Source organism: Aotus nancymaae, unplaced genomic scaffold (assembly GCF_030222135.1).
Source record: "Aotus nancymaae isolate 86718 unplaced genomic scaffold, 86718_ANA_hifiasm-v0.15.2.pri h1tg000041l, whole genome shotgun sequence".
Classification (NCBI taxonomy): domain Eukaryota; kingdom Metazoa; phylum Chordata; class Mammalia; order Primates; family Aotidae; genus Aotus; species Aotus nancymaae.
In genome coordinates, this window is record NW_026988455.1 from 19,172,742 (window position 1) to 19,244,388 (window position 71,647).

General features: G+C 43.8%; 2 protein-coding genes, 1 non-coding gene and 2 pseudogenes across 4 annotated transcripts; 3 read left to right on the forward strand and 2 right to left on the reverse strand.

Moving 5' to 3' along the window:
* Positions 1–7,960: 7,960 nt before the first annotated feature.
* Positions 7,961–8,063, forward strand: LOC135268704 (U6 spliceosomal RNA). The gene has a single exon (XR_010337072.1). It is a non-coding gene; the product is annotated as a U6 spliceosomal RNA (small nuclear RNA).
* Positions 8,064–22,774: 14,711 nt separating this feature from the next.
* On the reverse strand, positions 22,775–45,487 carry FAM240B (family with sequence similarity 240 member B). Of its 2 annotated transcripts, none has more exons than XM_064361275.1 (3): positions 45,372–45,487; positions 31,820–31,965; positions 22,775–23,384 (listed from the first exon to the last, which is right to left on the reverse strand). In XM_064361275.1, exons 2-3 carry the CDS (start codon positions 31,960–31,962, stop codon positions 23,291–23,293), a joined length of 237 nt encoding a protein of 78 aa, XP_064217345.1. In that variant the 5' UTR covers positions 31,963–31,965; positions 45,372–45,487; the 3' UTR covers positions 22,775–23,290. The 2 variants fall into 2 exon arrangements, with proteins under 2 accessions (XP_064217345.1, XP_064217344.1); XM_064361274.1 differs by lacking the exon at positions 45,372–45,487 and adding an exon at positions 42,842–42,996.
* On the forward strand, positions 34,702–34,971 carry LOC110569519 (guanine nucleotide-binding protein G(s) subunit alpha-like; annotated as a pseudogene).
* A 5,975-nt stretch (positions 45,488–51,462) lies between the features above and the next one.
* LOC105723742 (protein FAM216A-like) lies at positions 51,463–52,249 on the forward strand. Its single transcript, XM_064361276.1, has one exon. It carries the CDS (start codon positions 51,463–51,465, stop codon positions 52,219–52,221), a length of 759 nt encoding a protein of 252 aa, XP_064217346.1. The 3' UTR covers positions 52,222–52,249.
* Positions 52,250–69,457: 17,208 nt separating this feature from the next.
* LOC105723741 (calcium uniporter regulatory subunit MCUb, mitochondrial-like) lies at positions 69,458–70,384 on the reverse strand (annotated as a pseudogene).
* Positions 70,385–71,647: the final 1,263 nt, after the last annotated feature.

The following is a 71,647-nucleotide window of genomic DNA, read 5'->3' on the forward strand; positions in this document are numbered from 1 at the left end:
ACATAAATCACTAGAGGAACATTTGACATTTAGTGCCCCGTTATTAGTGACGAGAGAGCACTCCAGCACTGGGTATTAGTGGACTCTTAAAGCAATCTCAAATTATGTGGAATTCAAATTCCACGGAGTAATTAGAAATCTAAATAGGATGAAGCTTTTCTCATTTAAGACATTTCTGACTTAACTATTATTAAATTATCTATGAGCAAGAGTCAGAGAGGACTAGAAAAACATCCCTTTCATGAAGAGCCCAAATCAGTAAATAAGAGAAAGAGATGAGAAGTAGTCACTGGAATCAAAGCCCATGGCTTTTCTCCATATGGCTCCACCAAAACCCATGCCCTTTAAAAGTTTACTGAGAAGGCATTCTGCATCAGAGTTTCACCACCTTCTTTGTTAGCCAACCCTACACTGTTCTTTAATTGTACATTGTAATTAGTGCACAAAATGAAACACAACACCTCGTAAATTAAAAAATAATCCAGGTTTTAAGATACTTGTATCTGTCTTGCTTAAAGTTCTGAGTCAATTATTTGATAAAAGGGTGAGGTGCCTGCTTTTACGCTCAGCGGGAAGAGCTGTACATGTCACAAGAAGGTATTCCATACACCTGGCATAGGCGGGATCTCAGAAGAATGAGCAGTCATGGGCTTCTCCAAACCAGAACACTGGGACCTCACCTCCTCCACATGGAATTCTTCTCACAGAAATAGACACAGGCCTCACAGCAGAATGGTAACATTCTAAAAGCATTATCTCAAAGGACCAGAAGAGGACATGAAAAAAGGTGAACCAAGGCTTGAAAAAATATCACAAACGGTGAATAAGTGAGATCAGGGTAAAACAATGCAAATGCTGCTGGAAAACAAGAAAAGACATGTTTGGTGGAAGAAAGTCTAAAAAACTCATTTTCTATGATATCTCATATAGACTTTGTTTACTGGAGAAAATAATTAGCTCAGGAAGTCATCAGTCAGGGAATGATCACTGGAACACCTCACTGTTTTGGAGGCGACCTCTGGTAAGGACCAAGTCCTCTCTGGGGTTTGCTCGCTTGATCCTCCCCGTGGGGGCTAAGACTTTTCTTATGCTCCTACCGGTGGGGAAATGACTCACTCCTAAACACATGGTGGGCAGGTTTGAAAGCCACACAGGCAGTCAGAAAAGTCAAGGCAGGGGCACTTCAAAATAAATCTCTAAGGGAGCTGTAAAAAAAAAAAAAGAAAGACAGAAAAGGATTTTTTTAGACTAATCAAAGCCCTGAAAAAGCCTTCTAAATCCTATCCACTCTGCCGAGCACTGGGGTCTTCCCTGAGGGACCCTCAGAAAATTAAGGAGATAGAAGCCAAACTCAGATACCATTGCAGCTCCTCTGTTGGAAGAATCACTCTTTGCTATAAACTTCATGGTCATGGGACAATCCAACCAGTATTTTAATGATAATAGTAATCACGGGGCAAGCAGTTCCACTGGAACCTTCGGAAGCCAAGGAATAATGGCATTCTGGCTTTGATGCCTTCTGTCCTTGTTTACATAGTAAACGAGACTCTCTCAACAGCTCTTGGAACGATGCCCTTTCATATTTGACAATGAGTTCATCTGGTACAAATAGAGAACCTTGAGGAAATGTGAGTCTGCCTTCCCCAGAGGTCAGAGCTTGTTATGTGAGCGCCGAGCACCACTGCTGTCCTCGCTGGGCCTGTACCCCACAGCGACACTGGCCACACCCAGCAGAGCCAGCTGCTCTCTGTCCAGCCCTTCAGTGGGATCTGTGGTCACCTCTGAAACCGCAGGGTCCCTCTGTGGTGGCTCACCGGGCCCTGTTGCTCTCTGGTGCCATTCTCCTCCAGCTCATGGAAGTGCCCGGTGGCACAAGGGGTTTTCACTCTAGACAGAGCCTGGGAACCCTGCCCCCATCAATGTTGACATGTCCCCTATCCAAAGGCGCTCCTCTGCAAGCTTTGCAGACCACTGCCTGCCCGAAAATCAATCTGACATCCAAAATGTGTTTGTCCTACAGTGCCCTAGGAGTGGTCCCAACATCTCCCTTAGGGACTAACTAGTAAATTGAGACTTGCTTTCTGAAATATTCCACGTTATGTCCCTAAAAGTGCCCAAGGCAGGGCCTTGTACTTGGTGACGGGGAATGTAAATGAAACACGTATGCTTGGTGATTTCCACTGACTGTTAGGCTTATGGCAGATAGTCTTTGCCAAGTTATAGAATTAGTATTCCTTTTCCAGATTTCCCCCTCTCTCATACCTGGACAACTGGAGCAGAATTCATAAAATGTGAAAAAGGCGAATGTGCTGAGAGGAGGAGGAAGAAACAATCCCTGTATTTGTTCAGCCAAATGGCTAAACGCACCGTGACCAAAACCTGGGGACCGAGAATGAGGCGCTTCGATTACGTGAAGCAAACTAACATCTCAAGTTACATTCAGCACAGAGACATCTGCTGCAGTGATTTTTAAAAACCATATAAAAAGTCGTCAGGCTGTCGTTGCCAACACAATACAATGAAAAGAGCACATGCCCTAAGTCACGGCTCAGTCCGGGGCACCGAAGCCAAGCTGTGCCATCTCGGGCAAGACCGAGAGCATCTCTCAGCCTCAGTGTCCTCTGTGAGGCCTGGATGTGAACCTCACAGGGTTGCGCTGAAGAGTAAATGCGATAATGAATCTGAGGACACTTTGTCAGTGCCACTTAAACGTTCTTGTTTTAAAATTTATTGCTTTTAAAGCCATGTGTATTGGGTGTTGAGACATTTAAAAATTCTCACCACATGTGGCAAGGTTTATAGAGCCCTGACTTACAGAATGCCAATTCACAAATGTCAGCCACACCCGGCTTGGGTGGCTCCATGAGTCTTTGGCTGTGAGAACCGACCTCTCTACACGCTGCTGCTGCCGCTGCTGGTACCACTGGCACCTAGGCTTCCTCTGTCTTCTCCTCAAAACTCCTCTCCCACGCCCCACCACCATAGCACAGAACCATACTTTGGGCATAAGGTAATTAAATAGACTTTTGTAATTGACCTAAATACGGAAGCACCATGCAGAATTAAGGTCGCATGTGAAGAAGTCTGACAATTTCCAGTTCCAAGGAGCTGACAAACCAAAATACATGTGAAGATCAACATATATGGAGATCGCAGACCGCCTGGACAATAATTTTCCATGTGTAGGCCTAGTACAATTTTCTTTTTTGTAGATTACATAAAGAACGTTCACAGCTAAAGACAGTACTCTGGCAAATGCTCAAACCTATGATCAAGCTATGACTTGTGATTCTACTGAAAGCTCAATCACACCAAGAGTAGAAGAAGGCTTTCTCAATCTGATAAAAGTTATCTATTAAAAAATCTACAGATAAATACAGTGAAATTCTGAACACATTTCCCCCTAAGTTTAGGACAAGGCAGGGATGCCCACTCATACCAGATCTATTCAACCTTGATAGTACAGTAAGTCAATAACAATAAATGAAACTTACAAAGGCTAGAAAGGAAGGATTAAAGCTGCCTTTATTTGTAGGTGATAATTGTGTACATAAAACATTCAAATTCAGAGATTCCCATGATAGAACTTTCTGAGGTGTTGAAAACATTCCATATTTTGATCTAGGTGGTGGTTATACAGGCATTTACTCATGTGAAAAGTCACTAAGCTGTACATTTAAAATTTGTGAATTTTACTTGGTATAAATGCACTTCAAAAGAAGTTATACCGTTTAAAATCATCTGCATGAAAATATAACCACTGACGGTTTCAAAACATGTTTGCAAATTATTTGATGCTTCTCCTTTCAAAACGTGGAGTGTAACTCCCTCCCCTTGAATATGGGCTGAACCTAATGACTCACGGCCAGTGAATAAAGGCTGTGGAAGTGAGGCCATGTGACTTCTGAGACCAGACCATCAAAAGGATGCGGCTTCCATCTGCCTCTCTGTCAGGATGACCACTCTGTGGGAAGCAGGCCGCCATATCATGAAGACACTCAAGCAGCCTTGTGGAAATGCATGCTTGGTGAGGAACTGAGGCCTCACACCAGCAATTGGCTGCATTGTGCCGGCTGTGTGATCTTCCCAACGTGCGAGGAGATTCTCCAGCCACTCAAGCCGTGGTGCTCCTGCAGTCCTGACTTTCTGACTACAGCCTCATGAAAGAGCCTGAGCCAGAAACATTCAGTGAAGCTGCTTGTAAATCCTTGCCCCACAGAAAACTTCGAGAGGTAATAGGCGTTTACGGTTGTTTTAAGCCAGAGAGTTTTGGGGGTAGTTTGTTACACAGCCATGGATAATCCTCGTCTTCAGAGTTAGTGATTATGTTTGAACAGGATGCTTCATGGCTGGGAATGGTTGAGTTGTGAGAAGTTCTATATATCTTACAATCTAACCTACAAAACAAGCTTCGAGTGCTATCGATAAGGCATTATGTAAATTAAAGCATACCAAGCCCTGAAAATGTAAAAACGCAAGTAATGTGATGTTATTCGTTTTCTAGATGCCCCTTTCCACTTGTGGACCCTAAAGCCTCTACATCTGGAGAATGTGGGTGACTTTGGAACAAAATACTAAGAATGCAACAGCCATAAGAAAGTGGCATTGTAAGGAGTTTTCCCAGGGTAGAGAACCAAGCATGACAACTGAGGCCTCTTTTGCCAATGTGAGAGCGTGAGGAGGAAGAAGGAAAAGCCTCTGACTAGTTGTATTTTGGTCTCATTATACTACTTTGCTTTCTAAAGATGTCAAGTCCCTATAAATCCTCTTCTGGTTTATGCTCTTGAAGCACTAGGAAGTCAGGTTCGAACTCACCAAATGATGGAGGAACTGGTTAGAGCCTGTGTTGCTGTTGTTAGAAGACTCAGATTCTCCCCCAGCACCAGACGCTCTACATGGAAGGTCACAGCAGCGAAGAGAAGTTAATTTACAACACAATGGCCGACTTTGTAGCCAGGGGCTGCCCTTCCAGATGAGCTTAAAGAAAGCTGCCCAGTTGCTTCCAACTCCTTGTGCTGTTCTTCCTCAGTGCTGCTTCCCCACCATTCCACCGCTTCTGCATTTTCAACAGTAAGTTTGCTAAATGAGCCCTCTAAAATGCATGGTCATGAATAATTTTAAGAGTAAAATGGTTTAAACTCTAGGTGCTGGAAATAAGTAAGCACCTGATAATGGATTAGTTGCCCTTAAGAATTTCCCCTTAAAAAATCATTAGCATTTCTCTACAACCACTGGTGGCTGTTTTTGTTGTTATTGTTGAGACAGGGTCTCGCTCTGTCACCCGTGCAGTGGCACAATCATGGCTCACTGCGGTCTCCACCAGCCAGGGTCAAGGGGTCCTCCCACCTCAGCCTCCCAAAGTGCTGGGATTACAGGCACGAGCCACTGCGCCTGGTCCTCTGGTGGTTTTCTAAGAGCATCAGTTTTGCCTGAAAAGCAAGGAAGAGTTAATGATCAGGAACAAATACCTGAACAAACAGAGCCATGTTCTTGACGCTGTACACTCACAACGTGTCCTCATGTGAAGTCATCATGTAAAAAACACACCTCAAAGGACAAATGAGCAGGAACAGAACGTAAAATGCAGAAATCACTGGAAACTATTCCTAAGGTGACAAAGTTAAGATTCAACAATAAGACCACTAATTTAAAAGAATACAAAAGCAGAAGGTTTTTATGTCAGGAGTAGGGATCAGAGTGGAAATCCAGGGTAGATAATAATTACAATCATGGTGAAAATGACTTTTTAGCAATCATGGAAAGAACAGAAACCATTATAAAGCACTTTCCCCACACCCCAAACAATTTGAAGTCCTCTAGGAATCTGGTGAAAGGTGAGACTACGGAGGTAAGGTAAGGGAGTCCTGGGAAGAGTTCTTTTTCAAACAAAGGAGCTTTGGAAAATCTCAAAGGAGGCAGAAAACAAACATCTGGGGGGATGTGTGTGTGTGTTGCTGTGTGAATAAAGCTGAGTGCCCATGGGCAGCTCCAGTTGGAGTCTGACAGCTGACATGGAGGGGAATGAGCTGTGGCCAAGGGCAGAGGAGGCAAGGGTCATGGAGGGCACATGGAGGGGAACATGCTACAGAGGTGATGAAAGGCAGCTTTGTCGACAGAAAGCAAGGAAGCCTCATGGGGAGACGGGCGATGTGGGATTGTGGGATGTTTAGGGTCACTGGAACCATTGGCTCAGTGGGGCCAAGGGTGGACGGGGGTGCTGAGGGACAAGGTTTCAGCTGGTGACTTCATGGCAGGTGCCTCTTTTATCACCTCCTGGGCCAAGAGCTGGAGGGGTTATCTCAGCACGCCCTGATCCTGCAGTGGGAGCCTTATGCATTTCATTCCTCACTTGCTCCAAGAGATTAGTGTGTTCTTCACTGGGATCTCCATGAGGAGGGTGGGGACAGGCAGGATTTAGAGGAAGCCCGGGGGACCCAGCCTACCGGAGGCTATGCGGGGAGGCAGAGGGCATCCTAGCTTTTCCCCCCAAGATTAAGTGAACTGCAGAAAGCCAGAATAGACTCCAACTTCAAGATGGTGTTTACATAGGACACTCCTGACAGTGGAGGCAGAGCCTGGGGCATGGCTCATGGGACCAGGACTTTTAGGGGCTTAGTGTTACCGGGTAGTCCTGCTCATCATGTCTACCCGCTCTCAGGCTTTTGATCAGCCAGAGAGTCCACACACACTGAACAACCACAGAGTGTGTGGCCAAGTCTGAGTGTTCAGTCACATTCAAGGGCCTTACAGTCACAGGGCACACATCTTTCTATTTGTATGGCTTTGCCCACGGTGCAGAAGGCCAGATCTTTATGCCACTTCGAGGGTGACATTATGGTGGAAGTTGCTTCTAAAAATGCAGTGGTGAATGTCACATGGAGCAAAGTGGAGTGAAAAGCACAAAAGTTTTAGTACTGAAATCAGATAAACCCAGCCCAGCACTCCTCGAAAGCCTCTTGGGCCAGCTGCTTGACCTCTCAATGTTATCTCCTTATCTACAAACTTAGGATGCTGGTACAGATGAAGATGAGGCTTATCTCTTGCTCCTGATGTTATGAGTAACACTAAAGTGTGAAGGGTCACAAGAGTGAATATCACCTATTCTTGCTCTAACTCAGGGTTGAGTCTTTAGTTCCATGAAATCCTGGACTCACCCCATCTGGCCCCATGGCAGGGCTTCCTAGCATCCAGCATGGCTGAGTTTTCCATGAACTTGGGGGGTGCAGGCACACCTCAGGTTCCAGGGAGACCCATCTACAGGCCCCACACTCAACCCCAGATGGGTGAGAGGGTGCTTTTCTGTAGACATAGTGATGTATCGATAGGGCTGAGTGTCTTGCTGCAAAAGAAATTCCACTTCACATTAATTTTCAGAAATTACAAACTGCTTCAGAAGTCTGATTCTAGATTTGCTAGTTTTGAACTTTGATGAACAAAATCAAAGGAAAACCTACCATTTAGAAAATACCAGGTGGCTTTCTCTTTTGTAAGAGATGAATCCCAAATTAATGGTTGGAGGAAAATTGCTCTTCTGTCTGAGAAAAGGAAAAAAAGACACTTCACTATGGGTTTTGGTTTTTGAAAGGTGAAGCCAAGATCCTACTGTGAAATAGCATTTAAGACAACACAGAACCACACAGTTTTCTACAATAATGTCAAGGGTGGTCCTCACTGTGGGTAGAACTGCATTTCTTCACTCATTCAAGCATTGTTCATCGAGCTAGGATGTACGGATCCCAACAGAGTGCCTTGCACCCTCCAGGCCTGGGTGCTGCCAGCGTGGAGCCTGCAGTCTAGTAAGAGGAACAGACACCAATCCAACAATCGCATCACTGCCACTAAGTGTTGTGAAGCCAGGGTGATGTGCGATGGGGCACTGAGCCTCGTTTTGAAGGCTTCTCTGAATAAGTGACTTCTAAATCAAAATCCAAAGATGAGTTTATAGACAAAAGGAGTTAGGGTGCTCACTTCGGCAGCACGTATGCTAAAATTGGAGCAATTCAGGAAAGATTCACATGGCCCCTGTGCAAGGAGGACTCATAAATTCAGTGTTTCATGTTTCTGCACAACAATGCGAAGGCATTAAATGCCACTTACAGTGGTTAAACTGGTACATTTTATGTTATGTATATAATAATATGTATCACAATTTTAAAAAAGAGAGAATGTGTGGAGTTGCAAATGCCCCATTGCAGGCAGAGAGAGCATCAGGTACAAGAATTAGTGGCCCGAGAGGAAAGCCAGCAGCCAGGACTTGTGTGCTGAGATTTGTGGGGTGGCGTGTGGCCCGAGATGAGACTGGGTTTGCAGAATCTGGTTATTGGTCTTTGTCTCAAGGCCAGGGAAAGATTACTGAAAAGATGTTATCAGGGCAGTGACATAATTTGTGTCAAAAGAATCCCCCTGGACTAGGGCGAGAGTGGTTGGAGGGGCAGCGGATGCAGCTGGCCAGGTAGAAAGGTGTCAGAGTTCTTCAGGAGACGGTGGCTGTCACTTGGGATAAGGTGCTGGAGTTGAGATGCAGAAAAGTGGATAGATTCGAGAAAACTTGGAGGACAAATGGCTGAACTTGTTGATGAGTTGCTCTGGGGGTGAGAAGGACTCATTGGGACAGATCGCTGGGTGGACAGTGGTGCCGGTAACGGGTAGGAAGCACAGACAGAAGGGCTTGGAGGATGGATAGTGGTGGTTGTTTTGGGCATGGTGTTGAGTTTGTGCCTCAGTGAGGTTTGCAGCTGCCAGTGGGGGAAGATCCTGTGCACGGGTGGTTGACTCAGGGCTCGCTAAGGCCTGAACTAATTTCTGGTGGTGTCTCTGGGCATTCTGCTGGCTCATGCACTGCACTGTTTTCTGAGACACTTCTGTCACGGGTCTGGTGAGGACTCAGGACCACTCCCGAGGGAAAACAGATGGAACGCCCTTTCTGCCACATGCAGCAGCCAGGCCTGCTAACAGGACAGCTGACGAAAACGATCTCTTCTTCTTTTGCATGGCTGCTCCCAAAGAAACCACATGGGCTGCGTGACAGCATCCTGACTGGACCTTGTGGGGCACATTGGTATTTTAGACCTGCCAATTAACCATGTGTTCAACTCCAGGTCCTGTAGACCCCAGTGAGGGCAGTTCTCAGAGCACTTCTGAAGCACTGGCTTATAAGGTAGACACTGTGCTGAGTGATTGAAGCTAAATGTTGCATCCACTCACAGGGCATGAGTCTCTGGAACAGCTGCCTTTTCATTTAACAATCTTGGAAAATAAAAACATACTGGCCAGGTGTGGTGACTTACGCCTGTAATCCCAGCACTTTGGGAGGCCGAGGTGGACTGATCACCTGAGGTCAAGAGTTAGAGACCAGCCTGACCAACATAGTGAAACCCCGTCTCTACTAAATACAAAAAATTAGCTGGGCATGGTGGTGCGTGCCTGTAATGTCAGCTACTTGGGAGGCTGAGGCAAGAGAATCTCTTGAACCCAGGAGGCGGAGGTTGTAGTGAGCCGAGATTGTGCCATTGCACTCCAGCCTGGGCAACAAGAGTGAAACTCTGTCTCAAAACAAACAAACAAACAAAAAATAACATACCCGGTTGAGATCCACCAGAGGCAGAAGTGGCCTTGTATTTGTGAGCTTCTCTTGTCCCTGCCTCCAGTCCCTCTGTCCTTCCCGGGCCCATCCTAGTGCCGTAGTGAAGGAATATCATTCTTTATTGATGCCCTGCTGCTGAAACATGCATAAAGGTTCCAACTAAACAATCAAATGTCAGAAAACAACATTTAGGACATACCACCAGACCACTAGGCATGTAATAAATGCCTGCAATTAGTCACGCATGCCTCCAGGAGTAAACATGAGCTGGAATGAAGGACTGCTTTTTAATTATGCCAACAGATGAAGTCTTCTTACTATGTACAGAAGCATTCAGGCCAAATTCTGGGGTAAGTTCAGAAATGTAATTCCCTAAAAGTGGCTGGTCATAATTAGTTTGGAATTGGATGAGAATATGAGGTAAACCATTTTTAGCAATGACTCACTCTCACAGTTAAGGATGAACATGTACTGAAGGAAACTTGTTAATCTGTGAAGGTCAACCAAGAAGCTCTTGATGTGTCTGCAGGGACACAACATGGTATAAGTAAGGCTACATATAAACAAATATGATAAGTATATCTAAGGACAAATTCTCTTTTGAAAATGAAGGGAAGTAGTGCACCCAGAGTGCTGGGCCCCAAAGTGAGAAGGTGTGGTGTTTGGCAATGCTCCGATCCCATCCTCACCAAGCACCATTCTCTTATAAATTTGCTCTGCTTGCTGGCTTTGCTGCCGATGGAAGAAGGCATTAACAGGCTGGTACAAGGATTCTGAATTACCTAATCAAACTATTCCTTACTATGAGTTGCCACATTGTTATGTGCATTTATACAAACTCCTTAGGTTCATGCTGGTCTCGTAGGTATCCTCTAAACTGCTTGCTTCTTTCCCATGAGCCCACAGCCTGGGGGGTGGCAGGATGCTTCACACTTGTCAATGAACAGCATTTTAGTTTAAATAGAACATTCTGAGTTTGAGCATTTGTTCTATTTAGAGCTCCATTTCATGTCAGGGCTGGCTTAAATACTTTCTTACGTATGGCTCTTAGATGAAAGCTGCCTTTGAGATGGAAGGATCCTATTTTTCTCTTTCTGGACATGGGGTCATATCGCCCCACGTCAGATTTGTCTCTCAACTTCATAATATCATAAAGAATCTGACTAGCCATTGTCCTTAGTTCCTGGGAGAGAGATTTTAAGTCCTCGGAATTTTCCAAGTCATTTGACTGTCTTAGTTTATCCTAACAAGATGACTCAGAATGGGGCTGGTCACCATAAAGACCAGATATGTGATTACAGGGTTGGGGCTTCCAGCCAGCCTGGCTCCCAAGGAGGGAGGAGAGCAAGAGGCTGAGTTCATACACATGGCCAGTGTTTCAGTCAATTATACCTTTGCAGAGAAACTCCAATAAAAACTGGATGTTAAAGCTCAGTGGCACTTTGCAGTTTGTGAACACACTGACGCACTGGAGGTGATGCAGCTCCAACATAATAAAACTCTTGCACCTTCCTTTAAATTAAAACTGATCAAAACTCCATCTCAAAAATAAATAAATAAATAAATTAATTAATTAAATAAAATAAAACTGATATTCCTAAGCATAGTGCTTTCCTCAATTCTGTCAATCATTCTAGCAAATTACTAAAACTGAGGGGAGTTATGGGAACCTCCTGAACTTACAACATTTGGTCAGAAGTGTGGGTGGCATGGGGATCCCAAAACTTGTGTCTGGCATCTGAAATGAGAGCAATCTTATTGAGTATCCTGCCCTTTGGTCTATGGAGTCTGCTGTTAACTCTGGGTGGTTAAAATCAAAATTGGAGGGTATAGCAGTGCAGAAAGGTCGTGCTCCTGGCAGGAGAAGAGGCATCACCAGCGTGCTCAGGGTCCTGTGGTCCTGTATGTGTGTGCCGTATTGCACAATAAACAGGGGATGTGTGTCACATCGCCCCACGTCAGATTTGTCTCTCAACTTCATTTCATTCTATGTCTTTTGTCTCTAGAGGCACATGTGTTTTGAGAAAGACCAATAAATGTATAAACTGGCATTTTCATTTATTGTTACATCATTGAAATGCCTTGTAACTTTTCTGTTTTCAGTAGTTACAAAGTCAGAATTTCTCAGGAGGTCTGAAAATTAGATTTGAACCATTGGTGTCTGTGCATCCAGTATGTGGCCTGCTATCCAGGAGGATGCTGAACCAAGTGATGTGCCCTTCTTTGAAAAATTAATCCCAGGATCGATTCCTAAATGGGACAAAGGGATGTACTCATGAGCACAGAAGCGCTACTGTCTCAAGAACCAACTTCTCTCAACTTTTCATTCAGAGGAGGCAGAGTTGGGCATCAGCCACCCCCATTTCTACTCATGTCAGCCTGCTCCACAAAACTTTGGGTCTGCTAAAGGCCCTTCTGCTCCACCTCTGGGAAAGCTGTTCTCCTTGAGGGCCTCTGACAGCAGCTTCCGCCTCTCACCTCAGCACTATGCCCATGCTGTCTCCACACTCAGAAATTCTTGCCTCTCTAGCTAGGCAATTCTCCTGGGCTCTGCTGACCTTGCAAAGCACCGTGCCTTGCCTTTGCCTGCAACCTGCGGGTTTGATTAACAGCTCCAGGAAAGGTGACCCCACGGCTGTGTTTCCTGATGCATTCCTAGGCCAGGTACCTTATGTCTCACTCTTGACTTTTACAACTAGAAGGAGAGTTGACAGTTTGAAACGCTTCATTTAGTTTTGCAGTTCTAATTAAACGTCTCTAGATTAATATTCTTGAAACAATTAAGTATCTCGTTTAATGAGAACTTCCACGGTGCTAAAGGTTTGACGTGCATTTTCTTTTTTTAGCCCCTTTACTGTGAAATATGACACACATACGAAACAAAAATACACACCTGAGTGAATTATCAAAAGCAAATGTTGGTATACCATCACTTAAATTCAAAAAGAAATACAATATATCTAGCATCCCAGAAATCACGCCCATCCCCCTTCCTTGCCACTAACCCCTCTTTCCTCACAAAAGGTAGGTAATAACTTCCCTGACATTTAAGGTAATCACTTCCCTGTTGCTTTTGATTGCCAGCCACCAAATATGCATCTCCAAAGTTGAATTTTGTCTTGCATTTTATGAATTTCAAACATACAGAATGTATGTGTTGTGTCCAGCTTTTTCTGCTCAATGTCTGAAATTCATCCATCTTGCTGCATATAGCAGTGATCCATTCATCTTCATTGCTATTTAACATTCTACTGCATGAAAAAGGATCCACCTCTCCACTCTATTTTTTTTTGAGACGGAGTTTCGCTCTTGTTACCCAGGCTGGAGTGCAATGGTGCGATCTCGGCTCACCACAACCTCCGCCTCCCGGGTTCAGGCAATTCTCCTGCCTCAGCCTCCTGAGTAGCTGGGATTACAGGCACGCGCCACCATGCCCAGTTAATTTTTTGTATTTTTAGTAGACATGGGGTTTCACCATGTTGACCAGGATGGTCTCGATCTCTTGACCTCGTGATCCACACGCCTCAGCCTCCTAAAGTACTGGGATTACAGGCGTGAGCCACCGCGCCCGGCCCCACTCTATTGTTGAATAACATCTGAGCCAGTTCCAGATTACGGTCATTGTAACTCATCGTTAACAGTGCTGCTCTGAACTCTCTTGCGTGTGCTTCCTGATGCCCACAGGAATTGCTGGGCCGTAGGCCATGTGCAGCATCCTCCACGCAGCAGACAAAGCGGAGACATTTTCCAAAGTGGCTGCACCAGTTCACAGCCCCATGCTTCGTACTCTCTCCAACACATGGTGCTGCCAGTTATCCTCACATTAGCTGTCCTGTGTGTGCGTCTGGCAGCTGTTTTGACCGGCATTTTCCATTGTCAGTGAGGTTGAACACTCCTGTGTTCCACGGCCACTTGAGTATGCACCTCTGAAAAGTGTCCATTTGGTTCTTTTGTTCGTTCCTCCACTGGGTTATCTGCTCCTTCTGTGTGACTCTCAGGACATTCTGGATGTCAGTCTTCTCTGATGTATGTTACAAAACATCCCCTTCACTCCGAGGCCTGACGACTCATTCTCCCAATGACGTCTCCACAAGAACGAAGGCTCTGATTTTAAAGTAGGTCAGGTACATTGTCTTATGACATCCTCTCCAAATTCCTGTGAAGTAGAATTATTGCCCCATCCCCAAGGTGTAGAAACTGGTGTTTAATGCTTACAGAAGTTAGATACTGTGCTAATGAGTGGCAGCCCTGAGGTTAGCTCCCAGATCTGCCTGACACCAAAACCCATGCCCTTAATCCCCAGTCTCTACAAATAACAATTGGCTATCTGCATTTGAGTCTTGGCCACGGTCCCCTCTCGGCAAGCAGCCGGTGAAAGCCAGATTTGTAGATTTCTGTTCCTTTCTTAGCCCCTCTCCCACCCACTGCTCCACAATGGATAGAGGCACATCAACGGTTGACTGTTACTACATATGTGCTTAAAAATGTGAAGTTAGCCCTGCAAAAGTCTTGAAAGAGAAATGTTATCAGGCCATACTTGGTAAAAAGTTAGCCCCTTAACCTACTTTATTTATTTTTTAGCAAATTTTAGCACCCAAACTCAATCTCTTGGAATGGTTCTCCCATGCATGACTTGACAGGGGAAAGATCAAACATGGGAATTAAAGTGATCTCTCTGGGTCATCAGATACCCACTCAGCATCACAGGCAGAGGTGCATGAAGAACCTGCCAGGAACCCTGTTCTGCGCTGCACTTGGGAGCATTTCGCTGTGTGGCCGTGACTGAGGAGGCAATTAGTAGAGACGAAGTGTGATGTTCACCCATAGTGCTTCATTCTTGTGTACAACGCAGGACAGTGGAGAATAGATGGAAAAAGAATCCAGGCAAACGCCAACCAGAGGAAAGCCACAGGAGAAATATTAATATCAGAATTACAAGAAACATTCCCCAGCCCACCTGCCAACCACATTGCTCAGTCTTTGGTGCTCACTCAGTGAGAGAGTTCTTGCATTCTGATATATTTTCCAATGGTCTTTCAAGAAAGGGCCTAAGGATAAAGGAAGGCAATGTGCCCTCCTGACTTGGCCGCTTTTCTAGTGCTAGGTCATGAGAAGGTTCAGTTTTGACTTACCTTGAGGCATTACCATTGGTTCAAATACAAGGAGGCCTCCCTGGACACCTGTGCCTGGGAATGGATGTGACACTTAAGCAGCCAGCCCCATATTTATTGCACTGGGGGCGATGCTCTGGGGCATCAAGAAGGTGTCCGAAGAGGTAAGAATTTTCTCCCTGGGAGGAACTGTTCCATAATTTGGTATGGGGTGGGGGTGGGGTGTGCAGCTCAGTCAAAACCAGACAAAAGCTGTTTAAAGTAAGGATCCCTCGGCAGAAGTTGACAGTCAGGGTGTCTGGTGGGAACTTGTGTTGAAGACCACCCCCACGGAGGGATCCTTCTGAACTGCAACGCGAGTGCCAACACCCAGCCCCTTCTCTTGCCCACTTGCCTCTTCCTCCCTCAGGAGATCAGGGCGTGTGGGGTCGGGGATGCCAAACGCCTCCATTTACTTCGGTTACTCCAGGGTGCACCATTCAATCAAAAAACCTCATTCTGAATGGAACATTCTGAGACTGAACCTACAAAAGTGCCCTGAAGGCCAGCCCTGAGTAAACCTCAGGGGAGAAGAGCAGCCCCCAGGAAGACCCCATCCCGCACGGTGACTGCAGTCCATCCACAGAGAACCCCAGCAGGGCTACGAGGTCAGTGTGGAGGCCAAACGGAATTCCAGTCAGGAAGACGAGTCCTCAGACAGAGGATACTCTACACGTTCATGCTAAAATGCTAATAGCTGACATTTATTGCAGACTGTTCATGTTTCCCGTGCTTTTCAAGCACTTTGCATAGGTAATCTTCACAGCAGCCCTATGAGGTAGGTGCTTTAGGAAGGAGGGAACACGGAGGCTCAGAGAGGTTAAGCCACTTGGCTGAGGGCTCCAGCTGGGAGGCGCAGCCCGGCACTCTCACCGGGAAGCCTGTGGGCCGCCGGCCCCGGAGCGGTCTCCTGCTCTGCACACTCCGACCACACCGGGCCTTCGGAGTCCTGATGCGCATTAGCATGCTAGTGACTCTGAGAAGTCCAGAAGAGAATATTTTAAAATGCAGTTGTGGGGCTGGGTGGCTCACGCCTGTAATCCAAGCACTTTGGAGGCCAAAGCGAGCGGATCACCTGAGGTCGGGAGTTCATGACCAGCCTGACCAACATGGTGAAACCCCGTCTTTAAAAAAAAAAAAAAAATGCAGTTGTTTCTATTCTTTACTCCAGAGTTTGTCACACTTAGTTGACGAGTCATCTTCCTTTGAAATGGGGTGATCAGACCCCAGGACACAGGAGGGGATGAGCCCGGGCGGCTGCGGGCTGGCTGCACAGGCGCCGGGGAGGAACCTCTCTTCCCCGCTCCCCGGCGGGGTGTCTCTGAGCTCAGCGGTCTCTGCGCCCGGCCGGCTCGCTCAAGCGTCCAGACCTGGATCAGTCGTATGGCCGATGGCCGGGCAGGAAGTATCACTAGGTGCAGCCAGGGTCCTGGGGCAGAGGCCCGTGTACTGGGGCCAGTCCCAGTGAATTACCTTTGCCCCTCACCCGGCCCCATTCAGGAGTTTTAAATTACAAGAGACAGACAACTACAATGAGAAAAGAAAAGAAAGAGAAGGAAGGGAAGGGAAGGGAAGGGAAAGGAGAAGGGGAGGGGAGGGCAGGGGAGGGGAGGGGAGGAAAAAATTAAAAGATTTAAGAGATAAAGTTGGCTCCAAATCGCTTGGGTTCAAGGACTAAAACTCTCTGCGTCTCTCTCTCATCTCTCTCTCTCTCCCTGAGCTTTGCCTTCCTGCGCTGGCTTCATTCCTGGGTAACACTCTCCTGGGTGACTGGCAGCAGCTCCAGGCTCCATCGTCTTTACTGCCCACGCGGAAGCGCCAGCAATCTCCTTCCCTGTAGCTCCGACCCAAGCCTGGGCCCTGGCTTTTCCTGGACTCAGTTGGGCCAGGGGGCCATCTCTGAGCCAATCGCTGGCACCGGAAGGCTGTGGCACTTCATTTGGCTGGGTTTGTCAAGCACCTAGGGGTGAAGCTGCCCTGCCCTCCCCGCAGGTAAGGTGAATTGAGTTGGGTGTCTTCCTCCTCTCTGCCAGGTACAGTCTGTTGTAAGGGAAAGGAGACACTAGGCATTGGTCAGGCACAACCTACAATGCCCCCCGCATTGGGAGAGGCGGTTGTGAGCCAGGAATTGGCTATTCCGTGGCTGTCCTTCAACACAGCAGTTCTACTTTTAGACTTTATCCAAAATACACAACTGGAGAAGCATGTGTGTATGTATGTACACACACAGTGAAAACCCAAAAAGTTGGCTGGGCAAAGTAGCTCACGCCTATAATCCCAGCACTTTGGTAGGCTGAGGCGGGTGGATCACGAGGTCAGGAGTTCAAGACCAGCCTGGCCAACATGGTGAAACCCCATCTCTACTAAAAATACAAAAATTATGGGGGCGTGGTGGCAGGCCCTGTAATCCTAGCTTCTCAGGAGGCTGAGGCAGGAGAATCGCTTAAACCCAGAAGGCAGAAATTGCAGTGAGCCAAGATCGCACCACTGCACTCCAGCCTGGGCCACAGAGTGAGATTATGCCTCAAAAGAAAAAAAAAAAAAATGAAAGACCAGAAAGTCAACTAGAGTTAACCGGAAAGTTAACCAGAGTTGTTAAATGAAATACAAAATATTCTAACAGGACACAGACAACCTATGTTATCATGTCTGCAATAACATTTTCAAGGAATTATTTGTAAATTCTAGTAATGTAGAATATGCTTAAGTAATTCATTTGTTATAACTCTGAATTTTTATTAAAAAGGAATTGTTCAGGCCAGGTGCAGTGGCTCACGCCTGTAATCCCAGCACTTTGGGAGGCTGAGGAGGGTGGAGCAATTGAGGCCAGGTGTTCGAGATCAGGCTGTCCAATACAGTGAAACCCTGTCTCTACTAAAAATACAAAAATTAGCCAGGTGTGGTGGCATGAACCTGTAATCTCAGCTACTCAGGAGGCTGAAGCAGGAGAATCGCTTGAAGCTGGGAGGCAGAGGGTGCAGTGAGTTGAGATGGTGACATTGCGCTCCAGCCTGGGCAACAAGAGCAAAACTCCATCTCAAAAAAAGAAAGAAAAAGGAAATGTTTAAATAAGTCATTCACATCTAAATATTATGCAACCAACAAAAAATAATGTAGATTTATATTTATCAATTTTAAGATGTCCACAATATGTTACTGAATGGAAAAACAGATGACAAAAATCTACGGTAAGGCCTCGCTTTTGAAAAATTATTTATCAATCTTTTTGTGTAGGTATGACTAGAGAGCTGTTACATAGTGTTCAAAATATTAGTAGTGTTTATTGCTGGGTGGTGGCAATGTGGGTAATCTTTACACTTTTTCCTTTTCTGAATTTTTACCATAAACAAATATTTTGTAATCAGAAAAAGTCAGGTTATTTATTATTTTCAAAGAAAACGCATTATTTTCTAAGCTAATGGGAGATTCTCAGTGTGGGAGAATCCTATCTTCTTCCTTTAGAATCTGCATGTTTTCAAGGAAAATATTACAATTGCCCTGGAGTGCCTCGATCCTGAGTACCCTCTCCTGCTGCTGCTGCTGCTGCTGTGGTCGTCCCGGGAGGACTTGCTTTGTGCCTGGTTTGCACTTTAGTGCTGCTTCAGTTCTCATGGCGTCTGGGGGAGGTGGCTCCGTGTTGCAAATAATCCTTTGATTTGCCCAACTGTCGTTGGGTGCTACCCATCTAGTCCACATGCCTAGAACAGTAAATCTTTCCTAACGAGTGCCTCTCTCCCTTTCCCTCCCCCTCTCCCCATCTGTAATGTCTCCCATAGCAAAGCCTCCAAGTGCCATTGTGTCTCCTGGGCTGGGCACATGCATGTCAGCTCATCTGCACCAAAACCAGCCTGAGGACTTGCGGACTGGTCTGAAATTCGAGAACTCTTTTTGATTTCATCATTAAATTGCTTTGCAAAAAGGGACCTTTTCTGGTTTAATTTCTTCTGTCACTAATTCTGAATCGTGTGTAGCTGTCCAAAAGAAAGAAGGATCTGTCGTTGCTACTCTTTGTCAACATAATTAAAGTTATGGTTTCAATTCAGTAAAGTTTTTTGAGCAGCTGAGGTCGCCTCTAAGTTGGTAGAATAATTTTGCCATTTTTCAATCTGCATTTCACACAAGGTTATTAAAGGAAAAGTGCTAACAAGTTTGAAATGAGAACTGGAAACTTAAACGTGTTTGTCTTGAGCCACAGCATAAGGTACAATTGCAATGCTTTGGTCTCTGTATCTCATCACTTAAACCACACTCTTATTTTTGTACTTTCACTCACCTTGACCATAGTAGAGGATCATATAAAGGGTGTATTTTCCAAATAAAGCTGTTTGGGTCATCATAGTTTAAACAAAGACAATCCCTAACATCTGTAGAGTGCATTCTCCATACTGCTGCCAGGGCTGTTTGACTAAGACACTAAGACAGGTTCTTAGCACGTTACTTGCCTGCTTAAAAACCTTTGATGAGCCTCCATTGCCTATGTGACAAAGCCCAAACTCCTTAGCTCAGCATTCAAGAGCCTTCCCCATTTAACCCCAACCTTGCCCCCCTCCACTCCCTACAGGGACAGCACAGAGGCCACTTCCTGCCTTTACACAGCTGGTTCCTGTGTCTGGGATGCCCTTGGCCCCTACCTCAAGGCTTGATCTTACTCTCTCTGGGAGACCTCCATGCTTCTCCCCTGGGCACCCAGTGCTCTTCTGAAAGACCTTACCATGCAGATGCAGTTTATTTCATTTTGTCTTCTCCGCTAGATTCTGCACCCTCTGAGGAATCAGTTTCCAAGTCTGGTTAAGCCTCTGCTCTCCTGGGCAGCATGATAAAAATACCATCCCCGAGCCCCACCCCAGATCAACAGAACTAGAATCTCTGGGAGCAGAGCCCAGGAATCTGTGAATTTAAAGCAGTTTTCCAGGTGATTCTGACTGGCAAGCAGGCCTTGTAACCACTGCCCAGAACGAGCGTGCATTTTCCATGGGCCCAGCCAGGTGATAGCCAGGAGGGAGCAGAGAGAGAGAGAGGAGGTGGAGAGCTCAGGTGCACTGAGGTCCCACCTTGTGCCAGGTTCTGCTCTGGGAGCATTTATACCCGCTCATTCAATTTCAATCACCGCAAGAAACAGATGATGGTATGCCTATGACGCCAGATGAGGAAACCAAAGCTCAGGGGGTTCGTCTGAGGTCCCCACTAGTACATAGTGGAGCTGTTAACAAAACCAGCTCTGCTCTCTTTGGACTCACATTCTTCTTCCTTATCCCGTGTTAAATAAATGCTAGGTAAAATAAATGAATATCTGTGTTTGTAGATGCTCCGTGCCTCACGCCCCTGCAGATCTAACCAGAAAGATCTATCCATTCTGTTTGCTCACGTCCATTCTCTGTAATGGAGACCTGGGAACAACCTCCTAATCCATCTCCCGCCAGCTCCTGCCATCTCCCCTCAAATCCGTCTTCTCAGCTGCAGTGGAGTGATCATTTAAACTTGCAAATCTGCCAAAGCTACTTTGCTTGTGGTACATTTTATGACATAGAAGCTTTTCATCTTTATATAAATAAATATGTCTATTTCTGCCTTGATAACTTCAAGGTTTTCAAACTTAATTGTGAGTATTTAAGCTAGATTTCTAATGCAAATGACAATCCAGGGGTTAAGTTATACAATATATTAAGAGTTTGTACACATTGACGTGAAAGACACATCTTAGAAAAATGGGTAATAAAGTATGCATAAGCAATTTGCGGATGAGAAAATTCACCTAATCTACAACCAAATGAAGAGACTCCAATTATGATGTCACTCAACACCCCTCAGACTACAGAAAATCTAAGCTAGCTATGACACTTAATGCTTGCAGCGATGTGGGGAGAAGCATACTCTCATAAACTGTCGGTTCAAATGGGAATTTCTCCAGCCTTTCTGGAAAGCCTTCTAGTAGCATGTTAAAAGTAAAAACTGCAAATACCATGTTCCAATTTTCCATTCCTGGGAATCTATTTTCCAGTATCAAACTCCTGTGATAAAGGACCTCCAGAAGAGATTACTTACTGCTGCATTGTTCAAATGCAAAACCCTGGAAATCACGTGACTGTCCATCTCTAAAAGAATTGTTAACTTTATTACAGAACATCCACATCATGGGAAAATATGGCTGCATTAAAAATGCAAATTGGAATTAAATTCACCTGGGCGCATTTGTATGAAGCATGGTTGTGTGAGGAACACAAGATACACAAAAGAATGTGATCCTGTTTTGTAAGATGTTACCACATGAACACATCCACATAAAGCCTTTTAGATGTATAGTGTGAGTGCGTGTTCAAGTGTGTGTGTGTTTGTAGATTTATGTGAACGTGGAGTCAACTAGGGGAGGTTGTTACTGAGGTGTGGGGGTCGCTGACAGTAGGGAGTAGAAAGAAAAGGGAGGGAGTTAAGTCCCGACCACAGAGATGAGGGAGAAAAGGTTAGTAAAAAACTGTAATAAGCCCAATCGGCATGCATGATATAATCATATTTGTGCACCTACACGAAGTTACATAAACATGTATATGTGTATTGAAAAAGTTCACAATGCGTGTCTGATCAGCTCATTCCTCCACCTGAAACCTGTCAATGGCCTGCTGTTACCGTGTGGTTAGATCCAGAGTTTCTTATCTGGCTCCAGAGGCCCCTTCACCCCTCCCTGTCCTATATACTAGGCTCCTCCCCAGTCTTTGGGCTACAGACACATCTCCCCAGGGACCTCAGATTCCCACCCCCTGCACCATCTCCTGATCCTCTTTGGTTCTTCACACTTGCTTTTGTCCTCTGTCTAAGACATCCTCCCTGACACAGTTTCCTGGATGATTCTTACTTGTTTGTATTTCTTTCTTTATTCTATATATTTAGTGTGTACACCATGATGTTCTGATGTACACATGCACAATTGATTAATACTGTCTAGATCTTAGCTAAAGCATCCATTTCTCGGTGAGCTTTCCCTTTTCCTTGATCTCCAGATGTGGTAGCCTTCCAGATGTTCATTCCCATGGTCCTCTGTCCTTGCTGAAGTTCTATTATTTTTTTTTAGCCTCCATGAACTTTGTGCAGATTTTCCCAGCTATAGTTTATGGCTAATTTGTTGCATCTGAATTGAATAAGAGCCTATGGCAGGGGCCAGCACGGCACCCCGGATCTCATCACAGTGGGTGGGTAGAACGCGTCTCCAGCTCTTCTTGCTACCCGTGGCTCTGTCAGCTGAAATGAGGTCGTTTAGATTCCCGTGGAAGCAGAAGGAAGCAGTTATGCCAGCGCATGGCATCTGCAAGGGCTGGGATCCTGTTCAGCACCATCTCAAATTATGCCCCCACTGTACCCTCTGTGCCCTTCTGGCCCTCTGTGCTTCTTGGCCCCTAGTCTTTATCCCTTTGCTGCAGCCTTGCAGGGAGGAAGCAGGGCAGTGGTGGCCCCATCACTACTGCCCCCATAGAAGGCCACCTGCCCTATAATGGTGTTTGAGGCCTGAGAAGAGGCTAACGTGAGGGTGACTTTAAACTCTAGAATGTAGCCGGGCACGGTGGCTCATGCCTGTAATCCCAGCACTTTGGGAGGCCGAGGCGGGTGGATCACAAGGTCAAGAGATCGAGACCATCCTGGTCAACATGGTGAAACCTCGTCTCTACTAAAAATACAAAAATTAGCTGGGCATGGTGGCACGCACCTGTAGTCCCAGCTACTCGGGAGGCTGAGGCAGAAGAATTGCTTGAACTCAGGAGGTTGCGGTGAGCCAAGATTGTGTCATTGCACTCCAGCTTGGGTAACAAGAGCGTAACTCCGTCTCAAAAAAAAAACTCTAGAATGTGTCTGGACACCTGCTGTGCCACCAGAGAGCTAACCCGACAGATGTGAAGGGAGTTCACACAGGGGACTGACCTCAAGGGCGCTGCAACCAAGTTTATCGCCACGCGTTCATTGCATGCTTCTAATTAAACCCGTTTATGAAGAAAAAGCAACACATTTACAGGAAGAAATAAATTAATTGAGTTCCTTTTCAAGCCACATTGTTAAATTCTTTTTATAATAATAGCTTTATTTCTGCAAGCAGTTACATTTCTGTGTTCATAAAAAGCAGGGAAAGAAGGACAAGATTTTATGACTCCTTTTCCAGAAGACCCGGGGAAGCCAAATTTTCATCAAGGTCGTTGCACTCAGTAAGCTTAGAGAAAACACTCCAAATGTCTCAAGACTTGAAACATTTTGAAATGAGAAGGAAATGTGGAAATACATTATGCTACATGGGCCTGTGAGTCCCGGGGAGTGCTAATTCCAAGAGCTTTTTTATTAAATAGCCTGAGCGTCCTATCCCACTTGCGGTCATCCTGTCCTCTGTTCGGAGGGGATTGAGCAGGATAATAACTCCCATTAGCACTGGGGGAGGTTTCACATGTAAATCCCCTAGCAAATGGAAGCACAAATAGAGAGCGTCCTGTTTAGTAAGTCAGCATAACTTGGGTGTTAGTTTTTTTCCCCTAGAAAATTGCCCATGGTCGCTTGCTATCTTTGAAGTCAGTGAGGTGGGCAACGCTCAGTCCGTGGTGTTGGCCGGCTTTTCCTTCTCATCAGGGTTGTCCAGCATCTTCAGCCTCCTCTCCAGCCTCTGCCTCCATTCTTCTCTGAGCCTGCGGAGGGGAAACCGTGCACATGCTCAGTGCATTTGTCTCCACCTATGCTGGTCCACTGAACCATGGCTTTTTCTTCTCAAGGATATTTTAAAACAAACCTGGTGTATGTTACTCTCCTCCCTGTGTCCATATGTTCTCATTCTTCGACTCCCACTTATGAGTGAGAACATGCAGTGCTTGTGGTTTTCTGTTTCTGTGTTAAGGGGAGGACAAATACCTAATGCATGCGGGGCTTAAAACCTAGATGACGGGTTGATAAGTGCAGCAAACCACCATGGCACACGTATACCTATGTAACAAACCTGCACAGTCTGTACATGTATCCCAGAACTTAAAGTAAAATAATAATTTAAAAATCCCAATGCTTTTTACAAATGAACAAAGAAAAAAATGAATAGTCACAAGGGCAATGTCTATGAATAGACGGCTTTATCCCAAATGTAATCCTTCCCAAATTGATAGGCGGATTCCACGTAATGCCAATCAGAATCCCAGCAAGACTATTCTATAGCTATCAACAAGCCGATTCCAACTTCTATATGGAAAGGCAAAAGTAGATTAGCCTTAAAAAGTTTGAAGAATGCTGTCGAAGGACTCACACTACCTGATTTGAGGATTAATATAAAGTTACCATCATCAAGGCAGTGAATAAACAAATAGATTAACAGCACAGAATACAACAGAAAGTCCAGAAATAAATACACAGTAACATGGCCAGTTGATTTTTGACAAGGGGTTAAGGATAGAGGAAGGATAGGCTTTTTAACAAATGGTACCGGAGCATTATGTACCTATATTCAAACAATAGACTTGGAATCTGCTATGGTCTGAACATTTATGTTTCCCCTCAGATTCATATAGTGAAATCCTAACTTCCAAGGGGAGGGTATTAAACTCTGCTCGGTTGTGGGCCTGGGAAAGAATGGAAAGATTCTGGAGTCATGCTCTGAGGTTCTGGGGGTTAGATAATATACGTGTACTACAGGAAAATCAGAATATACAGAAAAGAATTAAAACAATTGAATTCACCTTCATCTTTCATTCTTATAAATAACCGTACAAGGAGTATAATACTTAATACTCTTTCTGTATCCCAGTCTATTTTCCTCAGAGTGGCTCCCAGAGGTGAAATAATACCACTTAGAAGGTATAAATATTTTGAAGGCTCTAGGCACCTATCACTAGATTGGCTTCAGGAAAACTTCTTACTTACAGCTCTGCTTAATTATGGGCCCAGGAAAGAATGGAAAGAATCTGGCACGCGAGCCTGTTGCTGGGTGACGCCTGTTGCATAAACACATGAGCAAGCGGGGACTGAAAGTTGAAATATTGTCAGAGAATGAGGCACATGGGGCAGTAGTGTCCAGACATTGGTTGTAGTCCTCATTCTACCTCGATTTTGAATAGAAATGAGTGACATCAAAGTATAGTTTGTGTGTTTGTTGAGCACAGGGCTGCTGCTGCTCTTCCACGAGTGGGCAGCTTCCTCACATGTGGGGAATTCCGCTCCGCACCACTGGTCAGAGGGCACTGTACTTACAGAGGGATGATTTATCGAGCTTCTGTGACCTTCTACTTTGATTTCTACAGATTAGTAATTTTCATAACTATATTTCTGCATCATGGCTATTAAGTATTCATCCTATATTTTAATTTGTAATCCACCTCTCCAACCTGGAGAATACCCAATTTCACAAGCTTTTTTGGTTACACATCTCTGAAAGCCTGTGTAACTAAATCTGCCTTCAAGTACATGACTTTTGTCACCTAGGATCTTTTAAAGCTCACTAATAAGGGCTGCTGCCTGGGTGTTTCACTGAAGTTGATGGACTTCTTAACCTAATAAGGATTCATTCATTAACAAAGGGACTGTAACTTTTACTGGGTGTGGTGACAAAGCTGACTGGTGGCTGCAGCTTCTTTCCATTTGTATTTGCCTCAGATCAATGCCAAGGCCACACTTCTTGCAGGCTGCTCTCAGACAGCCACTGGGCATGGCCGTGGTATTAGTGCAGGCCCCTCCCAGCAAGCTGCAGAACTTCTTTAGCGGGTGGCTTTGGCTCACTGGCTCCTCGTTACTCTGCCCAAAACTTACTAGGGCTGCCCTGCTGTCTTCCCAGTCCTAATTCCTTCTTCTTCTCCTTCATTGACCTCATTCATGGAGGTCAGACCCTCAGCACACTCTGATGACTTTCCTTCATTTCTTTGGCTTCGTGGTGTGCTGAAGCTGGCTCATAACACTTCAAGAGAACCAAGGATTACTTTTCAGGAATTTTTTTAAGCTAATTATTAAATACAGACATTATTAAAAGTAAATTATATAAAGTTCTAATTAAATTGTATTAAAACAAGGGCACTGACTACGCAAAATTCATTACTTCCTAATGATTTTACTGCATTTTACAACAATCTATGTTCGTCAGGTTACTTAGGTCGATTTCACCTGTATGGTGAAAGTACTACATGATGAGGCGTTACTGCCAAACACCTCTTCTGAACTTGTCTTCATTGACATCTCACTGGTAGCTTGAAACAGACTGTGGTGGGAATCTTTACACCACGGAAGTTGCAAACAGTATAAATCATGCATGACTTGAGGTACTATTTTGTTCATTGTCTGAACTAAGATTTGGCCCTAATGCCAAATCTGGCCAGCCACCCATTCTGTAAATAAGGTTTTATTGAAATATAGCCCTGCCCACTTGTTTACATATTTTATTTACATATGGCTATAGCTGTTTTCACACTACAATGACACCGTTCAAGAGCTGCAACACAGCTAAAAAGCCAAAAATATTTACTGTCTTGTTCTTTTCAGAAAATCTTCCTGACCCTTGGTGTAGACTTAAGAAAATGATGGACAAAATGTTAACATGGATTAAATTTAAAAGTGTGCCATGTCTGTAGCTAATATATTATAAATAGCAAAAAAAAGTTGAGGAAACATTCTTCCAGTACTAGAAAGCAATTGACTTCTTTGCTGAATTGGCTAGTAATCAAGCGTTTATTTTTTGTATAATTGTTTCAAATTATGGTTGAATTTCAACCATCAGTTGGCCCCGATACAAGAGGTTGGCAAAAAATGAATAAAAACACTTTCCATTATTATTCTCTGTGAGAACCAGGTGACTATATGGGATTTATAATAAAGAATATTGTGCGTTTTCTTGTTTATAAATTGTGTGCTACACAACTTTCGTATCAGTCGGATTTATAAACATATGCATGTATATACACACATACATTTTTCCTCCAGAGAGCCAGTGGTTAAGCATCCATCAGCACACCACAGCTTCCTTCCAATTTTTCATTTACAGGTGCTTCCTCCAATAAATCTCACGCACATCTAATCTCTTGCCCTCTGCTTCTTAGAGGACCTGAATTAACACATTTGGTGTGATTCATTCTAGGAAAAAAAAATTTAGGAATCTGGGGTTCATAACATATTCATTTACTTTGTATAGCAGTTATATGCTATTGCTAAATGGTAAAGAATTCAGGTCTCTATCTACCCAAATGTCTTTTAAATCTTGTCTTATGAATATTTAGACACTTTGGTGCTCCTTTTTGGTCAATATCTTTCATTACTGTGTTGCTTCTGTTTATTTTGGGGTTCTCAGTAAACTAGTGAATATAGATTTATATATGGGGCTTTCCTTTTGCAGCAGGGAAGGTCCATAGGAGGAAGATAATGCTTAAAACTTGGCTTACAAATTCAGATACTTCAGAAGAGCCATACGACTGGCATTAAAGCTCAGAGAGAACATTTTTACCTTCAGCCTAAAAATATTGACCTCACTTTTCAAATGGAGACCAAGTCATGTTTACTGTTTCTTGTTCTAGAGTCTTCTGATTTGTTAAGGAGTTGTTAATTTCTAGGAGCACAGATTCTCCTTGGTAAGTCTGGGGCTTACCTAGAAAACAGGATGATATTTGTGAGATTCTTAAGTCACGATCATAATGTTATTCCTGGAGTGCGTGAGGACAACTGGATCCATAATTATATTTTTCCTATCATATGCTAGGCACTAAACATATGTGTCAGTTTCAGTCCTCCAAGAAGGAGTTTTGTGGGAAACACCTATGAAAAATAAAGGAGGGAGGAAACTGAAGCAGTCAGGAAGAGCCTTATAGACTTCAGCACTGGTCTGACATCTGTGAAGAGAGGGGGAAGTAACGATTGAGTAGGAAGAACCCACCCCACAGCACAGTTCTGAGGAAGCTTGGGCTGGGCTGGTGGGGAGTCCCTGAGCAAATGCTGCCTTCAGAGAAGCCTTGTCATGCAGGAATTGCCTAGAACTAGCACCTCTGCCACCCTCAATTTTGGCTAGGGGCAGCCTGGGGAGGTATGGCTTTGGCTCACCCACAATGGTAGATGCAGAAAGGGAGCCACTGGCATTACCAGTCAACTATGCTTCCAAAGCAAATGATTCTGGATGGCCTCCGAGTGGGGCACTTCAGTGGCTACCATGCTATGTGAAGAAGAGCAACCGAATACTCCTGTCCTCAAGGAATTGAGAGTTGATTGAATTCTTGATCTCCCATTTCAGATCTCAGAACTCCGATCTCGATCTCTGTGCTTTTGCTTTAGTATGAAAAGTGACCTGACGATTTTGCTGCGCCTACGCCATCCTCACGGGTAGGAAGCATGCCTTGACAATTGTTTCCTCATAGTGGGGAGAGGCGGGCCTGCGTCTGGTTACCTTGTGGCTTGTAGCTCACTGGCTGGGTCTCTGGTCAAGGGTCAGAGCTCAGTCCATCCACACAGGCTGGCAAGCTTTGGCATACTGATTTGACCGACTCAATTCACCAGCTGCTTCCTTCCTATCCTTTTAGTTTGAATGAAAAATCTAACTAAAAATTTTCTCTCTTCTGTTTATTCTTTGTACACTAACTCTTTTCTTATAAAAAGTTTGAAATAGCGATTTTCATCTGGCTGGGAGATTCTGAGTCAAATATCTGATTGCCTGAAGCTGAAAACATCCTAGTTGATATAATTGATAAGCAGGCTTCAGAGCAGAGGGAGGTGAGTGGTCTTGGGGTGAGGCTTGAGGTACCCCCAGATTTAACGTCTACCTGACACTGTTGAGATCTGCTAAATTATGAAGAGGTATTTTGAAGACCACATTTCTTGCATGAAAACATTAGTTGTTCACTGTTCAGTTTCTTAGTTATAGCTACCGGCTGGGCACTTAGGTGTCCATAAGATTTATGATCTAAACTGAGATACTTTTGAAAATAAAAGGGACTGCAGTCAATGATGATACCAAACTGCCCCAGGCAAACCAGGAGGTGTGCTCACGGAGGATGCCCACGCAGCCCTTGACTCTTCTCGAATTACCTCAATTAGTTGCTTCCAAACACTTTCCAACTTCTTTGGGGGACTAACCCATCCATGTTCTGTTGCTTTTCTCTATCCAGATTCAGAGAAAGTAAAGAAGTTTCCAGTTCTGGGACTACCCACTTTGCCTTGTGATCTCACCCCCGGGCCTCTGCCAGACATAGAACATCAGTTCCTAGGAAAAATGGATTCTCCCCATCCCTGGATTCCTTCCCAGGGTCACCGAACCCACAGGTGTGTGTTTAACACCCTTCACCCGGCTCTGGCACAGCATCTTGCCAGGTTAGCTCAGCAGAGGGAGAGAAGCATGAGACATTATTGGATTTGTTCTCCTGTCAACAACGGGGTTTGGAGGTTTTTTTGTCTCTACTGCTCACTCAGACACTTAGAACATTTCTTGATTTACAGTGGATTGGATTTTTTTTAAAATATAAATGGAGGGTAGAATAAAAAAAGGTGTGTGTGCCTGCATGTGTATATTGGAGGGTGGGCATTTGCCTATAGTGGAGTTGGGGGAGGCAGCGTCCACAGGGCTGAAATAGGGACTCAGGTGTCTATTATATTCACTGGTCTGCAAGTATATGCTGGGAGATTATTATTTCGTTAGGACAGTGTTTCAAACTATTTGCTCAGATCAGCGGGGATTTAAGCAAATGTTCTGACATTTTGGTTTTCATTTAAAAATTCTAGGTTTTTTGCGAAACCTGGTTCATGTGGGATAGGTGCATTTTTGCATTTTTTTCCAGCAAAAATAAAACGACTAGGTTTTAATTCATTGTTTACCAAATTAAAAAGACTTTTGAGAATTTTAATTCACAATTGATAAGCATGCTGGCTCTGGGGGTGGCCTCGAGGCTGAAGGAGAGACCACAGGGAGCTACCTCGCTTCCCCAGCTCCGGGTGGGATCCTGGTTCTGAGTCCTGCAGCTGCTGTGATCGTGTCTTTAAACACTTAGCTGGGGGAGACTAGCGAAATGTTTCATGATGAGCGCAAAGATTTATTCTTTCAGTCATAGAAGGTAGAGAAATCTGCTCCAATCTTTAGGAGAGGGGTCATTTCTGGGGCACATGGGAGCCTGGAGAATTAATGCAGTTTGTTCTATTGACCATTTGCAGTTGATTGCCATTTTTATAACTTATTATTATTTTTTACTTATAAAATGGCACAGGACCAAATTTTTGGAAAAGATATGAGAACACACACACACACACACAGAGACACAATCTGTCATCCCATTAGTCAAAAATCACCACTTTCAGTATCTTAGTCTATTTTCTTCTAATCCTTTTCTTTTATATACTCTCTCTCTATATATATAGTATTTAACTATATATGTATATACTATATATATGTATATATGTGCATATATATATGTTTTACTATCTTGACAAAAATAAGATCATATTACAAGTTTTTGCTTTCTGGAAGGGAAGACACAGCACAGGGCTGATGGTGGGATCTGGCTTCCAGTGGCCTAGTGGGCCAGGACTGGGGAAAGGAAGATGGTGGGGACCACACAACAGATTCCCTTCACTTCCCTGAGAATCTCCAGGATTGGATGCTCTAACATGAGATTCTTCTAGCATGTAGGAAAGCCTAGTTTTGCATATTAGGCCACCAGGAGAGTGGCTGGAATGTTGGCAGAGCTCTTTTCTGAGTATGGAAAGAGGCTCCTCTCTGGGGCTTAAGAAAGGATTTTGTTTTAGAAATTAACTTTGAGCTTTACACATGTGAATTACTCATGTTTGCAGCTCAGCATGCATTAGGCAGACACAGAAACATAGAATCGTGGTGCTCTGCTACGGAGAACCCATGACTGCCATTCCACCTGCAGTGGACATCCTAGCAGACAGACATCCTGGTTAGCCTCTTCCCATTTTAGGGACAGAGAACTAGGACAGGCCCAGAAGAACTGAGCTGGTCCACATGACGCGTCTTCCGACATAAGCAAACCTTCATCTCTCAGCAGACTCCTTGGACTGAGAATCCTTCTCCCGAGAATCTTGATATTATCCCAGATGAAGGATCTTTTTATTAAACTAGTTTTTCGCACATATACATATCTGTCGACTTAACCCTAAAATTTAGTGTAACCACATGTGCTGGAGATTGCAACAGAGAAGAAATAGCGAAGAGATTGTTTTAATTCATCAAGACATAAATAATATAATCTCATTTTTTTGTATAAAAAAGTCTTGTCCAAATCTACAAGTCATTGATTCTCAATCAGGGTTGACTTTGCCCTCCAGGTGGCCTTGGTTGTCACAATGTGTGTGGCGATCTCACAGATAGCTAAGCTTTGAGGCCAAGGATGCTGATAAACATCTTAGCACAGAACAGCCCTCCACAACAAAGAATTATTTGGCCCTAAATGTGGACAGTGCTGAGCTGGAAAATCCCTGGTATACCTGCAGGACTGAATGAGTGGATGTATTGGTGATGTTTTCCATGTTTTATGATGTTTTGACATCTTACAGTTTGCTGGCTAGGAAGAGACTGCCCCTGCCAGGGCTAGCCCTATCTTAGAGATAGAAAAAGGCTTGGCCGATCTCCAGACCAACCAATCTCAAGTCTGTAGCCCTAGCCACCTCCGTGTCTAACTCTCACACTGAACCACTATTTCCCCTGCCCTTGATTATCCTAGGGCCAGGTACCAGGGAACTGGAAACCACTCCTACAGCCCAAAGCCTACCAGAATTACCCAAACTAACCAATCCTGAATTATACACTCTGCCCTGCCTTGCCTTTTTCATAGAAACCCCAACAAAGACTCTGGCTGAGAGGTTTTCACTAGCTCTTCTCCCACCTAACCAAAACCAGGAGCTTCCCCTCTGGCCCTGTGGGACATTGTGACCCCCTCTCTGAGACCTGTGAGTACAGTGAACTTCTTCCTTCCAAGCCTTGCTCCCATGTCCTCATGAGAGCTTGCAATTCCTCCTGTCGCTGTACAGATTTTACGCTTTCATGTCCAGCATATGTACATTCCTACAATAGTGGACACCAAAGAGAATTCACTACCTCCGTCTTCATATCTGGCATCTTTCTAGGAAATCCACTTTAAAAGTAATAATAGAGAAAAAATTCACATACTTTTTCAGGGCGCTTCTTTCCTGACGATCTTCCTCCAGTTCTCTGTAAAAAGTCTGTTTGCTAATTTCTTTTTCCCAGAAGCTTTTGAGCTCATGACAAGTTTCACAGCAGAAGACTTCTCGACGGATGTATTGATTGTTCATCCCCTGAAATATACAAGTAAAGCAAATCCCAGTCCTTCAGATAAAGCCACTCTGGGTTTGGAGTGATAGAAAGATGAACTTATACGTAGACACTGATATTTACACTTTTTTGGGGGGGGGTGACTGTAGACACATCACACACCTGTACTCTTAGTCTATTTCCTCAACTGCAAATGGGAATAATAATAGATATGCCAGAAAACATTGTGAAAAATTTTGAATTAGACAAAACCAAAAAGGATATCTGGTAACTCTTTCAGATTATCTGATTCTAAAGCTTGCCCTTTTCACTGTCTTTGAGACATTTGACAATTTTGTAAATTATAGGACAATTACAGTAATGAAAATGATTCATGAACACAGAAATCCAAATAAATTTTGCCCACTAAAATGCAATTACTCTACCCACAAAGATCAATCAATTTTTCATCTATGTGTTTTTAAAATTTCTTTTGAATCAGTTGTAATACGTTACTAGTTTTTTCTTTATTTATAAGTTAAATAAAATATTTAATGCATGTTCATTTTATATTTGTATGTGATTCATTATTTTAGCTTTCTTAAAAAATGATCCTTTAAGAGTGAACTCACAGTTGTGTGTGTGCGTGTGGAAGGCGTGCATCGCCAACATAAGTACTAAGCCTCATGCATGACAGCCAGCCAGCACCCAGTCAACAGCGTGCTCTTTCCATCCTCACAGAACAGCAATAGCCTCTGCCATCTATCAAGGACCCAGTGTGTGCCAGGCACGCTTTACACACCATCCCATCTGATGCTCACTGCAGCTCTGTCTCCACTCACTGTTCAGATGAGGAAACTAGAGTGAGAATCTGCCCGTGGCCATCACTGAAAATACAAGCGCTGGCATTTGAACCTAGGTGTGTCCATCTTCAAAGCAGGTGCTCTTTGCTCGCCAGACGTGCCCACTGCGTTTGGAAACGGGTATGCCTGGAGCAAGCTCGTTCAGCATATGTGTATACATCCTATGAAGGGACACATATTTAACTCAAAAATGTTTGCTTTTTACCCGAACGTGGCCCACTTTCCAGATCTTATAGTGCCATCAGGCAGGTGAACACAAATGTCTGCACAGCAGAGCCCTCCCTGCCTGCTGGCAGCTCTTGCTCAGAGAAGCGCTTCAGCCCTGGCTGGAGACTGGAAAGGGACCCGGTCCCTTACTTCCCAGCTACGAAGTCCCTATGACCCCACGCAAGCTGGGTTTTCCTGGGGCACCCAAAGGATTGGGGGTGACAGAGGAGTTTAGAAAAAGCTTCAGAGAATAACATTTATTATTTATATTTATGATATAAAATAATTTATATTTTATTTATATGTATAATAGTAGAATATGATGCCTTTATCAGAGAGGCAGCAAGAGCTTCCTGTGTGAAGGGAACAGCGTGTGTAAGTGTCCTGAGGTAACAAGAAACTTGAAACTGAAAACAACTTTGGGTATTCGATAAAGATTTTAAGAATCCAGTTCCGGCGTTCTTCCTCCTGGAACCATCTTCCAATCACCTGCTTATTTCTACAGTCAGAGTTGCCCTGGAAAAAACTATGCTGAGCATGTGGTGGGTGGCAGTGGCGAGGCAGGTCAGGGTGGGGACGGTGGAAGCAGATGCGGGGAGAGGAGAGGGACAGAATGTTTTCTTCAGTGCCTGCCAGGCGCTCTGTGGCGGGGGGGGGACGGTTCTCCCTGGTCACACACAGCTACATGAGGGCCATTGTTTTCTTATTTAAAACATTTTTATTTTTTATTAAACATCTAAAAATAGTTTTTAAATATATTTTAAATTGACAAAAACTGGATATAATTGCATACAACATGAAGTTTTGAAATATGTACACACTGTGGAATAGCTAAATCGAGCTAATTCACATCTCATTTTGCACACGAAGGAGCTGATTTTCAGAGGCATTGATAGACCCTGTCGAGGTTCCACTGCTTGAGAGCGGTGTGGCTGTCAGGACCTGGAGCCTGCACTCTTCTACGGCTCCCGGCCACTCCGTGGAAAGAGGAAGTTTGACTTAGGTGCCCTCTCCCACTTGAGGCGCTCGGTGACCTTACCCTTTCCTGCGACTGACGGACGCTGAGGTGTTTGTGACTTAGAGGGGTAAAGTTTCGTGAACAGAAGCCCAGTCTTACTTTGTTTTCGATGCATTGAAGCATTTAACGGATGTTCAGTTATTCAAGTTAAATGAAATGACCCCCTTCCAAATTATCTTTTTCATACGAAGAGCTGGCCCCTTTGGAGTATCTCAGACATCGAGGGTCTGAGAGTGGATCGCTTTTGCGCTTTCTGGGTAAGGGAAACACAGTCTTTCTGCAGTCTGCCAAGCTGGAGCTGTGCCGTAGAGCCTCTGGAATTCCTCTCTGAACGCTGGGGCTATCCTCCAGCCTGACCCGTGCACACACTTCTGTCTTTCAAGGGCATATTTCTTACTTATTTTCTTTCCTGGGGTAATAATTCGGTGCACAGAATTTTAATAAATTTCTAGCCACTGGACATTGAAAGAGAAGCCACTAACAAAATATATCTGATTTTACTAGGGTGTGGAATGCATGCCCTCCTACAGCAATTAGGTTTCCTGTGGGTTTTGTTCAGACTCCAGGGATATTTAAGGCATCTCATTTTCCTGATATGCAAATTCAAGATAAGAAGATAGTGCCGGCTGCCCCGGCCCTCCCGGCCCACGTGAGGCCGCCCGCGCCCTGCCGCCGCCGCAGCCGCCGCCGCCATGGGCTACGTCGGGAACAGTAAGACCGAGGACCAGCGCAACGAGAAGGCGCAGCGCGAGGCCAACAAAAAGATCGAGAAGCAGCTGTAGAAGGACAAGCAGGTCTTCCGGGCCACGCACCGTCTGCCGCTGCTGGGCACTGGAGAATCTGGTAAAAGCGCCGTTGTGAAGCAGATGAGGATCCTGCATGTTAATGGGTTTAATGGAGAGGGCGGCGAAGAGGACCCGCAGGCTGCAAGGAGCCACAGCGATGAAATATATCATCCCTAGATGACGGCTACAGTTTCTCATCTTCCAGGCTATGTCCTATCACAATTTGCATGCTGGAATTGCTCGGTCTTAGGAACTTCTAAGAAGATTACCATTCTGTTGTCGGGGGGCGGGGGCAAGCGGGGAGGGGCCCTTACTACCTGACCTTGAACGATGATTGAAAAAACAAAAATGCACTGAAATCCTAAATTGGCAGAAATGTAGTATAACAACTATCCAAAAGGCATCTTTATAAGAAATGACTGACAATCGACTGTACCAAAAGTTGGCATTTGAGCAAAATATGACAGGTCTTTCCTTAGTGAGCTGCTGTGTACTAGATGTTGTGCTAAACCCTTGAACCCGACGAATACCTTGCCTGCACATCTCTCCGTGACTGTTCTGCAAGTAAACATAAGTATCAACATTCGTGATAAATAAAAATTCTCTTCATGTTTCAGCAAAAAAAAAAAAAGAAGAAGATAGTGCTTGCTTTTAACTGGGAGGAAGGTGTTAAATGCAGAATTTGCAATTTAAGTATGCAAAAGGTAATGCCTTTTATGTGCATGATAGTTTCACAGATTTTTAAACTTACAAAATACCCCTAAAGATTACAAGTCCATATTAGGTACCTGGTATTTAGAAAAAGGACAGCTTGGTCAAACAGGTACTCGCTGAAGTGTTCTTCTTTTCTCAAAATTAATAATGAACATTGTTTTCTAAAGAGCTTCGTTACGAAGACAAGGAACACAGCCTGCTCACATCCGCATGGCATTTCGCATCCTCTCTGTCTGGGAGGAAGGTGTGGTTTGGAAATGGAAAGAGGGTTTATTCTAGCAGATACTATGGTTGCAGAGTCATGAGCTGGGTTACAGAAAATAGATGAAAGCAGGGTGGTGTCCACACACCCAAGGAGTAAATTAAAATCAGGGTGAATCCAAAGGAAATCAGGCTACGAAGAATCTGTTGCATGCGAGGTCTGCTTCCAATTCCTGTTTGATCAAAAAGCACTTCTGGGGTCTCCGTTTTCAGAGAGTAGCTTGAGAATAGCGGGCATGAGTTTTGGAAGGACTTAAGGAGGAGACAGGAACTCAGACGTCTTCAGGGATCAGTAAGCATCCTAAAGGGGTGAAGCTACTGGGAGAAGTGGCACTAGGTCTTGAAGGATCACGTGTTCTGCTTCAAGACATGCTTTCCAAAAAGGCCCAACACCACACTGGCCAAACAAAACATGGCATTTGGCTGGATGCAGTCTGAGGGTTACCTACCTGCCCCTCTTAGGGGATGCATTCTCTGTTTACAGATAGAGCCTATGTCTTTCTTCATTAGCTTTCCTCGAAACCTCCTCCCTGTGCTCTCCCTACAGGGCACCCTGAACTATGTTGATTTCTCTATGCCTTCCTCCTTCCTAAGCTGTCTCGTGGGGCAGCCCCCTATCCTGCTTCTGCACCCAAGCAGGCAGATACCACTCTGGCTGGTCAGGCTTGCTACTGCTGTCATTCCAGCAGCAACTGGGATTGGAGTTCTTCACCAAGCTGCAGCGCCCCCACTAGGGGTCATGTAGACACAGCTGTCCTGACTGCAAAACACAGCTGCATCCTGACAACCAGGATGGAGACAAAGCTCAGTGGAGGACTTGTCACTGTTGTGACTTCGGGCAGGCAAGCCCTTCACTTGCTCTGAGCCCCTTTCCTTAGTCTTGAAGTGGAGATGAAGTGTAGTGATGTGCAGGAAAGTGCCCCCAACACAGCCCACTATTCATTCCTCAGTGCGTCTCCCCACATGCCACATACTTGTCCAGGGAACTCACAGTCCATCTCCCATCCCTGGCAGGCATCAAAAGTGCTAACTGAATTTGAACCACCACCTAAATACAGTCTCCTTGTGTTTAGTTTATACATGACACCAAATGTTTTGCTTCTTACTGACTCGGCCCATCTTGAAGGCTTATTTATCTCTGTTACTGGGCTGTAAGAATTAGAAAGCCTTAGATCATGGGGATAAGAGGCTTCCCATCTTGTCCCAGGTCCAGTGTCGGACCACGTCCAGAGAAGCCTTCAGCAAAGCTCTTGGTGATGAGTTTCACCCTTACATCACTTAAGATGTTATATCTGTGGGCTCTCTGAGGTCAGGCCCCGTAATCACATTTACTGAGTGATGCTGAACATGTTTAAGGAGTGACTGTCTTACTAAAGTGGACAGTTGCCACTGTGCCGACTCTTGGGCTCAATCCCTCCATGTGACTTCACAGCCTCACTGCTTGTTTTGCTGAAAACTGCTGGGCAACCTGAACTTCAGCAGGTAGGATTACGACAATGTGTAAGAACTTCCGTAAGAGAAAGTGCCTTTTGTTTGAGATGAGCCATGCCATCTTCTTCCTTCCATTTTTAAAAAACTTGTTTTACATTTATTGCTCTCATTTACTGGGCTCACCGTCGCTTGCCCACTTTGAACAGAATGGATAGTAATTTTAGAAAAGTATTTTTAGGAAAGCATCAAAATAAGGCAGGAAACAGGAAATAAAAGAGGTCTGCCTTTCCCTGGGTTGTTAATGGGAAACCTAGGCACTGCCAGTTGCTCTCTCTGCCTCTGCACCTGGCCCAGGCAGAGAAAATCATTAGCTATATGCCATACGCATATGGTGCTGCCCCTGTTAGAGCTCAAACGAGAGTGGGAAAGCATTGCTTTCTCAAGTTGCTCTCTCTGTATGGTGGGGAAGAAGGGAAAGCCGCTGTGATCCCCTGTGGGATGGATCGGTAGTGTTTTTATTTTCACAGAAATAAGAAATACTAAGCAATGTGCAGACACATAAACCCATTAGGCATCTGAACCTTCCCGAGCTACTTTTCAAGCTCTATAAGATTAAGCTCCTATTTTTTACATGAGCAACTTTTCAAATTCAGGTGTCTCCATTCTGTTCTTGTGCAATTGATTTTTGTTTATAAACCCAATTTCAGAGGTGCACACTCATGCGCCTTCTAAGTTTCTGCTTGCTACTTTCATCCCTGTGTATGCAGATGGAAGAGAAGAGACTTTTCAGAGGAGTGAGGAGCATGTATGTGCTCTTGATTTTTTTTTTTTTTTTTTTTTTTTTTTTCCCAGAGTCTCACTCTGTTGCCAGACTGGAGTGCAGTGATGTGATCTCAGCTCACTGCAACCTCAGCCTCCCAGGTTCAAGCGATTCTTCTGCCTCAGCCTCCCCAGTAGCTGGGACTACAGGTACGTGTCACCATGCCCAGCTAATTTTTGTATTTTTAGTAAAGACAGGGTTTCACCATGTTGGTCAGGATGGTCTTGATCTCTCGACCTTGTGATCCCCCCGCCTTGGCTTCCCAAAGTGCTGGGATTACAGGGGTGAGCCACTGCGCCTGGCCTTGATGTCTTTTAAATTCCCTCTAAACCTGAGATTCTCTCAGAATATAAGATCATTTATTTTTCTTATAACCCAGATGACTGTGTTGTCTTCCATCCCCAGGGGCTCCAAAAGCAGGAACAGCAAATTTAAATAGCTAGTGTCCAGAAGGCCACATGCATGAGTTATTCTGGTTATTTTTATAACAAACACTTAGGAATATTGTCTGCTTCTCCCTCCCACCTCTAAAAATCAGGTTTATTGTATTTATCTTTTTGTTTCCCCAGTTTTTATAAATTCATGGGTAGAGGGCAATAGCTCTCCTTTTTAAAGTGTAGACAGTGGCGGGAAATCCATTGATTTTGGCAACTGAAACTCAGCCCTGCAACCAGGGGAGTGTGGAAGTGAGTTCAGGAATGGAGCGGGTCTGCCCCCGCTAAGTGGTCAGACAAAACCTACCACCCTATGTTTGCCTAATGGCTGGTGGGCTGCAGGTCTGTGTTCTCTGGCTTATTTTTATGCTCTTTATTGAGCGCTTACTGAATACCTTTTATTCTTCAAAGTGCTCTACATCTCACCTTCAATTCTCACAACAACCCTCTTCTTATCCTCATTTTACAGAGGAAGTACAAAGAGGCAAGCCACTACCTGAGGTCACCTTGTCGATGGTGATGGAGCTGGGATTTAAACCACACCCAACTCCAAAGCCTGTGTCATCACCAGCACACCACCCAGCCACCGGATAGAGAGACAGCAGCTCATGACAAGAGCAGGGAGCGGAGAAAGCAGGCATCCAGTTAAATCTGCTGAGAGCAATATGCAAGTCATCAATTCTTTCTCAAAGCAGAACTAGATTAACTTTCTCCCAAGATGATCTCCTGTGTATCGCCTCAAGACACACATCCCTTTTCCTCTCAGCGCTTTCTGTCAAAGTGCTCACTGTGGCCAGTTTCATGCCAGGCATGGTAAGGATAAACAAACAAACAAAAACTAGACTCCTCCTGACACCAGCACCAAAGGTGTTTGTTTGTTTAGCCCCTCACTTGGAGATTCTGCTTCCACAGGTGCAGGGGACACATCGTCACTCCATTTCCACTCAGGTGATCTTTTTCACCCACAGTGAAAATACCTTTAGGTCCAAACTTACTACGTCTGGGAGTAAGATGGCTCCACCTGGCTGTGGCCCGAAGACATTTGGATGGGCTTCACCTCCCGCCCCACCTTCGGGCCCCAACGGACTGAGAGCAGACGGAGTTTCCTCCCGTCCTCTCTCACCTTCTCAGATGGAAGCTGGAGTGCAATGTGGGAGTGTTCTCCTTAGTTTAGCACCTTTTCAGAAAACATTGTCTTTTTAACTTTCCCTCCAAAATTCTGTCCAGCTATTTGAATTTCAGTCTTGATTCCCTCTGCACAGTCTCCTTATAATTAATATCCCTCAAAGTCACCTCAGATTTTGCTAGCAGTATATTTGGGTCTCAGGAGGAGGCTCAGGAGAAAGAAAAGATTGCCTGGGCAATACAAGTGAGCTCTTGGGTAGCTGGGAGTTTAAAGGGCTTAAAAAAAGCTTGTTTGTACTGGATGTGCCACAATAACTCACCCATGTTATTCCCTCGGAGTTTGCCAGAATTGATTGTGGTGGCACCAAGTCAGGAAAAAACGACACCACAATTATGAGAGAAGTCCCTGTGACTCTTGGTTCATATGATCCTTATGGAGCTTAATTTTATCACATGAAAAATGCGTTGTTCTGAGAATTACATGAGACAACGGAGCATGAAAAGTACTTAATGTACTATCTGCTCCATGATAAATATTATCACCATCTATATTTTTATTAGCAACCTGCATTGCATACAGTACCAAATGCTATCTCATTTAATCCTCAGCATATTGTGCTAGGTTTTACTTTCCTGTATTTGTGAGCAAGAAAGTGAGTCTGAGAGGTTGACTTGCCCCAAGCTCCAGAGCTCATGATGGGGAGAGCCAAGAGTCCAGACCTGCTGATTTCACAGCCCCCAGAATGTCCACTCATGGGGTGCTAACATCACAGAAGTGGCAGTGAACAATGAATCGTATTTTGCAATTGCTAATGTGATCTTCAAAGTTATCTCACTTAATGGTATCAAGAGCTCTGGGAAGTAAATCTTATTATGTTCCCTGTAACCAGACAATAAGCCAGGGGTAGAAGGTTTAAATCCTTGTCTAAGTCACAGAACTAGTAAGCACTGGTTCTGGGCTCTGAAGCCACAATGTCTGATGCCAAAAGTCCTGTCACCACCTCCCACAGTTTAAGCCACTTTCCTCCTCCATTTAGGGGAAAGTTCACGTGCCCTGGAAAATAAGGACTAGTTAGCATCTGTCATCATAGACTATCATTATTCTAAGATGCTCTGCAAGAGCTTCACTTGGATCCATCCAGGTCCAACCTGTGTGCTCAATCCTGCCAGTCTGTGGGTGGGGTCAGGGAGCCTTGCTGACTAAATCAAATAGGAACCTCACCCAGGAGAGGAGTGGTGGGTGCCACTCCCGGGAGGAAGATGGGTAGGATCATAAACATCAGTCTAGTTAGTCCATCTGTTCAAAAACTAGATTTCAAAATGCTATAAAGGTCAACATCGAATCAACAGACAAAATTGGAATATGGACAATAACAGGATGCTTCAGTGTTAGAGTTCCCACAGTTGATGAGTGTGCTGTAATTATGTAAGATGACCGTGTTCTTGGGAAGTATCCACTGAAGCATTTAGAGGTGAGGGATTATGATATGTCAACTTATCTCAAGTGATTCAGGGAAGATATGTAAATTTATAAGGCAAATGATAAATCAGGCGGGGTAAATGGTGATGATCAATGCATCTGGCTAATACTATAGAGAAATTCTTTGAATTATCTTTTCTGTAATTTTGAAATTACTACCAAATGAATGCTAAAAAGTAAACATTGCTTTTATCTCCTTTCAAGAGAAAAATTGCTGTTTACTCTGTTTCTCTCCCATTTATCCCCCTCCCCCTACAACTTCTTATTCAGAGCTCTGACCTCTGTAAATAAGCCTTGAACTCATTTTGTAGTGTCACAAAGTAACAAAGGCTTAAAAAAACAGGTGAAGGGTATTGCAGAATTAGTCAACTTGGGAGTTCTCAATATCCAAAGAGGGACAATTTTCACAACAAAATAAATAACATGATGTCAGTTATGACCCAAAGAATGAATTCAAATTGATATAAATTATTGAAATACACAAATGGAGGAGAAAGAACAACTATTACTTTCAGAAGAATTTCAGTGAGTAAGTGTAGAAAGAATCAGGAAAAGAGAAAATCACCATGAGAACACCACAGTAATAATACCACAGTAATAATTATCGCAGGCAGAAACCATTCATCAGTGGTAAAATGAGTGGACGACATTTTAAAGAGGAACAGAATGCTGGCATAACATCAAAGATAAGTCTCCAAAGATTTACTAATGACTGTGGTGGTTTTAACATATGATCACAAATTGTTTGATACTCCCCCTCTCTCTAGAAGGTGGAGTTAAGTTGCCTTCTCCCTGAGCCTGGGATGACTTGGTGACTGAGGGGAAAGTAGTCACTTTACAGTGGAGAAACAAATACCCCCCTAACGTGGTTAAGGCTCTTAACGCTTCTAAGCACTGTTGATATCATGTGTCCCTTGGTGTGACGTGATGTGACACGATGACTTTATGGTGTACTTTCCCTAACACCAGAATGCTGTCTATTCATGAGGCAACTGAAGATCAGCTCAAATTCCAGAGTATTTTACAAAATACCTGAACACTGCTCATTTAGAAGTGTCAAGGTCATGAAAGATAAAGGGAGACTGAGAAACGATCACAGATGGGAGGAGAATAAGGAGATATGATTGATTATACATATATATACAGCACATTGCATTTATTGGTATATATATATTTGTTGGTGTATATATATATAGGTGTATATATGCACTGGTATATGTATGCATTGATCAGTGCACTGACGGATGAATTCTGCCTGCAATTTTATATATATATATATACACACCAATAAATGCAACATGGTATCCTGGATAGGATCCTGGAACAGAAAAAAGAGACAATAATACAGGAGTGGAAAACTGAGAGAATCTGAATAAATTCCGCAGTACATTTTACTGTGCCAATGCTAATTTTATTGTTTTGATAAATGTACCATGGCTATGTAAGATGTTAATATTAGAGAAAGCTGGGTGACAGGTATATGGAACACTCTGTACTATCTTTGTAACTTTCTCGAAATCTAAAATTATTTTGAAATAAAAAGTAGAAAGCACATGCATCTTCCTGACACCATCGGCAGATAGGAATTAAGGGCCATTGTTTGCCTGAGGAACATTTTCAGTGCACACAGAGAGATAGCCATCATCCCCTCATGCTGACACCACTTGCCAGTCAGTCCAAATTCTCCAAAGAATTTAAAGCTAAAAGTAATCAGTTCTCTAAAAAAATCTTATATTCTGCTCCTATTAAAAGCTTTTACAGGCCGGGCACGGTGGCTCAAGCCTGTAATCCCAGCACTTTGGGAGGCCGAGGTGGGTGGATCATGAGGTCAAGAGATCGAGACCATCCTGGTCAACATGATGAAACCCCGTCTCTACTTAAAAATACAAAAAAAATTAGCTGGGCATGGTGGCGTGTACCTGTAATCCCAGCTACTCAGGAGGCTGAGGCAGGAGAATTGCCGAACCCAGGAGGCAGAGGTTGCGGTGAGCCGAGATCGCGCCATTGCACTCCAGCCTGGGTAGCAAGAGCGAAACTCCGTCTCAAAAAAAAAAAAAAAGCTTTTACAAAGGCAAGGTGGTTAGAATACAAAAATTGGCTAAAATATTGTTTTTCTCCTCTCCTTCACCAAACTGCCTTTCCGGAGGCTATTTGGCCTTCACTAATCGATGTTACTTGTTTCCTGAACAGAAAATGGGCTATGTGTATTTTTAAAGAGTGAGCCCCAGTCAGGGTCTGATTTCCCAAAATAGCTGCGTTTCTGGAAACATTGTTTCCTTTCAGAAAATGGACTATCTAGAAGGAAGGCTCATTAGTGATCTCTACAACCCCTTTGAGTGAGAGTAGAATTGTAGGGTGGATGTCCCATCTTCCTGCCCCACAATGTGTGCTTTCCATCAATCAAGTGTAACTCCTCAGAAACTTGAGGCACCCAGAGAGGCAGCCAGGTCTAAATGGGACAGTCCCCGCAGGTCACAGCGAGACGTCTGGAAGAAGAGCACTGTCAGCACTTTTGGGGAGGTGTGGAGGGAAGTGATCCCAGAGCAAATCATATGTTTTGTTCACATCTATAAGCATATCTATAGCATAAACTCCTAGAAGTAAAAGTGCAGGTCAAAGTCTGTAAACCCTGAAATGTTACTCCGTAATTCCATATTGCCCTCTGCTGTCATGGGAGTGATGGAATGTTTGTGGACTTCTGTAGAGGTCCTTCCAGTCTCCTTAAGCACAGAAAAGTCTGGGTCAATGTATTCACCTTTTGGTGAAAAGACACAAGCATAGTTTCAGGTCTTGGACTCAGGAGAACGTATCTAAATGGACCACCTTAAGACAGAGCCTGGAAAGCAATTGGCTTTTCTAACTCAAAAAATATGTGCTGAATTAATGAATTGATGAGTCATAGCAGTGCCCATAGAGAAATAACCAATACATTTCTCAGTTCAGTTTTGCGTCAAACATAAAATAAATGATTATTTAAATAAATAAACATAAACTTTAATCAGTTTCATTGCATTCTAATGCTAATAGGACAGATAAATAGTTTGAGATAAGTAAAAAAAAATGTTCAAAGTTCTAACAGTAGATAGATATTTTAAATGGTCAATTAAAATTTCTGTGTCTCCTAATTGCTTTGAATGCTATTTGGTTTATAGTTACCATATTAATACTAACATGCAGTTATTTCTAAAATACATGTTTGATGCTTTTTATTTTATAAATTTCATTCACTTTTCTTAAAAAAGTTTTTTTAAAGAGTTTGGAAAAGAGACTTAAGTCTCCTCATCTGTGAGTTGAGGTGTTTGATCTACAGGTTCACTGAGGTCCATCTGGCTCTAACAGTCAGAAAAACCATCAGCCTCAAGTTCAAGGGAATAATCTGTAACTTCAAAATTACAGGGACTTTGGGTTTCAGTTTTTTCATTTTCAAATGAGGATATCTAATTGCTTTACACATATGGGAAGGGGAAATATCAACAATTAGATAGGCTTTAGCAAAAGGAGACTTTGGTAAATAAGCAATTCTGTTTCTCTGCATCACCCTTAGCAAACGTAGTTTTTAACTACAGTGTAATCCATTGAGAGGATTAATTCTATTTTCAGTAAAATGTTACCAATTTAGAAAAGTCATAATTCCAATGGCAGTTCTTAAATTTACTTTTGTAATTGACTTACACTTCAAGAGTACAAGAACTCACTTTTATAATAAATTTTAAATTAAATATCAATTTAATCAAATAACATTTATTGAAGCTGGACTTTGTGTGAGGCTCATGTACTTGAATCTATCTGATGAGGGGCTAGGGAAGAGCTAACTATATCAAGTCAGATGAAAGAGAATTCTACAGTTGAATTTCCCGAGTCTCAGGTTAGTCAAGTAAAAGCCTCAAATTAGTGATCAATCTCCCACCATCAGCTCTCTGAGAAGCTTCCATGATTTGGCACCTACAACAAACATTCGTTGGGACTAAATTATCCATTAACCAACATGAGACGTACCTTTGTTTTGGTTAATCTTAAAAGAGCCTTGCTCTGTGAGATTGACACTAATTTCTGGCTTTTCCCACACTCTTTAACATGAAATTTCTGCATCATTGACATTTAGGAAAAGATGGAAAGCATCAGAGATGGAAAAAAATCTTTTGGCTCATCTAAGTTATTCCCAACTGGTACAGGGTAGGTGTTCAAGGTGAAGAGAAAATGAATTAAAGTGGTCAGTAAACGACACACATATAAGGGGTGGTATCTGTTTCAATTTGCAGCCCAAGTTCCGAGATGTTCCCACCCTTGACAACACAAGCTCAACGCACTGTACCTTAAAGATGAATTTGCAGGTGAACTGATACCCGGCTCAGGTGCAAAGGAGGGTAAGACTCCCAGGCCCTCTCTTGATTCCTCAGATCCGGCTTGGGAAGGCCACAGATTCTGTCCCGAAATCACATTGTTGCAGCCCTTATATATGGAGTGGAGGAGTTACAGAAATCCCTTAACCTTTCAAGGTCATTTGAGCCAAATTAGTACCAGAATCAGACAATATCTTTCCTGGGACATTGTAGCCTTCCCTCGTGGTGAGAGATGGCTCTAAACAAATCCCATCTCTCTTACTGCCCCACCCTCCCCAGAGAAGGCAAGCTTCTGTTTTGGCAGTTCCCACGAGTACTATGACTTGGCCCGAATGGAAAGAGACGATTTAGAGCATGGGCTGGATTATCCATGTGCCCTATTCCCCTGTGACTTGTGAAAAGCCAGTCTCTGCACCTTGGTGTGTAAAGGGGACTGGAATGGTGGGACAAGTCACACTTGGGTGTAACATTACAGGAAGACTTAGAGAGGCATCTGGTTCTTTGCAGCAATTAATCCTTGAATGGAATCTGGTGATGACATATCACGGTCTGCTGAGTTCTCTACCAGTTGGAGCAGGAATTGCCCCTGGTGAGTGTTTTCCAATAAAATGCATCCAAGTGAGATCGACTTCTCATTTTAGAGTGGCTCTTATCCCATGATGGAGGAGCACATTTTGTCCTTAGGAAAAACATTTAGAATCCTCACTCATCTGATAACAGAAATAGCTTTGGTTTTCATCAAATCCTTTGACTATGCTACTAATTGCATGCCCATTACTTGGTTCAGTGGATTATAATTTTACAACTTACATTATACATGATAACCTCCTCTAATATAGATGTTCAGATTTTATCCTGCTGAAGTGATATTTAATGTTGAGTCTGTGAAAGTGTTTTAATAAGCCCATTTACATTAAGCTGGATGCTTTATTTAATAGCAGAACCAAATTTTATAGATAATTTTTTTTCGGCAAGGAAAGAGAGGAGTTAATTCTGAAATTATCATGCAGGGTCCTACCTATATAAAAGCAACAATTTGAAGAGAAAAAACTCAACAAAAATGTTTCCAAGGAGTATACTGAAATCACAGAAGTGAAGTTATATACATATCTGTATATTTTCACTTAAGAAAATATAGTGAAACTTGAATAATTAGCAGGTAACAGATCACTAGATGTTAGTCTTCCTTTCTTCCTTTCCTTCCTTCTTCCTTATTTACCTTCCTCCCTTCATCCCTCCCTCCTTCCTCCTTTTCTTTCTCTCCTTTGAAAGTTATTTTGACTACATGGGATGTCTCAGTCTTTATTGAAGCCATTAGCAAGACTCCAAGAAAAATGTTATCAAAATATTTCTTACGTGCCGGTACTCCACTTGGCTTATAGCAATTCTGTAAACCCTTACTAAATCTGCTAATATAGAATCTTGCACAATTAGCAATTTGTTCCACTTTAAAGAATGAGCATTTACCCTCTTCCTAGTTCAACAAAGGTTTTAATCTATAAGTATAGGGGTGTCCACATTTTGATCTTGATTTTATCTTCTATTTGATTGGGAAGACAGAGGCACAGACAGGTAAGGCCGCGTGGCCAAGAAGTGGCAGGATTTGAACCCAGGCTGTCCAACTCAAGCTCTTACTAAAGTGAGATGTTCAGCACAGGCATCTGTCCAAACCCCAAGCACTTCCACTATTCATTTCCCTACTAATAAAAGGAGTTTACCTGAAAGAACAGGAGACAATAGAATATGTGCTCAGGTCAGAGCCCCTGCAGGACCCTTCTTCTGGAAGGAGGAACAGGGAATAGCATTTCCATATCCCTGTCACCTCACTGTCATGCCAGCTCTGTCTAAGGCAAAGGGTGCCAGGCCTGCCCGCCAACCTGCTGTGTCCTTGGTGCAGCAGACCACTGTGAATGGCCAGGGAAACCCAGCCATAGCAGTGTCTAGATAAACCGCCACCTGGGCAGAGTCTGACTCTGAGACCCTCCTGTCCTCTTCTCAGGGCTCCCCCACCTTCATTTTTGTTTCTTCTGGCCTCCACCTGATGGCTGAGCCTTCCCAAGTGGAGACTTTCCTCTCTCAGCCACTAAACCCTGTTGATGGTGTCAGCTGGGTGACACAGGTGTCTAGAGGTTCTAGGTAGGCCCCTGGCTCTGCCTGGGCTTGTAACCTTGTGGAACTTTCTCATGTGTGCATAGGTGCATTGTTTTTCCTTAGAAGATTCATCATTTTCCTTAAATCCTCAAAGGGCTCCATGCCTCTAACGGGTGTACTATTAACAACAACAGTAACAATCACACCTAGCATCTCTTGCGTATGTACCACGTTCCAAACACTAAGTGCTTTGCAAGTATTAACTCTTCTCATCCTCACACAACCTCTTCTGAGGCACAGTGAGGCGAAGGAACCTGCGGTCACACAGATCGGCAGTGTGGCTGCAGACCAGGGAGCAGCAACTGTGGCCCTCAGGTTAAATCTGACCCACTGCCCTTTTAAAAAATTAATTAATCGACCGGGCGCAGTGGCTCATGCCTGTAATCCCAGCACTTTGGAAGGCTGAGGCAGGTGGATCACGAGGTCAAGAGATCGAGACCATCCTGACCAACATGGTGAATTCCCATCTCTACTAAAAATACAAAAATTAGCAGGGTATAGTAGTATGTGCCTATAATTACAGCTACAGGTGCGTATAGGGAGGCTGAGGCAGGAGAATCACTTGAACGCTGGAAGTGGAGGTTGCGCAGATTGTGCCACTTCACTTCAGCCTGGCAACAGAACACAACTCTGTCTCAAAAAAAAAATAATAATCCATTAATTTTACTGTGACAAGATATACACAAACAAGATTCACCATTCTATCCATTTTAAAGTGTACAATTCAGTGGTATTTGGTACACTCACAATGTTGTGTGACTATCACCACTATATGATTCCCCAACATTTCCATTATCCCCAAAGAAAGCTCTGCACCCATTAAACAGTCAGTCCCCATTCCCTTCTCCTCCCAGTCCTGGGCAATCACTAATCTGCCTTCTGTCTCTATGGATTTACCTATTCTGGATATTTCATATATATGGAATCATAAAACCTTTTGCTTCTGGCTTCTTTCGCTTAGCAGCATATTTTCAAGGTTCATTTGTGTTGTAGCATATATGAGAGTGTCATTCTTTTGGTAATTAAAAATATAAATTGGGTGTGATCTCTTAAAAATAAGTTTAGCCTAAAGCTGTCTCCTTACCTATTTTAAATTGGACCTGAATATTACTTTGTATACAGTGAACTGTTTACTAACTGGATGTGTAAACAGATTGTAAACTACTCTCCTACCAATCACTGTGTTTTGGCAAATCACAGGCGGCCGACTGTTCAAACCATGTTCAAATAAGGCAAACAACGAGCTGTAACCAATCCAGCTGTTTCTGTACTTCACTTCCTCTTTCTGTCCATAAATCCTCTTTGACCACGTGTAGCATCACAGCCGCTCTGAACCTATTCTGGTTTGGAGGGTCATGTAGGGAGTGGTGGGGGAGCTGCCCGGTCTATGAATCATTCTTTGCTCAATTAAACTCTGTTAAATTTAATTTACCTAAAATTTTTATTCTGACAGATTCATACAAGTGAGTGACCCCGAAGCTTCAGCATCAGTAGCTCCTCAGAAAACAGCTTCTGGAGCAATTATTTCTTTAGGACCAGTTCCCCAAAGTGTAATTGCTGCATCAATGAGCGTGGCCCCTCACATTTTGGGCAATGACATCAGATGGCCCTCCAGAAAGGCCATATACAGTTATTCTTTCACTCTTTTGTAATTAAAGAAGTTATTTTTTGGAGGATAACTTGGCAATATATATCAATATTTTACATAGCAAGTTAACATTGGAGTCTCATCTCTGGCAATTAATCCTACAGAACTGATCAATAAGTGGATATGGATATAGGTTTAAGGGTGGTCAGAACAGCGTTGTTCATCATAGCAAAGAATTGGAAACCACCCAGTGTCTCATGACAGGACGTTGGTGAAAGGAATTATGCAGACTTACAATGTGTTGATGTAGAAAGATAAGACATGTCAAGTGGGCCTGTCGCTACTGGGTATGTTTAAAGCCATAAAACATTTCAAAGCCTAATGCTTGTAGCTCCACAACTCCCAGCTGCCTCTGAGTCTCGTTGGCACTGACTTTCAGCTTTCCCTAACAGATGAGACCTAGGAAGAGGGTGATAGAAAATAGATTTCATAATATTAACTCGAGGGTTCTGTCTGGCGCCCAGACACTCCCAGTGGTTTGGCCCCGCTCTAGGGCTGGAAAGCCACAGGATCAGCCCCTTTTGTGAGTGGGAACCACTGGAGTCATTATTCCTGTTACCTTACGTATTCCCATCACCCTTACACAGACTTTAGGGCAACAGCAGAATAGAATTATAACATTAGGGCTAGAAGACGCTTAGGGATTACCAAATAAAACATGTTATTTTGGGACGATTTTGAATGTTCACAATACAAAGAAGTGATAAATATTCAAGGGGATAGATATGCTAATTGCCCTGATATGATCATTACACATTGTATACATGTGTAATATCACTCTATGTCCTATAAATATGTATAATTATTACTTTTCAACTAAAAATAAAACAAGTCGTGGAATATTCATGTGTATATGAGTTATATGAACTTGCCTTGGTAAAATGAACATATTTATATGCACATAAATATAAATGATATATACATACACATTATATATGTATATATGAAATGTGTATATGTGTATAAAAATGGAAAGTTACTTTTTCTATTCCAAGTTTGTTAATGGTGATTATCTCAGAGGTAAGGGCAAATAGGAGAACTTTAAACTTTTCTTTGTATAAAAGTGTATTGCTTTTTCTTTTGATAGGCATATATTGCTTTTGTGATTGGAAAAACAATAAAGAGGGGGAAAAGTCCATAGCTTTGACCCTAGAAAGAAATAAATGAAAAATGCTACCACATTAGGCTGTGAAAATATAAGTTAATAAAGTATTTTTAGAGAGTTGGTAGGGTGCAATTTTCAGTTATATTTAACATCCCTGAAGGCATGTAAGAAAAAGTAGGGGCAAATGAGATATTCCCAGATGTCTGGAGCCCATCAGCCCAAGGACTGGCTGGACGTCAGTGACGCTGGGGTAAGGGGGGTTGTCAGGGTTGGATGAATGCATGGTTCCCCGGGGCCATGAAGCCGCTAGAAGGCAGCGTTGGTCTGCTACATGCTGGGGCACAAACAGCCTGGCGTTCGTAGAGGTGGTGAACTAGTCCACCAAATGAAATAGCCTATTCAAATGGACTCAGCAGCTGGTGGGAGGAAGATTAAGCTGAGCAAACCCATTCCGCGACCCTGCCAAGGTTGTCCCAACTTCAGCCAACGGCTGTTATCACCACCCAGCTTCCGAGCTAGGTAAGAGCTGTGTGCTTGTTGTGAAAATGAATTTTAAATGCAAATCCCAACCATTCCTTTCTAACTACTGCTGCTGCTAGTCAATTCTGATATAGACATAGTGAAGCCGCCTGTGTGTGGGACAGGTGGGCAGCTACCAGAGCCTGAGGAGACTCTGTGCAAAAGAGTAAGAAGACCTCTCCAGAATACACAGCTGCAGAAAAAATCTGGCATTTACAAAGCATGATTTCTGGTATCTTAAAGAAATTAGTATAGAAACCAAAAAAAATGTGCATGGTAACTGAGGAGATCCAAAGAGCTATTCTGGAGGATGAAACTGACCAATGATAGGAAGGAAAGCGTGAGTGAAAATTTAGATCCGCAAACAGTGGGAGAATCAGAAGGTGAAAAAGGAACAGACAGAAGTAAAGTAATTGTTCAGCATATATTAGAAGCAACTTTTTCTAATCTAATAAAATTGTGATTTAGATTGAATAAAACCACTGATCCCCAGGGTAGAATCAATGAAAAACAAAACCAAAGAAACTCACCTAGAAATATCCTGGTGGTGATATCAGCCGCCTGACGCACGCGTCCTGTCGCGGGAGGGGTGCATGGACAGCTGCTCCGGCACACGGCTCGCGGTCCCGGCGCCGCGGAAATGCCGGACCAAGGTCCGGGGTCCGACTGGACGGAGCGTAGCTCTTCTGCAGAGCCGCCCGCAGTGGCCGGGACTGAGGGTGGCGGAGGCGGATTAGCTGGACACTCTTATCACCAGAATTCTAAAGGTTCTGATGGAATCAAAGATGGATACAAAGTAAACTCACACATAGCTAAACTGCAAGAGTTATGGAAAACTCCTCAAAATCAAATCATCCACTTCCCAAAATCAATGATGGATGTATCCTTTCTCAAGCATCCAGACCTCACCACAGGCCAGAAGCGTTATCTGTGCAGCATTGCTAAAATCAATAATGCGAACTATCTGAAGATGTTAACGAACAGGCAGTACATGCATGTAATTCAGCGCAGCTCACAAAAGCCAGGTGTCCTCACTCATCACAGAAGCCGCCTTAGCTCTCGTTACTCGCAGAAACAGCATTACCCCCGCACTACATGGCGACACCAACTGGAGAGAGAGGACTTGGGGCCTTCTGATCTTGCAGCTGCATCTGCACCTGAAAGGCTCCTACAGCATTCCCTCTGGCGACCAGTGAGAAACAAAGAAGGGATAAAAACCGGGTATGCATCTAAAACAAGATGTAAGTCACTGAAGATTTTTAGAAGACCAAGGAAACTGTTCATGCAACCAGTTTCTTCAAATGATTCTGAATCATACATGAGTGAAGAAAAAAAGGAAGAAGATTTACTAAATAAATTTATGCAATCAATGTCAATTGAAGCACAGGAAAACATCTGATGTTAACTTGACAGTCATGTCTTGTGTATTGAATTCGTGCCAAAGGTGAGGGTAAGGGGTTGTGAGTTGTGTCCTCTATGTTTAGGTTGGTATTGTTATTCCTTAAATTATTAATTTTGTTTTGTTCAGAAATTTTTACAACAATGTAACTGGTCTGATGTAGTTCCATGTACCAATGACATTTATGTAAGAAAATATACATGTAATATACTTGTACTTCTAGCTAGATATAATTAAAACTCTTCTTGCATTCAAAAAAAAAAAAGAAAGAAAGAAAGAAAGAAATATCCTGGTGAAATTTCTGAATTATAAGGACAAAGGAAAAAACTGGCTAAGATTCTGAAGAGAAAGAACAGGTTACTTAGAAGAGAAAATAAATCTGGCTGGACTTTTTAGCTCATTGAGGGAAATGAACCAGGATCCAGAAATCCTATATCTGTCAAGGTAAAAGATCCACATTTCTGAACATGTAGATCCTCAGAGTGTGCATATCCGTTGCCCTACGTGAAAAAATTGTAAACGATATCTTGTAAATAAACGGCTTTTAAATCAGGAAAGTGTTCTCAAGCAGGACAAGATGAAGAGGATGAGAAGTGATGGTTGAGAAACAGATCTTGTAAGACGGGTAATAATGATGACAAATAGGGATTATTAATCAGAGGTGACATACTCTAAGGGAAAATTGAATAGAAGCAGGGAAATGAAAACCATAAATTATCGGGATTTGAAAGAAGAGTGTTTGTGGGAGACAGAGATGCTGAAGAAGAGAAGGCGGTCTCAGGTCTGGTCTTGGAAAAGACGGGAGGTGGTCAAGTCTTGACTGGGACTGCTGCGTGGTGGAGTGGACTTTGGGGTTGAAGCAATTAGGATTTCATTTTCATTAAACAAACGTTTTCTCTGTAGACCTGTGTTGTGCTGGGCACTGTGCTAGGTTCTGGGGATGCAGAATCTCTGTCCCCAACATTGACATGGGGAGTTATGAAATTGTGTTCTTTAGTTAAAATTTATTTATTTTTAGGCCAGGTGCGGTGGCCCATGACTGTAATCTCAGTACTTTGGGAGACCGAGACGGGTGGATCACTTGAGGTCAGGAGTTCAAGACCAGCCTGGCCAACATGGTGAAACCTGTTTCTACTAAAAATACAAAAATTAGCAGGGTGTGGTGGCATGCACCTGTAATCCTAGCTACTCAGGAGGCTGAGGCAGGAGAATCACTTGAAGCCGGGAGGCAGAGGGTGCAGTGAGCCGAGATCACGCCACTGCACTCTAGCCTGGGTGACAGAGTGAGACTCCATCTCAAAAAAAAAAAATTATTTATTTTTAAAGACAGGGTCTCACTCTGTCACCCAGGCTCGTGCGCAGTGGCACAATCATAACTCACTGTAGCCTCACACTACTGGGCTCAAGTAATTCTTTCACCTCAGTCTCCCAAGTAGCTAGGACTACAGGGGCGTACCATCATGGCAGGCTAATTTTTTTAAAGTAATTTTTTTTTGTAGAGATGAGGTCTTGCTACATTGCCCAGGCTGGTCTCAAACTCCTACCCTCAAACAATCCTCCTCCCTCAGCTTCCCAAATTGCTAGAATTACAGGTTTGAGCCACCACACCCCACCTGGCTGAGACCGTGTTTGTGTTTGTTTAGTAACTGGCTTGGGCTAATCTGTGGAGTCTTTCTTTCCTATCGTGTGTGACTACTAATGTCTAGGCTCAGGTTTTAATTTTCATTCTTGCTTTTATTTTTAAGCCTGGCTTTATAGGGGTTGCTCTTCTGTCTGCATAGCTTAGTGATCAGCCAATGATAGGGCGTGGTTTGTGCTCAAACACCTCGAGCCAGTAAGTATTGCACTGTTTGCTGAAGGATCTGTGTGTGGTTGAAGAATGCATTCAGAATTTAAGCAGTCCACAGGTGTTCTCCAGCTTTTGATTTTTGCCACATTCCTCATGTCTCTTTTGGTATCCACATGGCCTCAACGTGAGCCATGGATAAGTGGACAGCTGGTTTTCTTTCTGGTGTCCTGCTCAGGGATCTGGCCGTGTTCATGCCTCCAGACTATCAGGGACTGTCTGAGCTCACCAAAGTCCCCTGTGGCTGGCGCCTTGCTGGATCTCACTGTTAATTTCCTCCTAGCCCAGCATTCTTTTGTTTGCCCCTCCCGGAACTGCAATCTCAGTCTAGTTGTACTGTTGGTCTTCCCTGCTGATTTGCAACCAAGATTGCTTCTGTTGTGAATTTTCTGAGCTCCACTTGAAATCAAAGGAGTGCCCTCTGGCAGCAAAGTTGCTGCTTTCCCCAAAACGCTCTGTATGGGTAGAGCTGAAGAAGGTCACAGACTCCCATTGCCCTTTCCTTACATTTAGTAGTTTTTCTCGAATAAATGCTTCTCAATTTGATTGATGTTGTTGGCTGATTTCCAGGCTCCTCAAATGATAGTTCTTTTTACAATTGTGTCCAGTTTCATCATTGTTTTTTGGGGAGAGGATTTGATGACCTCTTGACTCCACTGTTTGGGCAGTCCCCACTTTAAGTTTTTGTTTTTTAAGACACCCAAGGTGATTCTAGTGTGTAGCCTTGACAGAGAACAATCATGTTTTGAAGAGAGAGCAACTCCAATCACTTGGGCATCCACAGTGAGCAACTCTGAGAAAGAATAGTTCACATTCAGGAACCGTCAACCCCTGGGAAGGTCAAACAACCTTACCTTAATATAAGTTAGTCCTGGTAATATTTCTATGAATGGAAATATCCTTATTAAACTTAATTCTGAAGAAATGACTCATGTTCCTAAGTAGAAATTATAATTATTTGTCAAGCCTTTACTGAACACTTCCTATAAGACGGACACTGAGCTCACCAATGCGTGGCATTACTTAATGTCACCCTTGCAATGACCTTAGGATCTGCGTACTGCCATTTCTGCTTCTTTTCCCTTCGTAGTTGAGAAAATTGACGCTCACCTCACAGAACCTCACATTCCTTAGATCTGACCCCAATGCCCTTAACACAGCCGCTTAACTGTAGATGGAACAGGGACTCACAGAATGGCTGCACAGAATACATGGGGACCTTTTAAAATTCACATTTCTGGGTCCCATCCCCAAACAAATTGAATGATCACCTCTAGGGGAATGGGTTCCAGGAAAAGAAAGATTTTAAAAGCTTCCCTGTTGATTCTAAAGGGTGTCCCTGATGAGACCCACTGCCCGGGAACACTTAATCTAGACTAAACTAAGTAGTGCATAAAGCCATGATTTCAATTAAATAAACCTTTACACACAAGGTCCTGAGTGTGAAGCAAGCTAGTGGCTGGGTGTCTGTAAGTCACTACTCACGGTGAGAACCCGGGGAAGAATGGTCACCGCATGCTCAGCAGCACACTCCACCATCCTCACCATCCTTCTAGTGCAGTCACTGGGCTGAGGGCAGAGAAGCGCAATAGCGCTTTTCAAAAATTGTTTAGGCTGGGTGCGGTGGCTCATGTCTGTAATCCCAGCACTTTGGGAGGCCGAGGCGGATGGATCACAAGGTCAGGAGATGCAGACCATCCTGGCCAACATGGTAAAACTCCGTCTCTACTAAAAATACAAAAATTAGCCAAGAGTAGTGGCGGGCACCCGTAGTCCCAGGTACTCAGGAGGCTGAGGCAGGAGAATCGCTTGAACCTGGGGGGTGGAGGTTGCCGTGAGCTGAGATCTCACCACTGCACTCCAGCCTGGGTGACAGAGTGAGACTCTGTCTCAAGAAAAACAAAAAATTAGAAATTGTTATTTTTTAATTTTTCCATAAGTTATTGGGGTACAGGTGGCATTTGGTTACATGAGTAAGTTCTTTAGCAGCAATATGTGAGATTTTGGTGCACGTATCACCTGAGCAGTATACACTGCACCATATTTGTAGTCTTTATCCCTCACTCCCTCCTGCTCCTCCCTCCTGAGTCCCCAGAGTCCATTGTATCATTCTTATGCCTTTGAGAAGCACGATAGCTCTTGATACGCACTTGAAACTGCTTGTGAAAGATTGTGCTGATTTATACCCTCAGCACCCAGCCAGCAAAGCAGAGGCAGATTGCTTTGAGAGTGGTCCCGGCTGCCCTGGGGTCTGGAGCAGCTGTTAACAGGGTTGCTGATTTCAGGTCTCTTGGGGCCCATCAATCCCAGTCCTGGATCTTGCTGAGGGGTGGGAGCCTTGGGGCTTGTTTGCACACTTTTTAGTGCAAAAGCATGATCTCTGCTATGCCTGAACTCTGGCTGCTTCTTGCTGTGGGGGAGAAACAGGCTACCGAGAACGCCTTCTCCACTGTGCGGAGCTTTGTTCTGCTCTGACTTTGCTGTATTTTAGGGCAATACAGCTTCAGGAGCCAGTGAATCAGAGGTGCAGCAGCTGCAACGCTATGGACCACCCCAGTAGGAGAAGCTTTGGATAATGTCTATAGGAGCAAGGGAGGAAGTGTTTTTGCAACATGCTCTATTTAAAGGTCCTGCCTTCTCTTCCAAGGGCCAGCACTGCTGGTCCTACCCAAAAATGGAAGAGCAGTGGCCAGGAGTGGTCCTGCTGACCAGCTTCCTGGGAGAAAGGCTTCATCTCATCCAGGGGGCTGCCTGTTGGTTCTCAGCTCTTACTGAAGCTGGAATAGGGAAGTCCCCACCTTGCTTCTGATTCTGTGAATCTGCCTTCCTCTCTGGCTGGCTTACTTAGCGCTGCAAGGGGTCTGCCTTCTTGAGGGCTGCCTCACAAACGAAAGGAATGAACGAACTTCTATCTGGTGTATTGACCAAGGCTGATACTTGTGTTTTGAATTCTCATGAATTCTACGTTGGATCTTCACATTTGGGATTTGTGCCTGATGTGTGACACATTTCCTCTAGATTGACAGAAGACCGCACCAAATGATCCACTGCGGTCACCCTGTCCTGATGTGTCCAAGACACGCTGGACCAAAGAAGCTGGATGTGTGGCCTGAGCCTCCCTCTCACCACAGCCCTGAGGAAAGACGCTACCCACGAAACCAGAGGGAAACCTGTGCGCCTCCCCGACCAGCAGCTTCTCTCTGGTTTACAGACAGGGAACGGAAGTAACGTGGGTATGGAGGAAACAGCCGCTGTCTGTGGGGGCTTCGCCCTGCTTAGGAGGGGAGCGTGAGCTCCCAGTCCTCTGACTTACAGTGAGTGACACATAAGCGCCTCACTCACGTGTAGAACTGACACCAGCATCCTCAGGTTAGGGAGCCTCAGTAATAATCATGATGGTAATAACTTCAAAAATAAAATGAATGCGTTCACTAGTGAAGGTTCCACAGGGGCAAGGACTTTGTTTTATTAACTACTTAGCAGGTGCTCTCTAAATGTTTCTTGAATGGGCAAATAATAAAACAATGGCCATGGCATGAGTTTGTCAGCTAATGATAGACAATCCCAGGGAGGTCCTTGGAGCACAGATGCTATTAGCCAGTGTGGAGATGATCAGGGACCTACACACACCTCCTGAGTCACAGTCCCTGCAGCTTCAGGCTCCATGCACACCGACCCCCACCCCCCCCAGCTCCTGAGGACACAGGCATCAGTCCTGGCACCAACGCATCTCCGTGTCCTGTTCCAGAAAGGCTCACGACCTCCCTCTCTCATCTCCCCGATCATGGTGCTTATGGTCCTGGCTTGTGATGAGGGCTGGGCAGACTAGAAACTGCCCAAGGACAAGGGGACCGCTGCTGCTGGCATCTTCAAGGACCCAGGCAGTGATGCTGTGACCAAGAATAGCCATGCCCAGCCCCTCGTTGCCTCCTGGCCATCATCTCTAAATTGCCATGAGATCTGACAGGCTACAGTCTTACTGCCTTGGAGCCTGACAGTGTTTTAATAGTGTTGCTCAGTTAAGTCTCATTTGTTTATTTAGAGATTAAAAGATAAAATACCAAGGAAACTGGCTGGTCACAAAGTGAGCCTTAATAAACCCTGTAGGAAGAATTTTAAAGCTTATAGTCAGAGATCTTCCTCCCTCCCTCCCTCCCTCCCTCCCTCCTTCCTTCCTTCCTTCTCCCACCGTTCCTCCCTCCCTCTCTTCCTTCTTTGTTTTTTCCTTCTGTGTGATTTCAACTCCAACAATTATGGTTTAACAAAATGTTTAATGCAAGTGTTTTAAAAGGCTAGTTTCACCAGGAAAAAGAGCATTGCTGGGGCTGTGACATGTAACAGATGCTAACAGATTTGAAAGCATACTACAGCCAAACAGGAATCTGCTAGAATCATTTTTTTGCCTGTTCTTCTTTTTTAATTACAATTCAACCATAATATTAGCCTGGCCCACAGGAAAAAACCCCATTTGGGAACAAATAAAATATTTCTCCTGTGAAATAAAAACTTCTCTTTTTCCCCTAAATGCCTCTAGGCAATATTCTCTTCTTTATAGTTTGTATCTATTTGAAAATAATGACAGATATTGTCTATTCAGTTTCTCATTTTTATTTTTAAATCCATAAACCTTTCAGATCCTGATCTTGGATAAGACTGACTGTCTTTCGTGGAACAGCTTCCCCGGACTGCACTGGGACCCCCTCGACACAAGAGACAGGGTCCAGACCCCAGGCCTTGGAAGGGGGTGACTTTCCAGCCACAGGTCCCATCTGTATCATGACCATATCTGAGGCCCAGATGGGGGTTTTCAGCTGAAGCTTTTGGGCCATAGTATTGCTGATTTTTCCTTCATCATCTTTGCAATTCTCTTCTTGCCGGCTTTAAAAAGATTATTGAGCCTGAAAATGATTGAGGACCAAAATATTTTAAGAATATGTAATACCTCCACAAAAATATAAATAAAATATCTCTTACAGTTTCCCAGTGGGTCTTCTATAATGGCAAATTCATCATAAACAGAAGCCCGGAAAATAAAAATTTTTATTATTTTTTTTATGACTGAAGTTCACAACCTAAAATAAATATATTAGCAGCAATTCACATAGGCATAAAACTTATCCTCAAAAAATATTAAAGCTCATGGAAGAGCATACTCCACTCATCACTTGTCAATTCCATTTAACATTGAAAGTGTTAGAAATATTTATCAATGAGATGGAAAAATTACACATTTTCTTTAGTTCAGAACACTGGTTAGCGTGTTGCAATCCAGTCTTACGGTGGCATGTGGTCCCCACTAGCAGAGTGATCTCTGTTCGTCACCTGATGTGGTGGCTTCAGGACACATTCCCATCGCTACTACAGTATGAGATATATATATTTTTTCCTTTCATCAGTGCATTTGAGGAAAGATTTCCAAGGCAGCTGCAGCCAAACATTTCTTGTATCTGAAGGTCTCTTTGCCCTAGACTCTGGGCTCAAGGCATCAAGAAACAAGATGGGAAAGGCCAAGAGCCCAGACACAAGCTACCCTCTGCCTGTAGCGTGGGATGCAGCTGAGCACCGCCACCCACAGATCTGGGCCCAGGCCTGCTCTGCACCCAGACACCTCGTTTGTAATTTGTAATAGGATTATAGGATGTCAACATAATAAGAGATTTCAGAAGGAAGGATTTTGTGAAGGTCATGATTTATTTCCTTTAATCTTTCTAAAAATAGAAGAAATTTAATAAAAGCCACCCAATGGCTTTTCCTCTCCAGGCAACCACTTTCTCCCCATACAAACACAGCCTTTGCTTGGCTTCCAATCCATAGCTCAGGCTATTTCTAGTCACTGGATACTGGATGTCATCAGTTAGTTGGAGTTAACTGGAAGTAAATGAGTGTCGGGAGCGAGGCAGGGACAGATGACACAGGAGCCCTGGGCTGTGTCAGCAGTCACAGGAGCTGTGTCTGAAAGCTTCTGGGCACGGCCATCCCCACTGCTTTTATCACCTCAGGCTGCTCTGGAACTGAGGCTGTCTGGGTTTCAGAAATACAGATTCCTTAATGAACAGTTCTGGTAGAAGGTGTGAGGGAGCCAGAGGAAGAGGTGGAACCCACAGTTGTTGGGGCGTATGCAGGAGGCTGGAATATGAGGAAGGGTAGAGCCATCTAAAGGGAGTCGTGGCCGGGTGCGGTGGCTCACGCCTGTAATCCGAGCACTTTGGGAGGCCGAGGCGGGTGGATCACGAGGTCAAGAGATCGAGACCATCCTGGTCAACATGGTGAAACCCCATCTCTACTAAAAATACAAAAAATTAGCTGGGCACAGTGGCGCGTGCCTGTAATCCCAGCTACTCAGGAGGCTGAGGCAGGAGAATTGCCTGAACCCAGGAGGCGGAGGTTGCGGTGAGCCGAGATCGCGCCATTGCACTCCAGCCTGGGTAACAAGAGCGAAACTGCGTCTCAAAAATAAAAATAAAAATAAAGGGAGTCGTGGGAAGATAGAAACCTTTTGAAGACTTTTTCATCTAAAATGCAATCTTTGGCAATCTGGTGTTTTTCTCGTTTTGAATTCTCCAACTGAAATGGATGTGCACTGGCTCTTACCTGCCTTGGTGGAAATTAGCAGTTTAAAAATAATACTTTTACCCACGTTTATAGTGGCACTGTTCGCAACAGCCAAAAGGTGGAAGCCAATCAAGTCTCCAACTATATATGGGTGAATGGATAAACACAATGTGGAATATAAGTACGGTGTGTCCCTCTACAGCTCACAGTTCTTAATAATTCAGTGGGGAAAAACCCATTAGAATGAATATGTAAGAATTGAACATCGACATTAAAAACCAAAGGAGAGCAGATTACATTGTATGAAAGGAAAATGGAAATGTAATACAGAACATATCAAATCAGATGATTTTTTTTTTCAGAAATTTTCACCGAAAGGTAGAAGAGGATACGTTGCAAAGAAGCTGCCATTCAGATGATTAGGGCAGTGGATCTGCTAATTAGTGGGATGATTTTGTAAGTGTTTTGGGGGATTCTAGTTCTGAGGAAGGAATCCAAGGTGGAATCCTTTAGGAGCTAGATGGACCTCCGTGATGCTGAAGCACTGAAGAGATGGAAGTGAAACCAAAGGCGTGGGAATTCCAGACAGAATCTCGTCCGTCATACCGTGCAGGGGTCTGCAATGCATTGTGGGATAATGAAAAAGACTTAGATCGTATTGTGATGCCAGATAAAACCTTTGATGCTCTGACCAGCCAAAGCCTCTTAACATTAATCAATAATCAAAAGATTGGAATTTTTGGTGCCTGTAAAATTAATCTATCAAGTTTGTGAATCAAGATTAAAGGAGAGGTAGAAAGTAGACATTTAATCAGGACTCCTTAGGCACTATTTGAAGCTTTTAATGCATTTTTTATTTCAATGTCAGATTTTTCTTCTTGAAATATTTCTTGGCTGGGTGTCATGGCTCATGCCTGTAATCTCAGCACTTTTGGGAGGTTGAGGCGGGTGGATCACTTGAGCTCAGGAGTTCGAGACCAGTCTGGGCAACATGGTGAGACTCCACCTCTACAAAAAATACAAAAATTAGTCAGGTACTATGGCATGCACCTGTAGTCCCAGCCACTTGGGAAGCTGAGGTGAGAGAATCACTTGAGAGCCTGGGAGGTTGAGGCTGCAATGAGCTGTGGTCACGCCACGGCACTGCAGCCTGGGCAAGAGTGAGATCCTGTATCAAAATAAGAGGAAATATTTATTCTACTTTATTTTTAAAGAAAGGGTTGTGGAACATCAGTCTTGGGCTCTTGGGATACTATGGTCAGCTAAAAAATGGGAGTTTTGCCCTCATGGAGTTTATGTTTTAGTGGGAATTCAGACCGACACACAAATTGAAGTAACATTTAGTGTGTTAAGTGCTATTAGTGTGTTAGTGTAAGTGCACACTAGTCCCCCTCTTGCAAAAAGATCTCCTTTTGCAAGAGGGGGACTGGTGTGTGCACATGTGGGAAAGTGAGGCTCAATCATGGGAGGCCTCCTGGAGGAGTTGAAGTCTAAAGCTAAGAAGACATGAAGGTGGAGGACTAAGGCAGGAAGGAGGGTCCCTGCCTGGTGGTCATTACTCTCCAAGAGGAGATGAGAACATGCAGTCCTGGAAGCTCTTAGGGAAGATGGGCGCGGTGAGCAGCTTCAATCAAGTTCAGTGGAGAAGCTGTCAAGGGGCCTGGTCCTCCATGCAGGGTCCTGTTGGTCAGGTTAGAGTAGTGGGTCCTGCATCCTGGGTCCAGGAAGGAGTCACTGACAGGCAGCTGGCGGGGATGCAGTTCTCCTGGAAAGGGCAGTTGACTCTGTATTTGCCACAGGTCTGTGGTTACAAAGAATAGATTCATACACTTAAGATATTTACAATGCAAAAGGGAAGCTGTGCATAAACATATAGTTTCAGGGCTTAGTTAGAAACAAAATCATTTGGGACTGTGAAAGAGACAGATAAGGCTTCCCCTTAGTGGGATGTGTGCATGAGCCACACTCTGCTGCTCCCTGCACCTGCTCTATCAGTGATGGTGGCGATGGCAGTGATGATAATGATGATGATGGTGAATGTGATAATAAGGAGGAAGAAGACGGAGTGAGAGACAAGGAAGGCTTTATGAGCCTATGCTGATGAAGTAACACCCAGTAGGAATTCCTCTAACCCGGTGGTCCTCAAAATGTGCTCCCTGGACCCACAGCATCAGTATCACCTGGGTACTTATTGGAAAAGCAAATTCCTGGTTCCCATCTGAAACATACTGAATGAGACATTCTAGGGATGGGGACCAGCAATTCATGTTTTTACAAGCGCTCTGGGCGATTTGATGCATGCTACACTTGAGAGACACTGCTCTGGTTGATATTTATGTGTACCCTCTTCGTTGCCATTCTTTTAACCAACTGCCTAATATTTCATTCAATAGATACATCGTATTTATTATACTCGGTCCATGTTGGCCAACACCTGAGTTATCTGCACCTTTTGGCTATTACAAATAATGTGGTAGTGAATGCCCAAGTACATTTAGCTTGGCAAATCCGTTAATTTATGATTTCTTTACTTTTTACTATTGAAGTATACTTTATAGGCAGTGAAATGCACACATCTTACGTATACAGCTTGTTGAGTTTGACAAGCATATATACCTATATAACCCCTACTTTTGTTAATTCATTACCCTAGAAAGACAACAAATGCCAGAAACAGAAAATTACCACGATTCTTGACAACAGTTTGCCCAAAGTATACCCCGACTGACCGCCAATGTATAGGAGGGTTCATTTCTCATATCTATGTCAACTCTGGCTATCACTAAAGAGCTTCATTTTGTTAATATCATATTTGAAATAAACAATATCTTGTTGATACTTTGATTAACATTTGTCAGTATAATTAGTCATTTTCCCCATATGTTTATTAGCTCTTTATATTTCTCTCAATGTCTTGGCCAGATGATCTGCTGAACTTGAATGTAGAATTAACTTCCACTCTGCCCAGATATAATTTCCTTGACGCATCCCCTTCCTGACACCTCTTTCAATCTCCTCTCTCCCACTGGGCTAAGGTGTCTGTAAAAATACTCTATCGGATTTGTATCTGCACTTCTTTTGCATCCCCTTTCTCAGCTCTTAATGGTCTGAAATTGAGAAAATGCAAAGTGAAGGAGGGAGGCAGGGATTCCAAGCCTTGGCTACACACAGAAATGACATGATCTCTAGAGAGAACACATCTTGCATTCCTGGTGTGAAATGTGTCCAGCCCTGTGCTGGAATGGCTTTACAAACACTTGCCTTCCTCATATTTTTTTATGGGTTCATTGTCCCCTTGAGCCAGTTTGTAGATTCTAAAAGAGATGTGCCATAATCAATTCTGAGATCATATAAGAGTGAGAGGGAAAGTCTCGGTTACTGGATAATTTGCTTATATTCTTATCTTGTGTTTTGGCTGCTTTAGTTATTTTTGAGATTTGATTAGTGAATCAGTAAATAGTTCACACAACTCTCATTAAAGGGTACATTGATCAAGCCTGTAATCCCAGCACTTTGGGAGGCCGAGGCGGGTGGATCACGAGGTCGAGAGATCGAGACCATCCAGGTCAACATTGTGAAACCCCGTCTCTATTAATACAAAAAAATTAGCTGGGCACGGTGGCGCGTGCCTGTAATCCCAGCTACTCAGGAGGCTGAGGCAGGAGAATTGCCTGAACCCAGGAGGCGGAGGTTGCGGTGAGCCGAGATCGCGCCATTGCACTCCAGCCTGGGTAACAAGAGCGAGACTCCGTCTCAAAAAAAAAAAAAAAAAAAAAAAAGGGTACATTGAGCATTCTGCAGGCATTCCAAAAGGACAGTGTTTCAGGAACATAATTGTGCATTATACCTAGTAAATTTGGGTCCATAAACGTTTACCAAACACCTGTGTGAGGCACTGCTCCCGGTGCCCAGGAAGCAGAGAGAAATAAGATGCATCCTTGACCCTAGAGAGCTCATATGTAACAACTGTCAGAATCCCAAGCCTCTCTGTGACAGGTGTTGTCATGAGGTCTCCACAGGGTGCCTTGGAGGACAGGGGAGGAGAGAGTGATGCTGGTGAAATACGGTGCTCTGTGTTTCATGTGCTGAGGCATGTGTGAGTTTGGTCTTGTAAGAAAAGTGAGATTTTGACCAAAGAAGTGGAGAGGTCAGGGAGGAGCACTCCAGGATGGCAGTGGGCAGTGAGTGTGCGTTTTGGCTGGAACATGGAGTCTGCATTTGGAGGGTAGGTGAAGGGAGGATAGTGGGGAAGAGGTGGGGAGGAGAGGAGGCATGAAAGGCGGGTCAGCCACATTGCGAAGGCCTTGGATGTTGAGCTATGGTATCACATATCCTCTGCAGCCATGGGAACCCACTGGAGCTCTGTAAAAGATGGGTGACACCATCAGCCCTGAGAGAAGGGAGAATTAGAGGAGAGAAGGCTGGGCTTGGTATGCCAATTGGAGGCTCTTCTAATAGCCCACCCAGCAGATCAGTGATCAGATGGGGGTTGTGGAGCACTCAGGATATCTGTAGTACTTCTATGCTCTGCCTGGTGCAAATGAAAAGAAACGGGCTGATTCAGTTACTACATCAGCCTAGAACTTTTGTACTTAGCAAACTGCAGTAGGTTAGGGCTCTGGTTTTCTGGGGATGCTATAGCAAAATACTGCAGACTCGTTGGCTAAAACAACAGAGATACATTTCTCAAAGTTCTAAAGGCTAGAAGTCCAAGGTCAAGGAGTCAGCCAGTTTGTTTTCTTCTCAAGCTCTCTCCTTGGCTTGCAGATGGCTGCCTTGCCATCATGTTCTCAGATGGTCTTTCCTCAATGCATGCATCCTGCTTCCAAACTTCTTCTTATAAGGACATCAGATGTATTGGATTAGGGCCCACCTTAACTACCTTATTTTATCCTAGTCACCTCTACAAATGTCCTATTTCCAAATATAGTCACATTTTGAAGTATTAGGGTTTAGGGCTTCAACATATGAATTTAAAGGAGTTGCGGGGACGCGGAACTCAGTTCAGCTTTTAACAAAATATTCTTGGTGGGGAGGCAGTGGAGTTTCCTGGTTAAATATGTGAGCCCAAGAGCCATAATACTTGGTTTGGAATCTTGAATTATGTTCTCAAATTAATTAATCTCTCCATCCCTCAATGTGAAATGAGGATAATAATAGTTTGTACTGCATGTTATGGTGGGTTAATAAAAGAATATTTTAAAAGTATTCAGAACACTGCCTGATCCATAGCAGCTGTAAAGGAAAGTAATTTTTTTTTAATTATCATCACTTTTGGCAGAGGGGTAGCAACTCTGAAGGCGAGTCTACCCTGGTCTCAGGTGGACACTGGCCAGTGACTTATGTGGTCTGAATGTCTGTCCTCAGTATTCCCACTGCAGTCATAAAGCAAATCACTTATAACAGTGGTCTTCAGCCTTGGCTGCAGACTAGATTCATCTGAGAGTTTTAAAAAATTCCAATGTCCAGACTGCTTCCCAGTCCAACTAAATTGGAATCAGAGGAGGCAGAACTCAGACATCAGTGGTTTTTTAAAGCTTCCTTCTAATTCCAACACACAGCCAAGATTGTAAATCGTTGGCTTAATTTCTTTGTTCCTTAGGAAAACTGGGGAATTGAGCTTAACAAATAATTGTATATAACTTCACTCTCATCAATAGCAGTGACATTAACTATGAACTTGTAGCATTTCAGGCCCTGTCCCAGATATACTGCAGATTCTTCAGTTTAACAAATGCCCAGGTGATTTGTACGCATATTAAAGTTTGGGAATTCTGTAAAGTTCTTTGGTATTCATGGGTTCTCTGAGGTTAAACAGAAAAAATTCAGGTCCTTTCCTTCTACTGAAAAAGTCCAGATGATGGTTATTAACATCCCGTGCAATGGAAATGTTTTAGTAGTGTGTTCTGTTTTTGAAGGTAATAAGATTATGTAAGCTGGGGGAGGCAAAAAGGCCACTGAATTTAGAGTTAGGACACTCAAACAGAGGTCTCAAAACTGTCTGAAGTGGCTTAATAATACCGGGCAAGCCACTTAACCTCTCTGAGCCACTGGTTTCTTCAAACACCTGTTAATACACACTAGACACTAGAACCTGTGCCAGACGCTGTATACACGACAAACACACACACTCAAGCAATAGCAAATAAGACTGTTGAGGACTTTACAACAGTATAAGTAATTGCTATACATGAAAGAGAAACAAAGTAAAAGGACTTTAGAAGCCAAAATGAGAGAGACGACTTCTGCTTGGGCTTCACAAAGGATGTGAACTTGGATTCTATATTAATGAGGAGATGGTTTGGATTTCAGAAACAGTGAAAATTGCATGAGCGAAGGCAAGAGTGTGAACAGGTTGAGGGCATGTTTGAGGCAGTGGAAAAATATATTTTAAGTGGAAATCAGGATGTTTGGGAATAAAACGGGTGAGAAATCCATTCACTCCATATTATTATTATTGAATATCAGTTCTGTATCAGATATTTTTCCAGGTGCCCTCCTGTAGCTGTGAAAACACAAACCAACATTCTAGTCAGGGGAGACAGATTGTAAACAGCATGAATAAGTAAATATCAGCATAACAGAAGCAGAGTCTAATGGAAGAGCATCTCTGGCAGAAAGAACAGCAAATGCAGACCCTTGGGGCAGGAACAGACTGCTGTGTTCACAGAGGGAAGGTGGTCAATGGCTGGAATGAAGTTCAAGGGCACGAGAGTAGTTGGAGACTAAATCAGAGAGACCCAACTGTGTTGAGCCTTGAAGACCATGATAGGGTTTTGGCTTTTATTCTGAATGAGAAGAGGAGCTGCTGGAGGATCTTTGACCAGAAGAGTGGCATGATCTGACTTAAGTATAAACGGATCATTCTTGCTGCTGTGTTGAGAACAGACTTTAGGGAGGACAGGGTAGAAGCAGAGAAAATGCTTTGGAGGCTGGTGTAATAACGCAGGTAATGAATAATGCTGAATTGGAAGGGGTCACATTTTGTATGTGCTGTGAAGGACTGATCAGGATTTGTTGCATGTAAGAAAAGGAGTAATCCAAAGCTGAATTGAAGAGTTTTGGTGTGGGCCTTGGAACAAAGGGAGTGTTCATCCACTGAGGTGGGAAAGACCACAGTTGGGCTGGAGGACTGGTTCAGTCTTGGAACTGCTACGTTCAAGATATCTATTGGGCATCCAAGTGGATGTTAAGTAGGAATCATGTCTGAAGATCTAAATTCCAGGAGTCTTCAGTGTGTATAATGTATTTAAAGACTTAAAGGTAGATATATAGGTAAAGGAAAGAAGACTCACTGAGTCCTGGGGGTTCCAATGCTAAGAAGTCAGGAAGATGAGAAACCAACAAAAAAGATGGAGGAAGTGTGTCCAGAGAGGAAGGCAGCAAACTAGGAGCCCTGGTGTCCAGGAAGCCAACGGAACAAAACGCTTTGAGAAGAATCATCTAGGTCGCATGCTGCTGACTGGCCAGCTAAGATGAGGCCGGAGATTGGACCACTGGATTCAGCAACATGGCAGTCATTGTTACCTCTACATGAACCATTTCAGTGGGACGTGAGAAGGAAAGTCTGGTTGCTGTGTGTTTAAGAGAGAGTGGGAAGAGAGGAGTTGTGGGCACCAGCAAGAGACCACGATTTTGAGGAGTTTTGTTGTAAAGGGGAATGGAAAATTGGAACAGTATCTGGGGAGGAAACTGGGATTCTATTCCTGTCTGGGCTCATTTGGGATGTTTAGGGAACATCGGCAGGGGAGTGGGAAGTTGGAGTAGGAAAGCAGCATTTTTTTTTAATTTGAAATTCATATTTTATTACATTTTTCTAACATTCTTACTCATTTGTGTAATTTGTAGTTTTTACTTGGTCATATAAATGTTTAATATTTCATCTACATGTGAAGTATGACATTTTGTGTATGACTTTAATTCTTACTTTTTAAAAAATCAGCATTTCAGAATTGTTATGTGGCATTCTGAGGATGAAACAAACAGAAAAATAGTAATTCTTAGCCACTATAGGCTGAACATCTGCAAAATCTGATTCTGTTAGCATCTTCCATGTTAAGTTCCAAGAAACAGTCCAACAGTCATCAGACCCATTCTTCACACACGATCACATTAATAGAATAATCGATGTTACCCTTAAGGTTCAATTCTTATTAATATGATATACAGAATATGAATAATACTGTTTTGTTAATAACCTGCTAGAGGCCGAAGCAGGTTGAGTGTTTGGGCTTTGATACCTGAAACTTGTGATTTGCAGGTTCAAAAGCCATCATTTATATACACAGTTTCAGTTGAAGCTCAAAAACTATCAACTATACTTTATGGTTAGTGAACATTTATGCCTTTTTGATAAATGATAAAAAGATCTTACTCCCAATGACTGCATATTAAAAAAAGAAGTTAATAACAAAATGATTCCATAGGAGGTTGAGGCAGAAGGTTTGCTTGAGCCCAGGAGTTTGATTTGGCAAGACCTGGTCTCTAACTTTTTTTAAAAGATGATTCCAAATGAAGTCTAAGAGTGAAAGTGAATGCCAAGCACAGACCCTTTCATCTCCACATAGAGAATAAACATGGGACAAGCTGACAAGGATTTTTGGCTAACGGCAGCCACTGTTGCTTTGATAGATGCATACAAGCCCTTTCTAACATTAGCAAGTCATAAAAATCCACAAAGTAAAAATCTCAGTTGAGAACTTCAAACAATACTTCTGTTTTACAAGAATTTATTAACCAAAAAAACAATTGAACAATCAAATTGAAGTGAATTATGGGACTCAAAAACATCCTAAGTTGCAAAATCAATACATAATGGAAAATCCAATGACATTTAAAAATGTAAGATTAATTCTTTTCATTGAGTTCCTCTACTTGCATTTGCAAATAGAGAGAATGGCGCACCTGTTTCAGGGATTCTTTAGCCTTAGCAAGGTCGTCTTTTAACTTGTTGTATTGCTCCACATCAAAATGCCGTTGTTTTGATGTCTTGTGGAAGAACTGAAGAAATTGCCTACTCTTAACAGTTGAGTAAGTATAATCCTGTCGAGTGACTACAAAGTATGCAAAAAAGACCATAGAATTTGCAAATGTGATGAAATATGTAACTGGTTCCATGATATCCCAGAAGTACACCCAGAAGTACACGTGAGCCAGGCCAGTGCCCCAGCCTGAATGGACAGCAGTGCCAATCCAGCCCACAGGAGTCCACTGGTTTTGGCTTCTGAATGAGCTTTAATTCTAGCTTTCACCTGTTCAAGGGGCTGCAGCTATTCCTTCAGGTGGTCAATTTTCTCCAATAAATGGTGCTCTCTCTTTTTCTGAGACTCTTCTAAATGCAAGACTGTAAATAATCCATGAACCAAGGATTTCATGTGTTCCATCTCAGCAGTGTGCTCATTACTTGTTTTTTCTTTCGTTGGACACTGTACATCATATGCTATTTCATTAATGACGTTTAAAATCATTCATTAGCAAAATATCCATCAAGGTAGAAGCTGAAATCTTGTTGCCATCTGCTGTGAAGATGGTTGCAGTTTTGACACCCTTATCTTCACTGCGCAGGTCCTGAAGGAATGAACCAACTGTTGACAACATTGGTTTGCCAACAAATTGACAACGTTCTTTTCTAGATGGCAAGGTAAGTGTTATCAAGGGAAGGCCATGTCTATAATTAACTGCTATTTCATCAGGTGGCACCACTGTACTATAATGGTGTGACTGGTAGTATTTCAGATTTCCACATAGCTTCACACACAAAACCTGGGGCAGGCCGGGCGCGGTGGCTCATGCTGTAATCCCAGCACTTTGGGAGGCCGAGGCGGGTGGATCACGAGGTCAAGAGATCGAGACCATCCTGGTCAACATGATGAAACCCCGTCTCTACTAAAGGTACAAAAAATTAGCTGGCATGGTGGCGCGTGCCTGTAATCCCAGCTACTCAGGAGGCTGAGGCAGGAGAATTGCTTGAACCCAGGAGGCGGAGGTTGCGGTGAGCCGAGATCGCGCCATTGCACTCCAGCCTGGGTAACAAGAGCGAAACTCCGTCTCAGAAAAAAAAAAAAAGAAAGAAAGAAACCTGGGGCAACGGCGGCAGCGGCCACGGGCTCGCAGGGCCCCAGGTGCAGGGGGTCGGCAGCGGCCGCGCCCGCCAAGACCAGAGGCCCCTCGGGAGCATCGGGGGCATCCTCCTGCAGGCGTCAGCGGCGCATCCCCCCGTGGCCTGGCTCATCAGCGCCTGGCGGCTCTGCGCTGTGGGCGCTCCCGCCCGGCGCCTCCCCGCCCCGCCTGCTGGCTCCGCGCGCCGCGGCTCCAGCTCGGAAAGCAGCATTTTTATAAGGAGGATTTACCATGCCAGCTCTCATTTTGGGTGATGGTGCTCAATCCTGCAGGGAAGCTTTGGGAACGGGACAACCCCAATGCCCGCCATGTTGTCCAAGCTGAGGGGAATTGGAGACGTGGTGTTTATGTATCAACACCTGTCAGTTGTTGGTTGGGGGGTGTTCCAGGGAATGTGAATTTACTGGCACTTTTGGCCTGCAGTGGGTGGCTGGCACAAAATTGAGGCAGAAGAAAGAAAGCCCTCAGCTGAAGAATAGTGGCTGACAGGGCGAAGTAGGGTCCATATGCACTGAGGAGGTAAGGGCAGAGGGCAAACAGCATCCGTCCCAAACCCAGGGAAAGTTTTCAAAAAATAGTGGGAAAAATGAAAGGCATCTTTGTCGATGGCAATGATTGTGTGTGTGTGTGTGTGTGTGCGCACGCGCGTGTGCATGTGGGGGATAAGGAGAGAGAGGTAGAAATTGCTAGAATAATATATAATCATGTATCACTGAACAACAGCGACATATCCTGAGGAGTGCCTTGTTAGGTGATTTCTTCATTGTGGAAATACCACAGAGTGGACCTACACAAACCTACTACACACCTAGGCTATGTGGTACAGCCTATTGCTCGTAGAATGTTGAATAGTATAGGCAATTAGAACACAATGGCAGGTACTTGTGTATCGAAACAGAAAAAGTACAG

What these genes read in the sequence shown, in the direction of transcription:
- FAM240B (XM_064361274.1), bottom strand. Translation starts at nt 42,883, where the DNA reads ATGATCCACCCACCTCGGCCTCCCAAAGTGCTGGGATTACAG. An exon ending in CCAAAGTGCTGGGATTACAG is followed by an intron (nt 31,966 to 42,841) that starts GCTTGAGCCACC and finishes TGTATATTTCAG; the next exon opens with GGGATGAACAATCAATACAT. An exon ending in GAAAGAAGCGCCCTGAAAAA is followed by an intron (nt 23,385 to 31,819) that starts GTATGTGAATTT and finishes TCCCCTCCGCAG; the next exon opens with GCTCAGAGAAGAATGGAGGC.
- LOC105723742 (XM_064361276.1), top strand. Translation starts at nt 51,463, where the DNA reads ATGCCGGACCAAGGTCCGGGGTCCGACTGGACGGAGCGTAGCTCTTCT.